The sequence below is a fragment of the Osmerus eperlanus genome, chromosome 18 (genome assembly GCF_963692335.1).
Source record: "Osmerus eperlanus chromosome 18, fOsmEpe2.1, whole genome shotgun sequence".
NCBI classification, from domain to species: domain Eukaryota; kingdom Metazoa; phylum Chordata; class Actinopteri; order Osmeriformes; family Osmeridae; genus Osmerus; species Osmerus eperlanus.
Window position 1 is genome coordinate 574,358 of NC_085035.1, and position 68,640 is coordinate 642,997.

Consider the following 68,640-nt stretch of genomic DNA (forward strand, 5'->3'; position numbering starts at 1 on the left):
TCACCTAACATGAAGGTCCCGATTCCTTTCATGAACGCGTGTGACTGACAGGCTGCATACTGCTGTAAACCCTGAAGAGAACATACATGTTGCTAAGCCGCGTTAGGCATCTACCAAGCTATCTCACCAGTAACTTAGAATGTCTCTATCGTTCAACAAAATCATTTCTCGTAGACAGCAACTTGTTTGGGGTTACGTGCAAGTCCATAATAATGACTATTTGCTAGTTTAGGTAATTTGTCATAGACAGTCATTGTCCTCTGCAGACTGGAACACTGACAGCAGATCAAAAGGTGAAACACACACCGGATGTTTTGCCGCAATGGCATCGTCAACCTTCGTAAGCCCAATGTTGACCATCTTGTGTGCGACAGGTTGCGATAAAGTCGCTTAGTTTCTAACCTATAATGACTTAAACTCGTGCCTTAAAGTCAGAATGCTCATCATTGTTGTTACTTAACATGCAACTTCCGTGTACGGTTGGAGGAAAGCACGAAGAAGACAAGGAAACGGAAAGTTCTCTGTACATCTAATGAACAACGACCTCGTGTGGATTGGTATCGACATTGCAACTATTGCTCGTCCAGACAATGAAAACGATCATAAAAGTTTAGCATATTTAACTTTTTAACGCACTAAATGATAACTTGGGTTAGGGTTAGCATTTTTCTGACGGTTTGGTCATTTTGTAAAACACTGCACTCAAAACGCACACATAGAAATCGTAAATACCGTAATCCCAATCCACAAAAAAACACGATTCAGGTACGGTTAGGTCTTCCCCTGACTTCACTTCTCCCCTGGGTCCTAAAGGCATATCCTGGAAAAGAGAGGGAAAAAACATTGAGGAAACGAGTGGAGGTAAGAAAAACTGAGAATTTGGAACGTATTTCCAGTCAGTCTGTCTCACCCGTCTCTTGCCTGCTTGGGTTTACTCTGAGACATAAATAAGGCTCAGAAGGACAACGATTTTGGTGAGATTTAAATGTTTTACATTTTAATTCAGACACCCACAACACTTCTACCAGGGTCAGGTTGGGTCTGGTCCGAATCAGACCGTTTCTACCGCCCTCCCCCTGGGCTGCCGTCATCCTGGTCCTGGTTCATCGACTTTACATGAAGCATGAAAACAACATTTCTCAAAAATTCACACAAACTCCTAACAGCAAGACGTCAAACATTCTTTAAACTTTATTTTATTTTTCATTTTACAGTGAAAAGAGGTCAGTTAACCTCGACTGCTCTTCCATTCACAAACTGCAGCTCCTTATGCTATGTAATTAATGTTTTATTCTTTCTTTAAAAAAAGAAGAAAATCTGACGCCCGACATTTCAAACTCGTCCTCCCCCTAATCTCTCATCCTCTATGACTGTTAAAGATACTGGTGGGAGAGCAGGTACAGCAGGTCAGTGCACAGTGTTCTGAATCCATCCACACACGCTAAACAGCCAAGCGAAGAGTCACGTGTCTGATCCTAACACCCAGGAGGGAGAGCCTTCATTGGGATTCATCACCAGGAAGCGGACAGGAAGACACGCTGGGCGGGTGAGCAGAGAGATTACGAGTGGGCAGGGTAAGCAGTCTCCAAAAACAAACATGAGCATCATTTCTGCTACAATCACGTTGACACACAAAACAATTTATTTTAATGTCCGACGGAAAACAATAACTGGAATTGATAGTAGAGGCTCCGTGTTTCCTTCGAGAGGAATCCGACCAGGTGTGTGTGGGAGGGGTTCAGGTTCATCATCCCAGAACCCCCACTGTCCTGGAGCGCTTAGTGACTGAGCATCTGGAGGGATGAGTCGTTGCATCGACACAGAGTGAGACAGACAGGAAGGACGTTTCAGGAAGTTTAACACCAGAGAAACAGCTCCGAACAGCACATCTTCTAACCCTCTCCCTCCCACACACAAAGTGAAAATACCGAAAACAAAAAAAGACAAGTTCTCACGTTCACATGTCATCAATGTCCTTCAGTCCACGTTGGCAACACACACACACACACACACATACATACATACTGTACACGCACAACACTGGTAGTGCGACACCAGTGATGGGGAGGTGGAGGTGAGTGATGGGGAGGTGAGGGATGGGGAGGTGAGGGATGGGGAGGTGAGGGATGGGGAGGTGAGGGATGGGGAGGTGGTCCTTGAGAGCTCTCAGTGATGAGATCCGTGTCTCAAAGTACCAGATGACTTGCAGGCAGCTAAAGTCATCCCTCGATCCCCACGGCTACACACACACGCTCACACACACACTACTGGTTGGTGGGTGGAAGGAGAAAGCTGATGATGATGATGACGACTGTACGTAGCCAATCACAGTTCAGAGAAGCACACGCAGTTTCATCCAATGGGACCTCTTTGTTACCCAAACATACAAATCCATAGCAGCAGGTAGATCGAGGGTCTCCCTCTCACGAAGAAATCAAAATAATAAAATAAAAAATACATTTCCCATCATCCCCATCAACGTGGTGAGCAAGCTATGGAGATTTACCAGTCTCTGGGAAATGTAGTTTTTCGTGCCTCCCTCATCTCCCCATCCAAACCAACACTGTCCTCTGTCAGCAGACCACCCTCCTCCTCCCAGGTCCTCCTCCCCGGGCTCCTCCCCAGGAGAGGGGATCATCGCTCCGGCTCAGACTCCAGTGCCAGCACCCTCTTGCGTTCCCGACACTGTTTCTTATGGGCAGGCCAGTCTCTCTGCTGGCACTGGGAGCCGCAGTAGCGTGCCACCTGGCAGCGGCCGCAAATGTTGAACTCTCTCAGCTGAGGAGAGAAGAAGAGAGTTAACACACAGACAGGAAGTAGAGCTACACAACAACACACCTAGAAGAAGAGCTGAGACAGACAGGAAGTAAAGCTACACAGCAGCACACCAGAGATCAACGAAACAACTTAGTATTTCTCAAAACAAGATAAAAGTATTTAGTATTTCTCAAAACAAGATACGCAAGCCCTATGTAGTACTGTGGTTGAGATGTTGTAATGCAGTTGTGATATTATTAATGCTCAGTGGTTGGAGCATGTTACTGCAGATAAAGAGGTTTAAGGTTTAATTCCCTCCCCTGGACGTCGCTTCGGATAAAAACATTTGATAAACAAAGTTCTTCCAGTTCTAAACACCACAGGCGAAACCACCCAGACTCCTCCACACCCAGGCTCCTCCACACCCAGGCTCCTCCACACCCAGACTCCTCCACACCCAGACTCCTCCACACCCAGACTCCTCCACACCCAGACTCCTCCACACCCAGACTCCTCCACACCCAGACTCCTCCACACCCAGACTCCTCCACACCCAGACTCCTCCACACCCAGACTCCTCCACACCCAGACTCCTCCACACCCAGACTCCTCCACACCCAGACTCCTCCACACCCAGACTCCTCCACACCCAGACTCCTCCACACCCAGACTCCTCCACACCCAGACTCCTCCACACCCAGACTCCTCCACACCCAGACTCCTCCACACCCAGACTCCTCCACACCCAGACTCCTCCACACCCAGACTCCTCCACACCCAGGCTCCTCCACACCCAGGCTCCTCCACACCCAGACTCCTCCACACCCAGACTCCTCCACACCCAGACTCCTCCACACCCAGACTCCTCCACACCCAGACTCCTCCACACCCAGACTCCTCCACTCCACCAGGGGGCGGTGTACGTACCCTCCTCTCTATGAGTGAGCAGGGAGGATAGTGACACTCGTAGTAGGTGCAGGAGCACTCCTCCTCCTCCACCAGCTCCCCGTTGGCGTTGTAGTAGCGCGTCCGGCTCAGCTCCAGGTACTGCTCCTCCACAGGATCGGCTGGCACCTGCTGGATGGCCAGCCAGTACAGGGACTGCTCTCTGGGGGAGGAGGGGACAGTGAGGTGGGGACTGCTCTGGGGGAGGAGGGGACAGTGAGGTGGGGACTGCTCTGGGGGAGGAGGGGACAGTGAGGTGGGGACTGCTCTCTGGGGGGGGGAGGGGACAGTGAGGATGGGACTGCTCTCTGGGGGGGGGAGGGGCAGTGAGGTGGGGACTGCTCTGGGGGAGGAGGGGACAGTGAGGAGGGGACTGCTCTGGGGGAGGAGGGGACAGTGAGGAGGGGACTGCTCTCTGGGGGAGGAGGGGACAGTGAGGTGGGACTGCTCTGGGGGAGGAGGGGACAGTGAGGATGGGACTGCTCTGGGGGAGGAGGGGACAGTGAGGAGGGGACTGCTCTCTGGGGGAGGAGGGGACAGTGAGGTGGGGACTGCTCTGGGGGAGGAGGGGACAGTGAGGTGGGGACTGCTCTGGGGGAGGAGGGGACAGTGAGGTGGGGACTGCTCTGGGGGAGGAGGGGACAGTGAGGAGGGGACTGCTCTCTGGGGGAGGAGGGGACAGTGAGGTGGGACTGCTCTGGGGGAGGAGGGGACAGTGAGGATGGGACTGCTCTGGGGGAGGAGGGGACAGTGAGGAGGGGACTGCTCTCTGGGGGAGGAGGGGACAGTGAGGTGGGGACTGCTCTGGGGGAGGAGGGGACAGTGAGGTGGGGACTGCTCTGGGGGGGAGGGGACAGTGAGGTGGGGACTGCTCTGGGGGGGGAGGGGACAGTGAGGTGGGGACTGCTCTTTCTCAAAGCTACGTTTTATACATCAAGGTACACATTGAGCCTTGCAGTAGCATCTACAGCACTAGGTAGGTCAGGTCACTCTAGAACAGGGACGTGCATTACAACCAAAAATACTCACTGGACCTCTTCGAACATTATTTGGTCCAGGTCCCCCACACACGAGCACACACACGTGCACACACACACACACACAGATCTCAGGTTCTGGTGGTAGTAGCACTTAACTTTCTATCTCCCGCAGGTTTGAACAAAATGAAATATATTTTTGACAATAGTCACATAAACGTATAGATTTTTGTATAATTTAACAACTATTCCAAAATACTGAGATCCATTATAAAAGCAGCACAGTTGTGGCTGTACTGAGATCAATCGACAGGGTGAGGGGAGCGTGCGAGGGCAGCGTGGGGTGAGGGGGGCGTGCGAGGGCAGCGTGGGGTGAGGGGGGCGTGCGAGGGCAGCGTGGGGTGAGGGGGGCGTGCGAGGGCAGCGTGGGGTGAGGGGGGCGTGCGAGGGCAGCGTGGGGTGAGGGGGGCGTGCGAGGGCAGCGTGGGGTGAGTGCGAGGGCAGCGTGGGGTGAGGGGGGCGTGCGAGGGCAGCGTGGGGTGAGGGGGGCGTGCAAGGTTACCTCTGCTTGCTGGAGATCTCCTCGGGCTTGGGGCACCAGCCCACAGGGACAAGTCGAAGGTTGTCCAGACGGTTGTCCACGGTGACCGAGTTGATGTGGACCACCTGGAAACTGGGGGCGATGCCTCCTCTGTGCTTCTCCCTGGGAGGAGGGGGGCACAGGAATGAAGCAATATTAATAAAAAAAAGTGTGTTCATCAAGCAGACATTTAATCTGAGGGGAATTCAAACCTGCCGCCTCTTCTTCAGCAGTCGAATGCTCTAACCACTGAGCTATCCCCTTCCCTAGATCAGCTGTTGTCTCCAACTACCCTATGAATCACCCCCCATCCTCACCACCAGCTACACCCACACACCAAACACTGTTCATTTAGAAGACGCTTCGATCAAAAAGTCGCTTACAGGTGGGGATTCGAACCTGCCACCTCTAGATCAGCAGTCAAATGCTCTAACCCAGGGGTGTTCAACCCTGTCCTCAGGGTCCACTGTCCTGTATGTTTTCCATGTTTCCCTGCTCCAGCACACCTGATTCTAATGAGCGCTTGTTACCAGGCTCACAGAGCTTGACGACAAGCCAGCTGGAGCAGGGAAGCATGTAGAACATACAGGACAGGGGGCACCAGGACCAGGGCTGAACACCCCTGCTCTAACCGCTGGGCTACATTTACGTTACATTACATTTACATTTAGTCATTTAGCAGACGCTCTTATCCAGAGCGACTTACAGTAAGTACAGGGACATTCCCCCGAAGCAAGTAGGGTGAAGTGCCTTGCCCAAGGACACAACGTCATTTTGCACGGCCGGGAATCGAACTGGCAACCTTCAGATTACTAGCCCGATTCCCTAACCGCTCAGCCACCTGACTCCCACCCTGTGTGACTGTGCAGGGCTACACCACCCTGTGTGACTGTGCAGGGCTACACCACCCTGTGTGACTGTGCAGGGCTACACCCACCCTGTGTGACTGTGCAGGGCTACACCACCCTGTGTGACTGTGCAGGGCTACACCCACCCTGTGTGACTGTGCAGGGCTACACCACCCTGTGTGACTGTGCTGGGCTACACCACCCTGTGTGACTGTGCAGGGCTACACCACCCTGTGTGACTGTGCAGGGACTCACCAGAGCAGCTCGTGTAGAGGCCGACCGGCCCAGCGGCCCTTACCGATGTCGAAGGCGTACGCAAAGATCTTGGCGCCGTTTCCGTCCGCATCTACCTCCATGCGTGCCTGAAACACAACGAGGGCTAAATACAGTATCCACTGGTACTGACATCTTACATTTATGTATTATTCATCTGTATTCACATTTGAGCTTGAATATATCCCTGTTCTCTTACCTCAAAAGCATAGTTCTCCACCAGCGGTATGTCTTGTTCATCTATTAGTGTGTATTTTGTCTGCAACACAAAGCAAAGGAGTCATCTTAAATGGTTGACTAACTCATAAGCAGTCTTGATGCTACTGTATGAAGATGGGAAACACATTGCTGGAGGGTGATGCTCAAGAAACAGCAACTGCCAGTGAATCACACTCGCTGGGTATATAAAATGGAAGGCAGGACAAAAAACGGAGCTGTTTAAGTTAAGGTGTGTGGAATGACATTACGGATCACATGATCCGAGCATGTGACGATTTAATATAATCAAAACCTTGAAGTCTGGTTAGGAATTATAGATAGGTCTGAACATGATATGCAGGCGCTCTGGGACCGACTATTGTGTTTTAGTACAACACTGGCGTTCAGAGGTCCAAGCTGGCACGTGATGTGTCAGTGGTTTAACGGTTTGGAAAAAATGTCAGGCAACGAGAGGATGGCAGAAAAATGTCTTAACCGTAACACGAATTCACTCTACAATCAGGCAAATGTAATATTGTATGAATACACGATTGTTACATCGGATATGTTGAATAAGGGCATCAAAACGTCAAGTAACAGACTCAAAACTCAAATTAATCCGTTGTTCATCTCAACTAGCTAACGCAACTCTAGTATACAGCCATGACAAACCAGACAACCGCGCTGTCTCATGAATCACACATTTACTTTAGCGTTAACGGACATCACACATATATACAATTTATTTATTTTAACTGGTAGACAAATGCCGGGCTGTCATGCCGGTGCACTGTCACGTTGCAAAGAAGATCTAGGATGGAGCGTGGCAATGGCTTCCTCATTACAATTTCACACGGCTAGCTATCAACCTGCAAGTCTGTTGCATGGAAATTACACCAATCTACATGAAAGCCTAGAGAAACGGATCATTTTTTACACTTCTCAAAGAATGTCGTTGCTCCATATCAGCTAGCTGGCCTATGTCTAGACGCTGGCTAACTTCGCTATCCAGAGCTAGTTAGCTAGCTAACCATTTAGCAAGCCGCTAGCTTAGCTAGTTAGAGCTGGGTGGCTTTGCTTCGTGAGCGAATTCGCCCAAACTATACGAGGTGGGCCAACAACCTAAAGCTGTCCAAAATGACAACCCAAAGTAGACTGTTCCCTTTTTAGGGTACAATCTGAATTAAGCCCCAACCGGTGCCATCATCTATCTCAACGAGCCATTTTGTAAGAGCTTTTGTGATCCCCTCCCCTTGTCGCACATGGCAGCCCTCAGATCCAGCTCACCTTCCCGGCCACACGGCCAAGTCGAACAATCCCGAGCTTGAAATCCGACATTGGAAGAGCGTACGATCAAGTAACTAACTGTAAGAACAGGTGAGGCGATCTTTGGGTTTAAAACTCGTCAGGGCGACCCCCCAGCCCCGATGAGCTCCCAGGTTCGGTAAATAGGGTCAGTAACTACCCGATTTTGGTCCTTCCCACCCGCTTCCAAACCTCGGATACACACACCGCTGGCGTAGGAAACGGTGATGTGAATTTTGCAAAGGATTCGAATCTTTTCAATGAACCGAACGACTCATCAAAACGATTTAAACGTCTGAACAAGTACGCTGTTGTGATCATATAAAGAATAATCGGCTCTTTGAGAAGAATTGAGTGGGGAGATTCGGTTTTGTTCAGTGATTCAAAACGTAGACCATAAGGAAATCCGAGCAAGATTTGGGGGCGGGACAATCTGTCCGATCCCATCCCCCAATAGAAAACGAGGAATTGTCGTTGCACCGCCCATTTTGTTGTCCAAATTCCGTCACTTCCCTATTACGTGTTCCTCGTCTTGTATTTTAGCGCGAAACTGTGGAACCTGTTTGCGGGGTGCAGTGACATGTTCCAGATGATGATAACCAATTTGCGGTTGATGGACCAAACTACCTTTCTTTCTTTGGAAAAGATAAAGACATTACATTTCTAATAATGTTATTTAGGCCGACTAATGATCAAATTGATTCAAACGTTTATCACAATGGATATTTCTTAGTCAAAAGACACCGTACACATTTCTCGTTCATACAGAATTATGATTATGTATCCTGACTTCAATAGCCTAATTTAATGTTAATACAGCGTTGATCAAATCTAAATTCAGATATCATTGTATGAAGAAAATCTGATATTAAGACTATACTGTAAATTGTAGGCTATTGGTGACTTAAGACTGTATTGAAGATATTTTCAGTCTTTACAAACCTATTTCCTATCAGTCAAGTTTAGTTTTATTCTGTATTAGACATATAGCTACTCGACTGTACTCTGCTCTGTTTTCCTGTTTTAGGCTTTACTTTTCTGCTCTCCTCCTCTTCTCTAATTTCACTGTGTGGAGAAAAAAAGTTTTGAATGGTTCTAAAAATATTTTCCAAAAAAACGTTTCGAAAAAAACGTTTAGAATAAAACGTTAAAAAGATTACAAAATATTTTTGAAAAAAAGTCCAACAGGTAGTAGGTATGGCTACTTTTTACTTAGGCCTAAGTTAATGTCCACACCTCTTTACTATGACTTGAGTGAAAAAGTATTGTTTAACTTAAGTAGGCCTATCTGTAGGCTACTTCTTCTTGAGTGAAAGATGTGTGTACTTTTGCCATCACTGATGTCGGCTATATGTCCATTGTCCACATTCAGGCCTCTACATTGTAAATAAACCAACATTTTATCTTTGGGGCACAAACAGTAAACTGGGAGTGAAACTGTGCCCTCACCTGCTCAACTTGCTTGTCAGCTCTGACCTCAGTCTCTGTTACTTCCGCGTTCACCGACTACCCGAATACACCTGTGTTGTGTAGGTGCGGCAGTGCACCTGACTCGATCCGCGCAGCTAAGTGTCCTAGTCGCCATGAGTGCGGAGGAGGATAAATGTGATTTAATACCGGTGTCTTTACTGGACGATGGCCCTGACACCGGGGAAGGTGACAGTTTTAAAAACGTTAAAATAGAATTTCAACAACCCATTTTTTCCGCTTTGAATACAAGTGGACTTCAGCAGAGCGGAACTCACCCTAGCAAGGAAGGAGTCACAGCGCTGTCCGGCGCCTCGAGCCCTTCAGCCGTGACCACCTCGGACTCAGAATCGGGAATATTCTCCAGTGAATCTGAACTGTGCGTGGAACACGACTCTGAAATCGACTCGTTTTGCTGCACCGAGCAGAAAGTCGTCTGCTCGCAGTGTCCCGTCGTGGGGTCTTGCCAGGGCCACACGGTAACGCGACTGGCCAGCAGAGCAACCGTAGTACGGGTGAGTCACAAACAACAGCCTAATTAATCGATTAATGTACCGTTTTTATTGTCGCCGGTAAGTATGTAGACTTGAGTTGGTCCGGTTAAAGTTTATGCACCATAGACCTAAATCACAAATTTGAATACATAACAGACTCTGACAATGTTTACGTAAATCGCACTGGGTCAGCCAAATTCAGCTGCCACCAGGAATTAGCTTGTTTTTGTTGGGGGTTTGTGTGTGTATGCCTGTGTGTGTGTGGGGGGGGGAGGCCTGTGTGTGTATACATGTGTGTGCGTGTGCTGGTATGTGTGTTGTGACACACTTTAATATGTGTATATGGGTGTGTGGTGTGGGTGTGTAGTGTGACACACTTTAATGTCATGACACTTAGACACCAGTAGAGCTCTCTGTTGATGCACTGTGATGGAATGAAAGAATACATGAATATCAAGAAGCTAACGAGACACACTGAGTCAGAGACGGATCACCTGTGTGTTATTGTGTGTTTGTCTGTGATGGTGCGCGTGTTTGAGGGTGTAAACATGTGTAAGCTGTAAGGCTGGGTGTTTCTGCAGAAACTGGATGGTCTCAACTTGATGGCTCTCACACCCCATTCAAGATTTGGTCTGATTGGTTGTCCTTGTGTATAAAGGGAATTGTAATGATTTGTTCTGTGGATTCTTCATCTCCTGAGACTTTCTCCTCAGTTGTCCCTTGTCCTATTGTCCTACTCCTTGCTCACCTCTTTCTTCTCTCTGATTTACAATGATCATGGTAGAGTAGGTAAGATTTAAATCCTTCATTTTGTAACATGTTTGCCTTGTAATTGATTTCATTCATTTGCAATGTTATTAAATGCGTATTTCATTTTAACCTTACTTTGACAATTCTTGCTCTGATTTAACCCAGAGTCAAATAACTGTAATTCTATTTGTATTGACATTATTTGGTTCATGCTAATACACTGTTCAGTTTCCCATCTTCCTTTAAACCATAGGGAATTAGTTTTTGTTTTTTTGGCCAATATTTAACCCCCTACAAAGCTATTTGTATGTTCATGTGTGTGTTTGGGTGTATTTGTGTATATTGATATGTGTGTGTGTGTGTGTGTGTGTGTGTGTGTGGGATCAGAACCAGCTGGTGGACGTGTGTGAGCAGATACAGCTGCAGGCCTTGAGGATCGAGCGCTTCATCACACACACTCTGAGCAGTAAGGAGCGCACTCTGCAGGTGAGGACCACACACACACACACACACACACACACTCTGAGCAGTAAGGAGCGCACTCTGCAGGTGAGGACCACACACTCACACACACACACTCACACACACACTCTGAGCATTAAGGAGCGCACCCTGCAGGTGAGGACCACACACACACATACACACGTGCTGTCAACATTCACACACACTCATGATTGTGTGTGTATACGTGTGTGTCTCTCCCAGCTGGAGGCGGCGGGCGCGCGGGAGCGCGTGGTGTCCCAGGGCAGCGCGGTGCGGGAGGCGGTGGAGGAGGAGGAGCAGAGGCTGCTGGAGGAGGTGCAGACGGAGCAGGAGAGGGTGGAGCAGTGTCTCCTCACCCAGAGAGCCCACTGGAGCCAGGCCCTGGCCACGCTCACCAACACACGAGCACGCCTGGTGCACACCCTCACACACTCACCCGACACGCTGCTAGTGGTGAGAGGAACGAGGGGGAGAGTTAGAGAGGAGAGGGGGAGAGGAGAGAGAGTGAGACAGAGGGGGGTGATAGGGGATAGAGAAAGAGAGAGATAAAGGATGAATGAGGGAGGGTTATCACAGTAGGAAATGTTGGGTGTGTGTGTAGATGTTAATAAAGATGATGATGGTGAATCACAGATCTGGTTTCTCTCTTTCAGTCAGCAGGCTCAGAAATAGCTGAAAGGTAAAACTGTTCAAAATCATTTTGACTTATAACAATTATCTACAAATGAATACCATTCTGGAGAACACCCTTTATCTAATAGTACATGTGTGTCTCTGTCTCTGTCAGGGTGGAGGAGGCGGAGGGTGTGGGGGAGCCATGTGACACGGAGCAGCTCTCTCTGCCCGCAGGCTGTGGGGCCAGCAGGCTGATGAGGGCCCTGTGGGCCAGCGCCCTGCTGCTGGGGCCCTCTGGTGAGGACACACACACACACACACCAGCGCCCTGCTGCTGGGGCCCTCTGGTGAGGACACACACACACACACCAGCGCCCTGCTGCTGGGGCCCTCTGGTGAGGACACACACACACACACACCTACACACACACACAAGTGCCCTGCTGCTGGGGCCCTCTGGTGAGGACACACGCACATACCTACACACACCTACACACACACACCAGCGCCCTGCTGCTGGGGCCCTCTGGTGAGGACACACGCACATACCTACACACACCTACACACACACACCAGCGCCCTGCTGCTGGGGCCCTCTGGTGAGGACACACACACACGCACACACACACGCACACACACACACATACGCACACACACACACACACACACGCACACACACACACACACACACCAGCGCCCTGCTGCTGGGGCCCTCTGGTGAGGACACACACACACACACACCAGCGCCCTGCTGCTGGGGCCCTCTGGTGAGGACACACACACACACACACGCACACACACACACACACACACACACCAGCGCCCTGCTGCTGGGGGGGTGTGGGTGAGGACACACACACACGCACACACACACCAGCGCCCTGCTGCTGGTGTGTGTGTGTGTGAGGTAGCACAGCAGCACCCTGTACAGGAGACACACACACACACACAGGCAGGTACACACATAAACACACAAAAACACATTTAAATAAGAACAAACACACACTCATACACAACTTTGATCAAACAATGGCATATCACAGAAACACATAATCAAAGTAAATCCCCTTCCACAGGATGTGAAGACAGGCTGATGGCTGTCATGGGTTATCCCAGTCATAAGACACTGTAGTAACATTACATTGCAGGGAGATCCTCTACCAGTGGTACCACTAGTGTATGTGCATAGTTAATATCCCTGTACTCCCCCCCCTCCTTTCTCCTCTTCCCCTCCCCTCCCCTCCCCTCCCCTCTCCAGCTCACGGTTCAGCCAACCTGACATTTAACGAGCGCACTGTCAGCTCTCTGCTCTCCCTCTCTGATGACCTTTGCACCCTGACCTTCCTGCCCAAGCGGGCCCGCCAGTCCCCGCCCTACGACCCCGCTCGTTTCGACTGCTGGCCCAACGCCCTGGGCTCCCTCTCCCTGTCCTCTGGTACCCACAGCTGGGTGCTGGACGTGGGGCAGAGCGCGGCCTTCAAGGTGGGCGTGTGCTACGCCAGCGTGGAGCGCAAGGGCTCCGGGAAGGAGGCTCGTCTGGGCTACAACGCCCAGTCCTGGGTTCTGTCGCACTACGACGGAGACTTCTCCTTCTGCCACGCGGGGAAGAGCACCGCCCTGCAGGTGGTGCACAGGCCCAGCACCATCGGCCTGCTGCTGGACTGGCCCAGCCAGACGCTGCTGTTCTACGACCCAGAATCCTTTGCGGTCCTGCACTCTGTCAGACACACGTTCAGCGCGCCTCTCCTTCCCGCCTGCGCTGTGGCCGACCGCAGCATCACCATCCTGCACTGAGCGCACGCCAGCAACGCTGCCACCTGCTGGTCACTACTGGTCACTGCTGGTCACTACCGGTTTGGAAGGAAAATAACTGAGAATTAAGTTAAAGAATTGTTGTTGGAAAAGCTTCCTTTCATGCATTTCGTCATCTGGTTTTCACTGTATGCAATCTGAAAGCCATAGTGATGGAATTAGTCTTATATTTTATTTATCATAGGACTCTAATCTGACATAATGACATTTTTCAAGATATCTGTATGTCTGTTGATCAAATTTTACAGTAGTCCTCTGTAGCTCTGTCCATTCATAATTTTGGCAAAATATTGTAAATTTACAATTCTATTATATTTCCTGTAATTTATATACTTTGTATTTTTATAATCTGTAAATCAACATTTTACTACATACAGATGTTTTTTTTAATGTCTGAAACTTTTAAAAGCTAAATATTTAACTGGTTGATCCAGTGGAACAGTTTAATGTGTTTCAGACAGTAGATGATTATTTCCATTTAGTGTATTGTTATGGACATTATGGAATGTTATGGAAAACATTGCCTATTTTCCCATTATGGATATTAAATCAATTACATTTCAGCAGTTTATTTTAGAAATACACACGAAAACTGTTTATACATTTTCACACAAAATAGTTTTTTGTGTGTGCAGCACACACACGGAAACATGTTGTTTGTAAAGTTTATATGTTTATATGTTAAAGTTTATAACGGCTGAAATCTGTGGGGAGCTAATCACAGAAAGGCATGCCAAGCTGGTTCAGCAGTATTGTTAAGGCCGTATTTTGTAATCGTTCTACTTCACCCGTCCGTGTTTTGGGATACTCAGGTCGGTGCTGCCAGTTATAAGTACAGTTCAAAACAATAGTGGCGACACCACACACACCTAGGGCTGCCACCTTCAATACAGAAAAATAAGGGACGCCTGCTGCAGCGCGGGGGGCAGTTGTGGTGGTAAATCACAACTTGTTTTCATAAAAATATTAATATTGGTAAATGGACATTATAAAAAGATATCTGCTATTGAAATCAATGTGAACAGATGCACTCAGTCTCTATCACAACTCAAGTGGTCAGCTATGACGATAATAAACATAGACCAACAAAGTTTGACAGTGAGACCACAAAAAAAGGCTTTAAACATCAGTGGCAAATTTGTCAGCTATTTTATTCTCAAATACGGGACGATTCCGTATTTTAAGGGACGGGTGGAAACCCTACACACACCCTAAATTAAACAAACCTACAAGTGTCACCGTATTTCAGCCAACGTTGTTTAGTTAACCGTTAATCACCGCGTCTGAAACTAGGATCAGAAGACTGATGATGAGCCACGAGCCTGAGACAAGCGGGACCACATGATGGCGCCGAAGAGCTAGCCTCGCGCATTAACCTGAGAAGGGGGAGGCTGCAGACCTGCGGCACTGAACGTTTTACACCCCCCTGACGTACCTGATGCGTCCTAGTCACTGTACAGTAACAGGTACTACCTACAATCGAGGAAGGAAGGAAGGAAGAGATTAAAATTGTATGCTACAGTTAAAGAATCCGCTGAAGTTATTGTTCTTCGTTGGGTTATTTAGAAAGGCGACCCGCTAGCAAGCTAAATAGGCAAACAACAGTTTTCCTATCAGAATGAAAAATTACTATTACCCTAAAATATATAATAGCCTACCCTATTTGCGTAGTTAATGTTAGTTTTTATAACTATACAAAAGTTTAGTAACTGTTTAGAAGAGTGGGAAAATGTTCCAGTTCCATGTAGTATTGCCGGTTAGGAATCTACATTTACTGTAGTGGTTAGATGGATCTGTTATTAGCAGGTTTGCTGATGCCCCTGGTTGAAGCAGGATACTGGGTACCATGGACAGAGACGTTGTGATGTCATTAAAGGGACAGTTCAACATTCACTTATTTCTTCATCATCCAAGTCCAGATTCTAACACGTACCTAAAGACAGTATAATAGAACATATGCAATCAAATATTAGATTAGACTAGAAAGTGCTGTGTGGTACAGAATGTGGTACAGTGGCGTAGTAGAACAAAACAGTTCCATTAGCAATAGTAGTAAAACAGATATTAGCAGCACCTGCTGAGTCACCTCTTGTAAATTGTATCAGGTTGAAATACTATTAAACTCTGTCTCGTGACTCCACTAATACCAATCACCTGTGTGAGAGACTGAGTGGTGCGTGTCTGTCGTTGCCACGGTGATTGTGCAGCTATGATTGCTAACGCGCTGAGGGCAGAGAATAAGAGAAATGTAGCTAGAATCCACACCTCAAACAAGATAACCTAGACGCAAAGCTATACGTCCAATCCAAAAAATAAGGATATTTTCCGAGACCCAAGACTCTGCCGAAACCAGAGATGTCATTTATATGTATGTGCAGAAATACGACTCTACCGGCAGTTTCAAAATCTTGTTCCTTCTGCTTTCTCTGAGAAATGTGTCACCAGATTTGCATTGGTCTCTATGGGGCGAGAGTTGGTTTTCGTCTCGCTTTCGTGGGGCTCTGAACAAATGTGTACGTCTGTTGGATTCCACAGACAACTGTCTACGACCAGCACAAAATTAGCTATCTATTGATCCAAAAATGAAGCATGAAGAGTGAAAATTGTGGCAATGCTGGCAAACTAGAAATACTTTTTAAAACTGATTTCGAAGCTCCCCTCCACTTTCAGTCAGCACTCTAGGCTCTCACATACACACCCATGTAAATCTCAGAAACGGTTTGAAAAACTCATGAAACAATCAGTGATATTAAAAAAAGTTGCATTAAAAAAAAAATAGTTTAGGGTTTTGTCAACATTTTATTTACAACATTTACAATTAACAATTAACAAGTTTAAATGGTGGCTGTAGCTGAAGGATTGAGGAAGAAGAAGGATTTGAAAGTTGAAGTTTAAGAGGATTGAGAGGATTTGAAAAAATATTATGAATATTGATTTATATTAATTCAAGCATAAGAGGTACAAAGCTGAAAAGATATAGCAGTCATAGCCTGAAACTGCTGAATTTTTTGATAGCTGAACGGTTTTAATAGCTGAAGATTTGAAGGCGCTGAAAGGTGTCGCAGAAGAAATAAAAGATTAAGAAGTTGAATAAAGATTCAAAGAACAATACTTGGATATGCCAGTATGGTAAGGGATGATTAACATATGGGGACATTCCCAGAACAATCTAGAAAGGAAGAAGGAAGTTAAGGAATTCAGATTACACATTTCCTGTAATGACAGACAATAATGTATGTGTATTCAGCCAGGAATATTGAACTTTAGTGAAACATTAATGCAAGTCAAGTAACTTATCAAGCATTTAATACTCATAAAACACTGTGCTGTTTCTCACAGTTGAAATACACAAATCAGGAAATCTCCAAATGAAGCGCAAAACAAATAATATTTGTACAAGCTGTGAACCCGATCTTCCATGTCCAGACAGTATTGGGCAGTCATTCAGCAGACATGATGACTACAAGCCCAGGGATGTTCAGCTGCTGCAACCAGCAGCAAGGCTGGTGAGTGACAGCCAATCACCAAAGTGGAGCTGATCTAACCCTGGAAAACACCAGGGCTTTTAACACCACCACAAGGCAACCAGTCATGCATAGCCTCCAGTTAATCAGCTTGATGAAACACATGGGCTGTTGAAATCGGAGAGACAGGTGGGTGGGTATAACCTGATCACTTATCCCTCCATCCCCCTGCATTCATCACGTTACCCTGCAGTTAGTAATGGAGCTCATATGCTTCAGCCAGGAATATTGAACTTTAGTGAAACATTAATGCAAGTCAAGTAACTTATCAAGCATTTAATACTCATAAAACACTGTGCTGTTTCTCACAGTTGAAATACACAAATCAGGAAATCTCCAAATGAAGCGCAAAACAAATAATATTTTTTAACACTAGAGTACAAGCTGTGAACCCGATCTTCCATGTCCAGACAGTATTGGGCAGTCATTCAGCAGACATGATGACTACAACCCCAGGGATGTTCAGCTGCTGCAACCAGCAGCAAGGCTGGTGAGTGACAGCCAATCACCAAAGTGGAGCTGATCTAACCCTGGAAAACACCAGGGCTTTTAACACCACCACAAGGCAACCAGTCATGCATAGCCTCCAGTTAATCAGCTTGATGAAACACATGGGCTGTTGAAATCAGAGAGACAGGTGGGTGGGTATAACCTGATCACTTATCCCTCCATCCCCCTGCATTCATCACGTTACCCTGCGGTTAGTAATGGAGCTCATATGCTTCAGCGATGCTGCCAACGCAGACAATACCTTTCTTTAATTCTTCGGAGATGGTTTAGGGTTTTGTTCCCTGAAGGAGGGTTATGTGTCCTACACAAAACACACTTCCCATGTAGGCGCAAGTGTGTCTGCTGGCAGATGGCGCTGATAGTTAGCACGGCCGCTATACGTGGTCCAGCGTTAGCGGTTAGCATGGCCGCTATGTGGTCCAGCAGTTAGCACAGCCGCTACATGATGCAGCCGTTAGCGGTTAGCACGGCTGCTACGCGGTCGGGCGGCGCTGACGGCAAGCGGCGGGGGCTCGATGTTCATCTCGTGCCGCAGCTCTTCCACGCTCTGGTCCCAGCGCCGCTCGTAGAACACGCTGAGAACACAGCGCGACCGCCGGCCGTTCCTCAGCGCCCACGGGCCCAGAGACGACACCAGCGGGCCCAGGCGGCTGGGGATCAAGCAGAGCACACACACGTTATGACATCAAGTTATCCAGCACACGCACTTTATGACATCAAGTTACCCAGCACACGCACGTTATGACAAACAAGGATGTACTGTATTCATTCCAGAAGCGGGGATGTCCAAGTCATATGCAGTCACATTGTTAACACCATGCCACGGGATATGAAGACAATCAGTCCTATCATTGTCATGGGTTTTACCAGTCATAAGATACTTTTGACACATTAGACATAATATGTTGCTGTCCCAGATTCTGTAATTTCCCCACTGCGGGACAAATAAAGGATTATCTTATCTTAACACAATGCAGTACTTTCTGTTTTTAGAGTATGTAAATTGAATGTTTGAAGTTTGAAGTAGAACAGTATGTTACACTGTACATGAGAACCATTACAGTCAGGAATCAAACTGTATAGCTATATAGAGTTATTGCAAAATGCTGTCATTCAAAATAAAAAATATGATGTGTGCCAGCCAGCTATTTTATGATTTAACCCTTGTGTTATCTTCGGGTCATTCTGACCCATCAGTCATTGTGACCCACCGTCGTATTGCGACAACTTTACCGCATACAAAAACAAAGTGAAGCATTTTCTTTTAACCGTCGGGCTGTCTCAGACCCCCCACATTACAAAGGTTAAAAGAAAATGCTTTTTTGTTTTTGTATTGGGTAAAATTGGGTAAACACAACAATGGTTTGTTGTGAACCTTTGGGTCATGTGACCCGAAGGCAGCATAAGGATTAAATAGCTATATTGTGACAGTTTTCAAATATTTTACCATCACGCTTTGACCCAGTGCACCATAAAAGTAAACTAAGATTCAGAATGCCCTTTTCATAACAAGACCCACAGACTTTGGGAATCTGTGATCTGAAAACAGCATGAGGAGAAACGTTGGCGTGAACTTCTGGACTTTCTACCTGCACGATTCACATTGTTTTAGATAAAAGTGTGTGCTAAATGAATATACGGAAATGTGAGTGTGTATGTGAGACTGTATGTGCGAGAGAGTGTGTGTGTGTGTGTGAGTGAGAGAGCATGAGAGTGTGTGTACGTGTCTGAGTGAGTGTGTACATGTGATATATTGTTTTATTATTGTTGCTTGCTTTTTTTCCACAGGTACACTTGCACTTATAGCAGTTCATGTTGTTTAATTGTAACTTGTTTAACTACATGCTCTTATGGTTCTTCCCTTTGGCACTTATTTTGGTTGTTCACAATGTGTGCTTCATGTTTTGGCTACTCGCAATGTTTTGTGGCTATCTCGTTGTTATGATCAGTGACCTATGCACTTTGTAAAGCTCTCTCTTGGAAGTCGCTTTGGATAAAAGCGTCTGCTAAATGAATAAATGTAAATGTGTGAGTGATTGTGTGTGTGAGAGAGGGCAGCACCTTGCAGACAGGCGCAGGGGGCCCAGGGTGGCCCCCAGGAGGCACATGGGCAGGCCCGTCTGAGCCGCCTCAAACCACTTCACAGCCACCTCCCCTGCGGGAGACAGGTGCTTTTACACATACTGAAACAGAAAACAGCACGTTCTAGAAAGCACCGAGAATCATTTCTGTCAGCCAGTCAACTATGTAATTCCACAAGGAGTTACAAAACACCTCAAATGATTTAGTCAGTTTTTCATTACATTTCGTATTTCGGTAAATCGATGTTTGTGTTGAAAGCGAAAAGAAAGGTTCTGTGTGGTGCTGTACTGACCCAGCATGTTAGTGGGCATGCCCAGTAGGGTGTGCAGCAGGTCGTGAATCTCCCGGTACCTCTGCATCACGTAGGCCAACTCCTCGTCGTCCACAAACTTCACATCTGCCCTGGAGTCAGGAGTCACTCTCTGACAGGGAGACAGACAGGTACAGAGAGACAGACAGATACAGAGAGACAGACAGATACAGAGAGAGACAAAGAGAAAGATTTTCTGTTTAACCTGAACATTCATGGGGAAGAAGCATTTTGAACTGAACTGAGAGTAGTTTAAAAAACACAAAACTATACAAGTTTTGTAGGAGCTATAAGAGTGTTGTGCCATCCTCCGCAGACTCACGTTGTCCTCCAGGAACCGGAGGTACTCTCTTCCAAACGAGCCCTCGGGGAGAGAGGCCATGCTGGCCTGGTCCAACGTGGACAGGCGGATCCTCGGACGTTCTCTGGGGGACAACAGATTAAACCAGATGACCTTGTTTGGATTGGAGACAGAAATGGAAGGATTTAACGCGTCTGTGTTAGTCACAGTGTAGTCGCACTACTTGATTAGAATCCTATATTGTTACATTTACGTTTTATTCATTTAGCGTATATAGAAAGTACAGCAGAAGATCAAGGATCAGAAGAGCAGGATTCTACAGTAGTCAGTCAACAGTCTGTATTTACCAACCACATCACAAAGGAAACATCTCAACTACCAAGAACTGTATCCTAAATGTGGTTTTCCAAGTATCCCTGACCCTAACCCTAACTCTGAATCCCAGAAGGGTAGCTGTGGAGGCAACTTTAATTCAAAGGGACAGAGCAGGACATGATTTGATTCCCCCTCATAAAACCACAACCTCCAACCGGCCGTAAACAGACTTCAGAGACTTCAAAGCTGCAGACTGTTTCTGATGTTCCTCTCTCTCTCCAGGTGACTGACAGATCAGCAGAACCTCCAGAACCGTGACTGAAGTCACACCCTGGTGGAGACCCCCGCCCCCCCCCCCTGCACCCCCCCCCCGCCCTCCTTCTCCCCTAAACGTGAGGACGTGAGGTGTGGTCCCTACTTGAGGACGTGAGGTGTGGTCCCTACGTGAGGATTTGAGGTGTGGTCCCTACGTGAGGACGTGAGGTGTGGTCCCTACGTGAGGACGTGAGGTGTGGTCCCTACGTGAGGACGTGAGGTGTGGTCCCTACGTGAGGACGTGAGGTGTGGTCCCTACGTGAGGATGGTGCAGCCCTCTGGATCTCCTCTCATCCTGTCCCTCAGTCTCAGGAGGGCCAGGCGACCGGTCGTCTCTCCCAGAACAGCCACCATGTCTGCAGAACACACACACACCACACACACACACCACACACACACACACACACACACCACCCACACCTTTTATTAATCAAATGTGACAGCGTCACCTGGACAATTAAACAATTCAGATGAGGAGCTAGCCACAAAAAAAATATTAAGCTGTCACAAGCTTAAGTGTTGAGTATACAATTTAAATAAATGAAGAGTCTGTGCCAAATGACGTTGTGTCCTTGGGCAAGGTACTTCACCCTACTTGCCTCGGGGGAATGTCCCTGTACTTACTGTAAGTCTCTCTGGATAAGAGCGTCTGCTAAATGACTAAATGTAAATGTAAGAGTATAGAAGGTGAAACTGAGTACAAAATTGTTTCACCATTTCTATTTAGGATATTGACTTGAGCATCGAGCCTACAGCTATGATTAGGCTTGATAGACAAGAAAAACCTCCCCATCCCAGAAATACAAATTACTGAGAAAAAACCCTAGAAAAAAAAAAAAAAAAACTTTCAATTCGCAAGAAATGAAAGTGAGAGATAAGTCAACTGAAAACTTGTTATCTCAGGCTTCCCACACAGTATGAAAGTGTTAAGTTAAGAGTTTCAGGGTAAATGATAAGAGCCTGAGGTTCAAATAAAAGGTTTGCAAAAAGTACATCGTCGGTTATAAAGTTGTAAATTGACAAAATGTTGGGTTCCTTTGGGCCAAAGTTTGGAAAGCACACATACTTCATTTGAACGGATTATAAGCAGTACATGTGACATGTTTTCACTGACAACCTTCATATCACTAATGCTCTTATAAGTGTAAAATATTATAATAAAAAGAGAACGTTCACTCTGTTTAAACACACACACACACACTACACAAATATATTCCGTTAAATATTTGATTACATCGTGGCTGGGGGCGGAAATAGGGAGGTTGGGAACCAACTACATATCAGCTTCCAGGCACCGTGGAGACCAACCCTCCATAAAACGTATCTTCACCACAATACTATACCTCGTCTATGGGTCTCATGTCGTACCGTGTCTGTATGGGTCTCTCAGAGAAGCCACCCCGGAGCCCACCGCCAGCATGGCCTTCTGGACCGGGTTAGTGGGAATGTGTCCCCGGTAGAGCCTGTCATAGTGCTGGTCTGAAGAGTCGGAGTGCTGCTGACGAACACATATAGCTACGGAGACGAAGTGAAATAAACGGCTTCAGACAACTTGCAGTCCTCAGTAAACGTGTTCAGATATACAACCCACCGTCTAAGTGCTTAATATAAACCCACCAAGATATCACAGTACACAAAACTGCAATACTATTATTATTATTTTACTTGAACGCACTGCAGAATACATTGCTTGTGTGTGCGTCTGCGTGCTTGTTTTGCCTTGGCTCGGCTAGTATACCGGCGAAAGTTCAACTAATCGTATCTAGCTACTTGAGGTTTACACATAGCTAGCATTACTAAACACGCCAGGGTAGGATAGTGGTCAAATGTATTATCTGTGATACATCTTCGTTTCGCATGTTATGAAACTATACTTGGGAAGTTACGGGATAGCTATTCAAGTTAGCTAGCAAGCCTAACTTGTATGCTACCAGCTCTAGCCAACGTTCAATGCACTTGAACGATGCCAGCGAGATAAGTAGAGCTAGCCTAGCTGTACTCTAGCCTAGCCAAGTAGCTAGCACTACCGACCTTGGCGACAAACGAGGACAGATATGCTGAAATACCAGGTTGTCAGATAAATCGACAGCTAATTTAAATTACTCTAAATTAAATCATACCTTTGAAAACGTATTTGACTTGAATGTCCCATTGGGATGTTCGAACGTATAAACGCAACATTAGTCTACACAAGTTTTCAATTTTGCCACACAGCCGGACTACAGTAGGTGTGTCTAATTGACGTTGTATGAGGTGTGGTTTAAGCGTTTTAACAAAAGTTCTACTCAAACGATGTAACCGAAAATTGGCACATTTACTTGGTGAGTAGAACTTTCAACTGCAGTTTGGATGCTAGTGTAGTTGTCTGACTACGTTTTGTGGATGGGAATACACTGCTTATCTTAGCCAGTTCGTCTGTAGCTTGGTTGCGTATTGTGCGGTTTACGAAGCAATGGCTGCGTTCGCCCTGTGCAGGAAGAGATCAGTGTAATAGGAGAAGGGAGACATTTTACTGACTGTTGAGAAACAACAACCTTTACCCTGAGTGTTAACAAAGTGTTTAGTTGTGTATGCCTATATGGCCCACTTATGGGAATGGATCAAACTTACATAGCATACGACTCTTCAACGTTTAGTGTCACCGGAGAACCAGTTAAACCACTTTTGACAAACACGGTTTCTTCACATATAGGCTAATTAGCTAGACTGTAGGGATATCAAGGGTTATACTTTTTGCTTTCCACTGTCATTACCCTTGTATTGTATGGAGCAATGCTTTTCTTATGTAGAAAACTTAAACACGTACATATATATTTGACATGTATATTATACAGCATTTAATGTCTGTAGTCACAATATTTGGGTCACAGTGGAAGGTTAAAAAAGCAAGACCCAACGCCTTACAAACTTACACTTAAGTCAGAATGTTAAATTATAGGTGTAAACCAATAATACATATCTTGAAGTAGGACCAGCCCCAAAAATATCTAAAACCCAGGCGTTGGCTATGTATCCTTGGCTAAAAAATATTCACAATGTATTGACTTACATTACGTAGATAATTCTGGGGCCAGAAGTAATGAGACCATTAGTGGGTAGCAAGACTCCACATACGAGAAGTACCAGAGGGTCTCCTGATCACAGTGTATGTGTGAATATGTAGGTATGTATCTAGTTAATGGCACTCATTTGTGAAAAATGGTTCAAAAGCTTCTTTTAGTTATAAACTTACTCCTGTTGGGGATGAAAAATGATGACTTGGCAGAGCTGGTGTCTAGCTAGTTCCTAAGGTCTGGGTCAAGGACCAAACGAAACACTGGAACCCTTTTAAAACCATCTATTTCAGATTTTTTTAAATCCCCAAGAGGAAGTGAATGTGAACACATTTGCTGAGTGGTTCGACTAAATGATAATATATCCAGCTCAGCAAGTTGCCTCCTTCTGAGTTGAGCGACTGGCTGAAAGAACCTTTTGATTCGTCCTTTAATACGTTACGATTGGATCTACAAATGAACCTTCTGGAGTTGAGATGGTCAGCTGTCCTCTCTCTGACCACTCCTCCAGGGGCCTCACCTCCGAGGAGAACATTCTGGGCTGCGTGCTTAAGGAGTGTAGCAACATCCCAGCTTGCTTCACATTTCAAATGTTCAATTGAAATTGCATAACGTCCAGACTTGCAGAAGAATTTCGAAACGTTCCAAAATATATTTTGCTGTTCCTGATGGGTTTCTCCAGTCATGCGTTTTGAGGTTCTGTGACGTACGTTCAACGGCCTCTTTACAGAACCGCTCGGATCGAACTGCCGCTGGGAACGACCGCTGTCTGTTTACGTGACGACAGTCGAAGAGATCTCGCCAGAAGATATGATCGCCGCCTCAGTGCTACCTTCTTGCAGGTACACGCCAAACACTATGACTGAAGAGTGGTTGGCAAATGTTTATGAAAATCCACTGTTTCCTATTGGGTGGGTGGGTCGCTTTGAGAGGTTGTCTGCATATTAACGTAGAAAGACTCTTGAAGAAGCTTCTCATGGCTCCACCTGGTGGCTGCATGGGGGACTCTGCACCAGAAAACACTTGAAGTTGTGGTTTTAGCTACCCGACAGAATCACAATTTTGACTGTATATTACCACAGGATAAATACTATTGATATACTTGGACACTGCGGCAATGATGTCCCTGGTTTGTGCAGACTCTTAACAGCCTGCACCCTCGCGGACAATCCCAGCTCGCCTCCAGGCGGTGTCATGCTCGTTAGCATTGACGCAGAGACCTCCACACTCCAGAAGAGAACCCAGGTTCTGTACTTCTGGTCTTCCTTCACTTGCGTGAAATCGTTCTGGCGGGCGTTCAGGGTAGGAAATTCACATCTTTTTTAGGGGGCAATTTTTGAAACTTGTGAAATAACATTCAACCTTTTGTTCAAGATTTTAAATATACTTATTTAGGCTTACAGTATATGATCAATTGTCATCAAATGGCAATAATACGATTCTTAAGCAGTAGTCTACAGATTCAGTGTTTTATTAGATTTTTTTTCACAAAAAAAAGAACATAAATCAGACCATCATAATCAATTTTATTTGTATTTCTTTGTGGTTATTATTATATATTTATCAGTCAACTGCAGTCTCAACTTTACCCAAATAGAGGATTGGTTGTCAACCACAAGATGGCAGTTACTTATGAGGATGGGGGGGGGGGAATCAATCACTCACTGACTGCACGCCTGCAAGCCTTTGTCAGAGCTAGCTAACGTTAGCTAACTAAAAATGATTATTACTAGTTATCACCGTAGGCGACGGCGTGTTGCTGGTGACGAAAGGCCACAATTTCTTAATGTTTTCGCTCCCCTTGATGAAGTCAGCAGAATAATTCATCTATGCTGGATTGACAACGACTTTGGCAACTCGTTGTCCACAAGTTCGACGCTTTGCAAAACATTCAGGTCTTTTTCTCGTCGTCGTCTCCCTCCACCCCAAGACAATCTAGCTTTCATTTTTCGATGGTCGCTGGGTGAGTCACTTTCATCTTTGGAACCTGAGATGGTGACGGAGACTGTGTTTGCTGATTCCTCATTTGCCCTTTCGCCCTCGTGTATTTCCGACGCTGCTCAGAATGTAACGCACGTTCAACGGCCTCTTTACAGAACCGCTCCGATCGAAGTGCCGCTGGGTACGACCGCAGCTTGTCTGTTTACGTGACGACAGTCGGAGATGTCGCCAGAAGATATGATCGCCGCCTCAGTGCTGCCTTCTTGCAGGTACACGCGCAAATGTTTACGAAAATCCACTCTTTCCTATTGGGTGGGTCGCTTTGAGAGGTCATCTGCATATTAACGTAGATACGAAGAAGCCGTCTCATGGCTACACCTGGTGGCTGCATGGGAAACTGCACCAGAAAACACTTGAAGTTTACACTTAGTAATTTAGCAGACGCTCTTATCCAGAGCGACTTACAGTAAGTACAGGGACATTCCCCCTGAGGCAAGTAGGGTGAAGTGCCTTGCCCAAGGACACAACGTCATTTTTCACAGCCAGTAATCGAACCGGCAACCTTCTGATTAATAGCCCGATTCTCTAACCGCTCAGCCATCTCATCCCCGAAGTTGTGATTTTAGCAACCAGGAAGGTGAACTTTGTTTGTGCTTTTTGCACCCAAACAATACAGCCTCTTTTGGCATTCTGACCTCTACGGTTGCAGACGTTGCAGATGTCTGTTTGAAAACGGTTGAAAGTCCTTTGTGGCTTCCTGCGTCATCAGGGGAGTGTTCCTGTATTTTTATGAAAGGTCGTTATGGAAGCAGCTGCAATCACTCCTGTTACAAATCATTTGTTTGGCTTTCTGCAGCTTAACTATGTTTGTCTCTATGGGCATAGCTTCTGTTGATAACAAAATCCATAGAACCAGGATGTGCCTTTCCCAGAGTTCAAGGGTATTTATTCACCACCAACCCTCACGGCAGTCAGTGTCATGTTTACCATATCAACACAACCATGTTTACTTTATAAACACAACCATACACCGTTCACCCTTGAGACACCTGCCTGGCACCTGTTCTCTGAACTGATCCTGCACCCTCAACAGGCATAACTGATATGTCTAATCTTCATTCACCTGCAATGTGGAACCTCAGCAGGATGTGTGCCTCTCTCTGTCTCTCTCTGTCTCTGTCTCTGCCTCTCTCTCTCTCTGTCTCTGTCTCTCTTTGTCTGTCTCTCCTCTCTCTCTCTCTCCTCACCCTTGTATGGCTTCTTCTGAGGCCTGTTTGTGTGAATGTTTAATCTACAATTCAGAACAGAATGTTCTCATTCTTGGCACAGCCTCATGTCTTATGTAAGCGGTCTGCTAGCTGGAGGCCCAGGCTCAAGCAACTGACGGTTGACTGAAAACCAATATTATTTGCATTATAACTCTTGTGTTTTGTGATCTAATGCTCAATCTTATCAAGGCCTAAAGTCAAATGACTTGGTGTTAGTTTGAATGTTGTTTTTCCAGTAAAATTATATGCAAATATCACCTACCAGGGTTAGTCAAATCATATGCTAGGCCATAAGAAATTCGAAGATAAATGTTTGACTTCACAGTTGTGCTTGTGGGAGGGTCTTGTGCAGCTGTTGTGCATGCAGCTGTTCAACAGAGAGCTGTTCACATGCTGGCAGCTGCAGTAAGACTCCTGTATGCCTTTCCTGTCCCTGCAGGATTCATCCCCAGGTGTTGATGGAGAGGCATGGCTCGTGTCTCACTGGACTCCGCCCCCCGATCCCTCACCGGGATCCCCAGCAGCGTGCTGACGGTACCCATGGAAAATAAGTACGAATGCCAGCAGTGTCACCAGGTCCTCCGGAAGCCTGTCCAGGCGCAGTGCGGACATCGCTTCTGTGTCCACTGTTTTAAACTCCTCACCAGGTAGACAGGAGCTCCACAGCTCTCTCCTCCTCCTCCCCCCTCTGCTGGGCATGCTCACTTTCCTCCCGGGTGCTGCTGTAGCTAGGCAGCATCCCCCTGTGGCGTGGTGCGTTTGTGCTTGCTTGACTCCACTACCTCATCAGTATTCGCCCCGGCAAGCTCATCAGCGGATGTTTGCGGCCTGATGCAACTCGTCTGAACCGAGGACGATCACTCTGGATGTCACCTGCAATCAATGCCTGCCTGTGGAAATACTGCTTCACTGGAACATCTGCTCTTTCTGACTCACGAGATATATCCCCATGGCTTCAACCCTCTAACCTGTCACCATGTAATGCTAAAATGTGTTGGTGCGTTCTTCACTAAGTTTAATGGTGTATACTCAATTAATGAATGAATTGGTGTGATTTAATTCATTCATTTCACTTTGTGTCTTCTACTTAACTACTTAATTCTTTTTAACTTGATCTCCAAAGTATTTCTGAAAACTCAAACACCTTCATGGTGAGACCAACTAAGGAGCCAGTAACAAGGCTATCCGGTGTCTCAGATGATGATTACACCAAAGCTCTTTAACCCTCGTGCTGCCTTCGGGTCACATGACCCAAAGGTTCATAACGAACCATCGTTGTGTTTACCCAATTTTACCCAATACAAAAACAAATAAAAATAATTTTCTTTTAACCTTCGCAATGTGGGGGGTCTGAGACAGCCCAATGGTTAAAAGAAAATGCTTCACTTTTTGTATGCGGTAAAGTTGTCGCAATACGACGGTGGGTCACAATGACTGATGGGTCAGAATGACCCGAAGATAACACAAGGGTTAAACATTAAGCTCTCCTTCAAGCCCTTTGGGGGGTTAGGGTTACAGTTCACAGTTCAGTACCCTGAGCCTTTAATCCTTGTGCTGCCTTCTTTAACCTTTTGCAATGTGGGGGGTCTGAGAGCCCAACGGCTAAAAGAAAATGCTTCACTTTGTTTTTGTATGCAGTAAATTTGTCGCAATACGACGGTGGGTCACAATGACTGATGGGTCAGAATGACCCGAAGATAACACAAGGGTTAATGTCAGGAAAGGTATTTCGTAATCAAGTATGTTGCCCAACCTTTCCTTAGAACCCTATAGCTATTGGGAAACGTCTTGAGTAACTGAGCCATGCTGTTGCATTAAACTCTTATCTTGAAAGACAGCTTCATGCTAGTAAGAGACTACTGAGGTTGTACCTGATGTTGGTTGTGGCTGTACAGCAGAGACGTGCACCAGTATAGCCAGCTGTGCACCAGTATAGCCAGCTGTGCACCAGTATAGCCAGCTGTGCACCAGTATAGCTAGCCGTGCAGCACTGAAGCTAAAGCTTGTGCTTTATCAGCAATACTGTCTTCCCCTTTTGGACTCTGCTGCAGGGTTAGGGTTAACATCTGCTGGCTTCCTGCATTGTTGCTCTCTGCTTGTGCACAATTATCCCTTTTCAAACCCTAGTGATTATGGTGCACACACCCTGTTATGATTATAGGTACATAATTATAATGTTAATTTGGAACGTTTGTTTTGCACCCACCCAGTCTGGTACACAGCCTGTAACTTGTAAATAAAGTTTAGCTCAGTGGTCAGAGCATTTGAGGGCAGATCAATATGTCGCAGGTTCAAATCCCCCTCTGTGCGTCGCTTTGGATAAAAGCGTCTGCTAGATAAATACATGACTGATTATAATTGTTATCATTTCACTGTTACCTTATTGATCTCTGTAGCTCGACCCCCTGCAGGTTGAGAGAGTGGGTGTAGACGAGCAGGTGAGGAGGGTGGTGTTGTGTAGGTGCCCGCCAGCCAGCCGCTGAGGAGGGGAGGGTACATTCACTAACAGCCTCTCTCTCCCCAGTAACAGCCTCTCTCTCCCCAGTAACAGCCTCTCTCTCCCCAGTAACAGCCTCTCTCTCCCCAGTAACAGCCTCTCTCTCCCCAGTAACAGCCTCTCTCTCCCCAGTAACGGCCCCAAGCCCTGCCAGGCGTGCAGGCAGGAGGAGATCTACGAGGAGCCGCAGTCCATCCTGAACAGCAGTGAGGTGAGCCTGTCATAGTGGGGGGAGGGCCCTCAAAGCTTAGAATGAAGCCTGGGGGAGGGGAGGGGCAAGGGGGGGATTGCAATCTCTTCATGGTGCCCAAGAGTTTTTGTGCTGCAGTCATCATAACATCCTGTTCCGTTTATTCTGCCAGGCATTTGCGGACAACGCAGCAGGAAGGGAGATCGCCAGCCTTCCTGCCAAGTGTCTGAATGAGGAGTGCTCATGGTGTGGAACGGTCAAGGACTACGAGGTACAGAATGCTCTGGATGCTCAGCTGTGAGGTACAGAATGCTCTGGATGCTCAGCTGTGAGGTACAGAATGCTCTGGATGCTCAGCTGTGAGGTACAGAATGTTCTGGCTGCTCAGCTGTGAGGTACAGAATGCTCTGGATGCTCAGCTGTGAGGTACAGAATGCTCTGGATGCTCAGCTGTGAGGTACAGAATGCTCTGGATGCTCAGCTGTGAGGTACAGAATGTTCTGGCTGCTCAGCTGTGAGGTACAGAATGCTCTGGATGCTCAGCTGTGAGGTACAGAATGCTCTGGATGCTCAGCTGTGAGGTACAGAATGTTCTGGCTGCTCAGCTGTGAGGTACAGAATGCTCTGGATGATCAGCTGTGAGGTACAGAATGCTCTGGATGCTCAGCTGTGAGGTACAGAATGCTCTGGATGCTCAGCTGTGAGGTGGCAGGATGTCTACTGTGCTGTTTTGTGTGGTGTTGATTAAAGTGTCCGATGACTGTAGTCTAGTACTGAGCCAACACACACACACACACACACTATTTGAAAAAAAACACACCAATGGCATCAAAGCCCGCGAAAGGACAGTTTGCAGGCTTTGATGCCATTGGTGTGGGTGTTTTTTTCAAACGCAAACTCGAGACCTGCAAGTCCCACTTCCTGATGCGGTTGGAAAGTCCCTAGCACTCCAGACCTGCTGGTTTCATTTTCTCAGTTTATCCTTAAATATGTCAAATACTGTGAAACTGAGAAACCAGTTTGTGTGCCCTGTGTGGTTTTAAGAGGAGTTTCAGGAATCAAGATAAAGAAAGAGGTAGAATTAAAACAGAACTTTAGAGTGTTGTATAGCAGGATCATGTTCCTTTTTATGTTTTGCCAGTGCGGAACAGTGCGGTTAACTAATCTTGCAAATGTCAGGCAGTTTCCATGATGTCATGCAGGCACGCCTTGTCTGTGGGAGGGTATGGTATTTTAATAAAAGATCCCCACCCCTGCATATTAAACATTGTTCTATTATTGTAGTATGTGTGGTGCTGAATGGAAAACACCCTAGCTAACTAGACGGGTGTGGGACTAATTCAGCTTTTCATTTTGGTAAAATTAGTCAGTAAAATGAGTAACCGGAAAGTTAACCATCGACACAGTTAGGTTTTGGCGTTTAAATAGCTTGCAGGCGTGTGGGTTGGAGGAGAAGTAAAGTATTGAACGGCTGTTTGTTAGCTTAGCCAGAGCAAAAATGTGTTAACTCACCAGCTTCATCCTGGCCTCTATGCGACGAGCTTCTTCCCTGAGTGTTTGAAGACTGAACAGAGAAATCCCCAGACGGTGACGCCACCCACCTGCCAGGACCCACCTTCTCCATCACCCTCCCCTAATCATTTATTTATATATTTAAGATGTTTACATGAGTGTCCAGTTTGCCAGTCTGTGCCCCTAATGAATATTCAAGACTTAATTTGAGTTAATCTGAGAGGGAGGCCTGAAAGGACCTGCAATGATGGGGCTTATAACTTTATATTATTATTATTATTTTACAACATATTTGCAAAGTAACGTTTACTCAGCGTACTACTGTAGACGAGTATGTCTCACTGATCTGAATGCAGGGGAGTTAGAGGGTGCTCTTCCGAGAACATGTCTCACATTTCCCCTCCCTCCACCCCGCCACGACTGTGGGACACTGAGGAAGAGGTTCTCAGTGAGTCAGTGTGGGCGCGGTTTGACGCCTCATACGTCAATAAGTTTATAGACGTAGATGAAGAGGTGACTGGTTCAAGACCCACATCACACCTGTGTGGGCGGAGGAGAGGGGATAACTTCACTGATATGTGGCTCACGTGTGGCTAGCTGGCCTTCACGGAGCAGTGAGTTCTGAAGGTTGTGCTAAGAGGGTTTTTTTGTAGTGTTATCTGTAGGTGAAGTACACTGTGTTCCAGTACATAAAAGCACAGGAAATACCTGCTAGGCCTGTTGTGTTTGGCCTTGAATACTTTCCTTTTACCTGCATGCATGATGTTGATGGTCTGGTTGACAAGGAAAGCAATACATTATGTACAGTGTGACAGTGTCATTCAGAGATGCGTGCACTTATTCAGGTCATCAATGTTACATTGTTTTATGAGCTTGTTGTGGATATTTTCCACGCTGTCAAATATTTTCGTTTCATGATATGCTTCATGAAAGCATGTTTGCTTTTTGTTGTGTCGAGGCTTTGTCTAAAACTAACATGCCCAACCTACAATGTGTCAACGCTGACGTCAATTTGACAAGAGGGCGACACAAAGTATGTCTAAAAAATGACAGCCATATTTTTGTTCACAGGCCCATCATGAGAACGAGTGTGAGTTCGACCGCGTGGTGTGTGACGCGTGCCACAGCACTGTCCAGAGGAGGGACAAGGAGAAGCACAGCGAGAGGGAATGTGAAGCGAGAACTCTCAACTGCAAGTTCTGCAAAGTTACCTTCCCTTTTAAGGAGATCAAGGTTAGAGTGCTTCTCTAGGAACTTCCAGAACTAGATCAGAGTTTTTGTTGCTAAATCTAGCAACATCAGTTTGTAGCTCTGGCCGTTATCTGGGGCGGGAGCGCCTTTTCCGTCTGCAAGGTTAAGACCCTGGTTAGCATATTCGCAAACGTTCCTATTGATTGTCTGCAGTATGGTTTCGTTTTAGTGGCATAACTTATTGGGTAAAGCAAATGTCATCATTTGAAGTTATTTTAAAGTTATATTTCATCCAACGATATTCAGCTGTTTAGATGCATGCTAGGCCTATATCCTCTTTCACTCGGCCGTTCCTGCTTAGATGGACCTACTGTCTGTCTGCAGGTTATTGACGCTTTGAAAGAAGGATTTATGAGAGCAGAAGAGCCAAGATGATGAGGGTAATGCATACGCAATAAGCCGATCAATGCTCCTTTGGACGATGGCGCCTCAGCAAAAAAATAAAATAAAAAAGTGATTCCGGCTAACGGGTACTGTTGCAGTTAGCCGGTTTCTTCTATCTGAAAGCAGGAAATGGTCCATCGTGTAGCCTGTGACCTATCCCTCCTGGAAGGGCCGTATCGTTTGTTTTCTAATGTGGGTGGAACAGCTTTAATAGCTGAACATTTTCTCCTGCCTTCTGGTTTTCCTCATCTAAATCTGACTCGTTTTTTTATTTTAGGCCCACGATGAGATCTGCATTAAGTTTCCCATACAGTGCAAAGACTGCGGGAAAAAGAAGATCCCTCGGGAAAAGGTTGGTGCTCGATCCCTGCAGCTCTATGTCCTTCCTGTCAAGGTCCAATTTGTATAATGTACCGTAGTTAATCTTATCAGCCAGCCAACTGGCGCCCGAGTGTTCATACTTTATACGAGGCTAAACTGACGTTATCTCGTGGGTGGGTGGGGGTTTTCCCAAGCATTTATTCAGGACTCTCGTTTATACAAGTCCTCATTGTATTTCTTGTATTATAGAGCTAGTTTTAATAGATGGGTACACATTCAAGGAGATTTACTGCTTATAGTACCTATTTGAGTAGCCTATCTTCTTTCACTTTTGAAATGAGGGGAATTCTCGTCTTCCATCTTAACTGTCCTAATCTTTTACTCTCTGTTCTGTACCCCCTGTAGATGAGTGACCATGCCAGGAACTGTGCCAAGTCTAAGAGCGGATGTCCTTTCAGCGAGGTTGGCTGCAAGACAGTGGTAGGTACTTTAGTGAACTCTCCCAGGCATGCTGCATTAGTAGCAGGGCGTAGTTTTGTTTTCACATGTCTCACCCATGTTTAATTAAATCGATTGGAAAGCCTTGCACAGTCATCACAAGTGTGTGTGTGTGTGTGTGTGTGTGTGTGCGTGTGTGTAAAAGCACTTTGTCATTACCTTCTTGGGAGTCCCTATATTTTAATACCATTTTCATGTTCCCTAGGCCTGGAAGATAACGTTATTTAGTCTACAGTGACACCACATAATCATACCCTGAGTAATGTTTCAACAATAACTCGTCTGTGTCACAGTCTTGTGATGAACAGTCTGATGTCTGGTCTATAGTTAGACATAATAGCAACAAAGCTGAACAAAGACATCAGCCATGTGCCCTGCCCACAAGTTTCCAAAATATAATAATAATAATGGTCCCCATGTAGTGGACCAATCAGTTTCTAAATGGAGACATCTAGTGGTGATGCAGGGTAATGAACACAAATATGATCTTGATCACCAACCCCTCTCTCTCCCCAACCTCTCTCTCTCCCCAACCTCTCTCTCTCCTCAACCTCTCTCTCTCCCCAACCTCTCTCTCTCCCCAACCTCTCTCTCTCCCCAACCTCTCTCTCTCCCCAACCTCTCTCTCTCTCCCCAACCTCTCTCTCTCCCCAACCTCTCTCTCTCCCCAACCTCTCTCTCTCTCCCCAACCTCTCTCTCTCCCCAACCTCTCTCTCTCCTCAACCTCTCTCTCCCCAACCTCTCTCTCTCTCCCCAACCTCTCTCTCTCTCCCCAACCTCTCTCTCTCCCCAACCTCTCTCTCTCTCCCCAACCTCTCTCTCTCTCCCCAACCTCTCTCTCTCCCCAACCTCTCTCTCTCCTCAACCTCTCTCTCCCCAACCTCTCTCTCTCTCCCCAACCTCTCTCTCTCTCCCCAACCTCTCTCTCTCTCCCCAACCTCTCTCTCTCCCCAACCTCTCTCTCTCCCCAACCTCTCTCTCTCCTCAACCTCTCTCTCCCCAACCTCTCTCTCTCCTCAACCTCTCTCTCCCCAACCTCTCTCTCTCCCCAACCTCTCTCTCTCCCCAACCTCTCTCTCTCCCCAACCTCTCTCTCTCCCCAACCTCTCTCTCTCCCCAACCTCTCTCTCCCCAACCTCTCTCTCTCCCCAACCTCTCTCTCTCCCCAACCTCTCTCTCTCCCCAACCTCTCTCTCTCCCCAACCTCTCTCTCTCCCCAACCTCTCTCTCTCCCCAACCTCTCTCTCTCCTCAACCTCTCTCTCCCCAACCTCTCTCTCTCCCCAACCTCTCTCTCTCCCCAACCTCTCTCTCTCCCCAACCTCTCTCTCTCCCCAACCTCTCTCTCTCCCCAACCTCTCTCTCCCCAACCTCTCTCTCTCCCCAACCTCTCTCTCCCCAACCTCTCTCTCTCCCCAACCTCTCTCTCTCCCCAACCTCTCTCTCTCCCCAACCTCTGTCTCTCTCCCCAACCTCTCTCTCTCCCCAACCTCTCTCTCTCCCCAACCTCTCTCTCCTCAACCTCTCTCTCTCCCCAACCTCTCTCTCCCCAACCTCTCTCTCTCCCCCCCCCCCCCCAGATGGAGAACGGGAAGACCCTGGGCGACCACGAGCAGGGCAGTGTGATGGAGCACCTGCGTCTGCTGCTGGCCATGGTGCTGTCCCTGCTGCGGCCGCGTGCCGAGGCCCCGGGGCCGGGAGAGTGGCAGGAGGACTCTGGGCTGGGCCTGTACCGGGCCCCCGAGGAGGGAGGCCTGGCCGGGGCTGGGGCAGGGGCAGGGGCCGGGCACTCTGTCAGCCTGGAGACCAAGGTGGGTCACTGCTGCTCTTTAAAGAGAAGTTGTCATAATAATAATAATCAGGGTCAAAGTATTTGAGAAAATACACAGAACTGACATGACAGGTTGTCCTGAAGGCCCAGACAGTCGCTACCTGTGGTGGGCCCTCTCCTTTTTATGATTTCAAAACATAATATTTGTTGGCATTTTTCATGCTGTTTTGGACCGTTTTAAGTGTGACAGGAAATGCAGGCAGGGGAAGAGAAGGGAAAACGTGTAGCAAAGGAGCCCTGAGGCTGGATTCGAACCTGGGAGTCTGTTTGAACGGTTGACTTGCAGTCAGACGCTCTAACCCCTGAGCTGTGTTTGTGCAGGTGGTGGCGCTGGAGAACATTGTGACGGTGCTGAACAGGGAGGTGGAGAGAAGCGCTCTCTCCCTGGAGGCTGCCTCACGTCAGCACCGCCTCGACCAGGACAAGATCGAGGCCCTGAGCGGCAAGGTAACCCTCCCCCTGCCCCCCCCCCCCCCCCCCCTGGCCTCCCCCCCCCCCCCCCCTGGCCTCACCCCCCCCGGCCTCCTCCCCTCTGGCCTCCTGCCCAGCTGTGTCCCAGCTCTGTATGATGACAGCTGCCCCCCAGACTGGGTCAGACTCACAGTCCAGAGGATGTACGTCCTGTTAGTGTAGATCCACAGGAAGCTCTCCCTGCTCCAGTAATGACGAACAAAATCCTTCTGTTTGTTCTCCGAGTTGAATCAGTGGGTTAAGAAAAGATGCTGGGAAACTCCCCTCTGGAAGTTTTACTGACGCCCTGTTATTGAAGCGTCCACAGTGACACTGTAAACACTGAGGGGAGACACGTCAGCGAGCCAGGTGTGCTGGCCAGGTGTGCTGGCCAGGTGTGGTGACCAGGTGCTTGTTCCTCCAGGTGCACCAGCTGGAGAGGACCCTGAACACCAGAGAGCTGCAGCTGGCTGACAGCGAACGCATCCTGCGAGAGCTGCAACACTGCACCTACGACGGCGTGTTCGTCTGGAAGATCTCCGACTTCGCCAAGCGCCGGCAGGACGCCACGGCCGGCAGGATGCCCGCCATGTTCTCTCCAGGTGAGACCAGGTCACTCTGCTGCCATGTTCTGTCCAGGTGAGACCAGGTCACTCTGCTGCCATGTTCTGTCCAGGTGAGACCAGGTCACTCTGGCAGGCCGCAACAAAGGCCCTCCTGTGACAGTTGAGGAAATGAACTGACCTAGTGTGACAGGTGTAGTCATAAGCACATCCTGGAGTTTGAACTCAGCTCCTCTGACTTGCAAACGTGGCCACCACCTTTATACACACCGCTTCAACCAGCTACGCCAAAGAAATGCTAACTTCAATGGCGCGGGCGGTATATATATATATTTTTTATACTGATGAACAATGAAGTGGATTGTGAAGAAGGCTGACGTTGTTATGGTCAGGGACAAAGGGCGCATTGATACTTGTGAAACATGTTGGTGGCTGGCCAGGGTATTTTGATGCAGACATGAAGCCTGAGAGAACTGACACATGGCTTCTACTAGTCTTCAGTTTGACTCACCATGTTTCCTTATGTCTGACCTGATTGATCTCCCTCTCCTCTCAATCTCCTCTCTCCCTCTTCTCCCCTCTCCTCCTGTGCAGCTTTCTACTCCAGTAAATATGGGTACAAGATGTGTCTGAGGCTGTACCTGAACGGAGACGGGACAGGCCGAGGGACTCACCTCTCTCTCTTCTTCGTGGTCATGAGGGGCAAGTGTGACGCTCTGCTCAAATGGCCCTTCAGTCAGAAGGTGAGGACCACAAGCACAGCAGGAGACCCAGGCTCAGAAGAGCTCAGTTCTAACCGTGTTTCAGTGGTCAGAGTCCAGGAACAGTCCGTGTGTAACAGTGTTTCTGCTGTCCTGCCTCCCAGGTGACCCTGATGTTGCTGGATCAGAACAACAGGGAGCACATCATCGACGCGTTCCGTCCGGACGTCAGCTCCACGTCCTTCCAGCGGCCCGTCAGCGAGATGAACATCGCCAGCGGCTGCCCGCTCTTCTGCCCCCTGGCCAAACTGACGGGCAAAAGCTCGTACCTGCGGGACGACACCATCTTCATTAAGGCCATCGTCGATCTCACTGGTTTGTAGACGCGGAGTCTATGGAGATAAAAGATCCAACAATGAAAGAATTATTATATTATTAATGTTATTATTGGATATCAATTATATGGTTTATTTAGCCGGCTAAAGGGACTTTGTGAAGTTGGCGTGGCGCGACAGTCTCTAGTGTCAGCTCCAAGGATGTTGTCGAGGCAGTTGGGCGTATCGCATCAGCAAACCCCTCATTAATAACAACCGTTTACCATTAGGATTCACTACCAGGTCAAGCCTGAAGTTCATTACCACAAACCGGAAGTCCGTGAACTTGTATCTTTATTATTTCTAGTATGAAGACCTCCCTAGAGACTCAGCGAGACCAGCACAGTGACAGTGTGAGGGATTCTTATGTTTTAACTCTGCCTACATTAAATATAAAATGACTTGATGGTTGTGAGTGTGGCACCTGTCACTAATTTCTGCTGCAGTGACTTCAGCCTCAAAACAACAGCAATGTTGTGGCTGAACAATAAACATGATTTTTTTTTTCTTGAGGCTGTTAGAGCGCAAAAAGGAAGATGGGAAGTTAGTAGGATGGATGGAATGGAGGTGGGACAGAAGGAAGGAACGTGTGTAGAAAGTTAGGTAGCTGGGGTTGGAACAGAAAAGAGGGAGAGAAAAAGAAACCGAGATGTGACGGAGATGAAGGTTTAAATGGTGATGGAGTCTTAAATCATTTAAAGTAGATAGTATGTAAAGGAGTTATTACTGCAGCTAAAATAGATAGCCGGTCCTAAGCCCGGAAAAAGAGGAAGGTTGAGTGTGGGGCTCGTCCAATCAAACACAACCCCAGCTCTTAAAAACAAACACCCCAGCTCGTCCTTGATCACTTTAGTCTCTCGTGTTGACAGTCGTAAGCTAAAAGACCATCTGACTTCAACAGCAAATAACCTGTCGGTTTCCAACTTCACTCTAAAGCCTAGGGTTGTTAACGTACATAATTTAGTCTCTAGTCCCTCAATAATCTTCTGAATCTTACTGGCTCTAGAACAAGAGAACGATGCACAACCCGCCTGTGCACCTCCTCGTAACAGGCATGAGATCAGCGAAGGCGTTGAATGATCACGCTGTAGCCTGCGTCCGTTCGGTGGATGAGGGATGGTTCCTGGGCTGGCCCTGTGGCAAGGCTGCCTAGGTACCCTGGTATCCCTGAGGCTCCAGGTTGATTATGTCGAGGTTGAGACAACGCCGTCGTCACAACGCGGAAGTTGTTATTTCGACAAACGGCAACTCATCACCCATAGCAACGTAACCTGAAATTTGCTCGAAGCGAACGAGCTAGCTAGGCTAACTGTCGTTCCTTGAAACAAACAAAATGCAAAGGCTCTGGTAAAGTCTGTCAATGTGTCTCGACTCTCATATTCATCCCAACTCTCCTACCTGGGTACTTTAGAGTGTATCTTGAGTAGCATTGGCCTGCATTACATAGTCTCAAGTAGTCTAATAGTTTCCTTTGACTACTGTACAGTAGGCTAGTTAGCTAGTGCTACAGTAACCATGCCTATTAGCCGGCTAAATAAACAAGTAAATGAATAAATGACTTAAGTATACATAACCAATTATACAACTATGTATATAATGCACACATACAGATGTGTGGAGGTGGTCATATGATTAATATATTATAACTAGCTAAATATAATATAATATAAATATTATATAAATATATGATGAATATTGATGCAGCCAACATGTGTAGGCTAGTAAATAGCTAACGCTTGTAACAAAACTCACAATAAGTAGGCTTTATATATATAACTATATATACACGTTCTTATACCATATCTATCTTGATTTGTTGTCATCTATTATTATCTATAGTACTTTGACATAGCTTGGGCGTGTAAGATGATAACTCATAACTGTAATGCAGCATCATTTTTTATTTAGACATCTAGTTGTATACACCTGTATAAATCTTTCTTGTGACTATGATGAGGCTCTATTGATGTGTGAATATTTTCTCATGTCTTTCATTACATTAAACTTGTTATACTAGTTGTTCACCATCATTATTTTACCACATGTAATAAAAATGATATGGCATGTTGACTTGGTGATTCTATGCATGGTGCTCATCAGGGATTACCTATATGGCAGATTTATTCATGTTTAACATTAAACAGTAGGAATACAAGGGAACGTTTCATTTATTGAAAGTTGTCAATGTTGCATGAAAGTCTGTCAGAAAGGAGGACATTACTATGGATGTCTGAGTGCAGTGCAGGGATGGTGCATGTGTGTGTGTGTGTGTGTGTGTGGGGGGGGGAAGGTAAAGGTGCTGAAGCTTGTTAGGGTTAGGGTTATTGTGTATATAGGCCTTTGTTGTGACTGATGGTGTTCCACCTGGTTACAGTTCAGTGTTCAGTACCCACCTGTGTTCCAGTAACCAGGGCAGGGACATGGCAGTGGGCATGAGGTGGTGATTGGAATATTCTGGGGAGAAGGTGGACATCGCAAAAATCTCTCTCTTCCCTTCTTGCAACATTCAGCCATGCTGTTGCAGACAGACTTTCACAGCACAGACAGTGGATTCTGGAGCTTACGACACCTAAAGTGGACATTTCTAAAACCTACAGCAACATCTTCAGCCATACAGCTAAGCAACAAGCCATTTTGCCCAGACATGAGTAGCTAGTTTGTGCAAAGTCTAGCCATCCGGGTGCCCTCCCCTGGCCACCGTCCAGGGGAGGGTGTGGCAGTTTCCCCAACATTGGGGAGTTTCCCCAACATTGTGGAATGTACAATTAGAGAACACACTATGTAACATGAAACAATTGAGGCTCTGACTAGCAATGTAAACAAGCATTTTGTCTCCCTAAATCTTGGGACACGCTGGCTGAAAGCACAGCCTTTTCCTTTCGGCACTTATGTTATCAAATTGGACCGGCCACACACAGACACACACACACACAGACACACACAAGACATCTATGCATGCATACACACGCGTGTGCACACACACTCAGATACACACACAGGAATACAATTATTTAGTCGGCAAGTATGTAAGATATTGTGTTTGCTCAACAGAACAACAGAGTCTGGGGTCAGGGGAAAGTTGTGTTGGAGAGTGAAATGGGTGTTCAGGTATAAAGTGAACAAAAGATATTATTTATCATTGTTATGCATTTATAAGCTGTTAAGTGTGAGTGCTTGAGCAAAAGTTGTTGTTGAAAGAATAATGTGTCTGAACAAAAGATGTGCGTGTGCACAGGAAACTGGATGTCACGGATCACATGACCTTGCGCATCACATGACCTCACGCATCACATGACCTCACGCATCACATGACCTCACATCACATGACCTCACGCATCACTTGACCTCACGCATCACATGACCTCACGCATCACATGACCGAAACCTGTAAAAGTGGTGGAGACAGGTATATAAGGATTATAATATGTGTGCTACTAATATAGCGAAATGTGGGAATAGATACAAGAATAAGTATAATGTATAACTTCCTGCTTCTGCTGATTGCCAAGAGGAAACTGTGGTGGGCCTGACAAGAGCGAGAGTTTCCTATGTGAACTGTGGAGACACTGCTGGTGGAAGGGTGTCTTGTGTAGAAAAGGGCTCCCAGAGTTTGGGACTGCTTCTCTCTGCCGATTATCACTTGTTACTTCCTGTTACTTAGGAGAGCAGTGTAGCTCTGACACTGGTGCTGTCTGTATCATATCTCATGTTGTAATCAATAGAGCTTGTTTGAACCAAGAAGCCTTGTCCTCATCTCTTATTGTCCTTGACCTCCACCACCATTAGGAGTAAAACCCATCGCTGCAGTTGGGTCATCCCATCTCCCCCTCTTCCATTCTCACACACTGTAGGTGTGAAATGGTCTACGGCTAGTTCACAAGAATGTTCAAATTCTTGTTCTTGACATCTTCCTCTCTCCTTCCTCTCACATCCCAGGATGCACCTTCTTCCTCAACACTAGTTATCCCCCTCACTCACCTGTTGAGACTGGCTAACCATCCCTCTCACTCACCTGTTGAGACTGACTTCCTCCTTGCAAGTGAATATGGAGTCAGTACTTCCTGCAGTAGTCATGTGTGCTTCAGGAGAAAGTGCCAAGGTTACGAGTTTCACTGTACATTCTTTCTGCACAAGACTGGATTAACTGGATACATTCATCTAAGATTCTTATCAGAGCCAGGAAGGCAAAGTAATTAATACAACTTCCTGGTGGTTTACATTAAATCAACATATAATTAACTGTGTAACGATACATGTTTGAAGACTACAATGTGTAGTACCCCTCCTTCCTCTTACATCTGCAGCGTGTGGTTAAGACGGCAGAGACGATTATGGGATGTAGTCTCCCGGCAATCTGTGACAAGTACATCAACAGATGCAGGACTGGGACTACCAGCATTATGAAAGACTTTTCCCACCCTGCCAATAGACTATTTGCCCCCTGAGCAACATCTCTCCCCTCAGACAGGATGCTGAGCAGCCTCTCTCCCCTCAGACAGGATGCTGAGCAGCCTCTCTCCCCTCAGACAGGATGCTGAGCAGCCTCTCTCCCCTCAGACAGGATGCTGAGCAGCATCTCTCCCCTCAGACAGGATGCTGAGCAGCCTCTCTCCCCTCAGACAGGATGCTGAGCAGCATCTCTCCCCTCAAGCAGGAAGCTGAGCAGCATCTCTCCCCTCAGACAGGATGCTGAGCAGCATCTCTCCCCTCAGACAGGATGCTGAGCAGCCTCTCTCCCCTCAGACAGGATGCTGAGCAGCCTCTCTCCCCTCAGACAGGATGCTGAGCAGCCTCTCTCCCCTCAGACAGGATGCTGAGCAGCATCTCTCCCCTCAGACAGGATGCTGAGCAGCCTCTCTCCCCTCAGACAGGATGCTGAGCAGCATCTCTCCCCTCAAGCAGGAAGCTGAGCAGCATCTCTCCCCTCAGACAGGATGCTGAGCAGCATCTCTCCCCTCAGACAGGATGCTGAGCAGCATCTCTCCCCTCAGACAGGATGCTGAGCAGCATCTCTCCCCTCAGACAGGATGCTGAGCAGCATCTCTCCCCTCAGACAGGATGCTGAGCAGCATCTCTCCCCTCAGACAGGATGCTGAGCAGCATCTCTCCCCTCAGACAGGATGCTGAGCAGCCTCTCTCCCCTCAGACAGGATGCTGAGCAGCATCTCTCCCCTCAGACAGGATGCTGAGCAGCATCTCTCCCCTCAGACAGGATGCTGAGCAGCCTCTCTCCCCTCAGACAGGATGCTGAGCAGCATCTCTCCCCTCAGACTGGATGCTGAGCAGCATCTCTCCCCTCAGACTGGATGCTGAGCAGCATCTCTCCCCTCAGACAGGATGCTGAGCAGCATCTCTCTCCTCAGGCAGGATGCTGAGCAGCATCTCTCCCCTCAGACAGGATGCTGAGCAGCATCTCTCCCCTCAGACAGGATGCTGAGCAGCATCTCTCCCCTCAGACTGGATGCTGAGCAGCATCTCTCCCCTCAGACAGGATGCTGAGCAGTATCTCTCCCCTCAGGCAGGATGCTGAGCAGCATCTCTCCCCTCAGACAGGATGCTGAGCAGCCTCTCTCCCCTCAGACAGGATGCTGAGCAGCATCTCTCCCCTCAGACTGGATGCTGAGCAGCATCTCTCCCCTCAGACAGGATGCTGAGCAGCCTCTCTCCCCTCAGACAGGATGCTGAGCAGCATCTCTCCCCTCAGGCAGGATGCTGAGCAGCATCTCTCCCCTCAGACTGGATGCTGAGCAGCATCTCTCCCCTCAGGCAGGATGCTGAGCAGCATCTCTCCCCTCAGACAGGATGCTGAGCAGCATCTCTCCCCTCAGACAGGATGCTGAGCAGCATCTCTCCCCTCAGACAGGATGCTGAGCAGCATCTCTCCCCTCAGACAGGATGCTGAGCAGCATCTCTCCCCTCAGACTGGATGCTGAGCAGCATCTCTCCCCTCAGACTGGATGCTGAGCAGCATCTCTCCCCTCAGACAGGATGCTGAGCAGCATCTCTCCCCTCAGACAGGATGCTGAGCAGCACCTCTCCCCTCAGACAGGATGCTGAGCAGCATCTCTCCCCTCAGACAGGATGCTGAGCAGCATCTCTCCCCTCAGACAGGATGCTGAGCAGCATCTCTCCCCTCAGACAGGATGTTGAGCAGCATCTCTCCCCTCAGACAGGATGCTGAGCAGCATCTCTCCCCTCAGACAGGATGCTGAGCAGCATCTCTCCCCTCAGACAGGATGCTGAGCAGCATCTCTCCCCTCAGACAGGATGCTGAGCAGCCTCTCTCCCCTCAGACAGGATGCTGAGCAGCATCTCTCCCCTCAGACAGGATGCTGAGCAGCATCTCTCCCCTCAGACAGGATGCTGAGCAGCCTCTCTCCCCTCAGACAGGATGCTGAGCAGCATCTCTCCCCTCAGACTGGATGCTGAGCAGCATCTCTCCCCTCAGACTGGATGCTGAGCAGCATCTCTCCCCTCAGACAGGATGCTGAGCAGCATCTCTCTCCTCAGGCAGGATGCTGAGCAGCATCTCTCCCCTCAGACAGGATGCTGAGCAGCATCTCTCCCCTCAGACAGGATGCTGAGCAGCATCTCTCCCCTCAGACTGGATGCTGAGCAGCATCTCTCCCCTCAGACAGGATGCTGAGCAGCATCTCTCCCCTCAGGCAGGATGCTGAGCAGCATCTCTCCCCTCAGACAGGATGCTGAGCAGCATCTCTCCCCTCAGACAGGATGCTGAGAAGCCTCTCTCCCCTCAGACAGGATGCTGAGCAGCATCTCTCCCCTCAGACTGGATGCTGAGCAGCATCTCTCCCCTCAGACAGGATGCTGAGCAGCCTCTCTCCCCTCAGACAGGATGCTGAGCAGCATCTCTCCCCTCAGGCAGGATGCTGAGCAGCATCTCTCCCCTCAGGCAGGATGCTGAGCAGCATCTCTCCCCTCAGACTGGATGCTGAGCAGCATCTCTCCCCTCAGGCAGGATGCTGAGCAGCATCTCTCCCCTCAGACAGGATGCTGAGCAGCATCTCTCCCCTCAGACAGGATGCTGAGCAGCATCTCTCCCCTCAGACAGGATGCTGAGCAGCATCTCTCCCCTCAGACAGGATGCTGAGCAGCATCTCTCCCCTCAGACAGGATGCTGAGCAGCATCTCTCCCCTCAGACTGGATGCTGAGCAGCATCTCTCCCCTCAGACTGGATGCTGAGCAGCATCTCTCCCCTCAGACAGGATGCTGAGCAGCATCTCTCCCCTCAGACAGGATGCTGAGCAGCATCTCTCCCCTCAGACAGGATGCTGAGCAGCATCTCTCCCCTCAGACAGGATGCTGAGCAGCATCTCTCCCCTCAGACAGGATGCTGAGCAGCATCTCTCCCCTCAGACAGGATGCTGAGCAGCATCTCTCCCCTCAGACAGGATGCTGAGCAGCATCTCTCCCCTCAGACAGGATGCTGAGCAGCATCTCTCCCCTCAGACAGGATGCTGAGCAGCATCTCTCCCCTCAGACAGGATGCTGAGCAGCATCTCTCCCCTCAGGCAGGATGCTGAGCAGCATCTCTCCCCTCAGACAGGATGCTGAGCAGCATCTCTCCCCTCAGACAGGATGCTGAGCAGCATCTCTCCCCTCAGACAGGATGCTGAGCAGCATCTCTCCCCTCAGACAGGATGCTGAGCAGCATCTCTCCCCTCAGACTGGATGCTGAGCAGCATCTCTCCCCTCAGGCAGGATGCTGAGCAGCATCTCTCCCCTCAGACAGGATGCTGAGCAGCATCTCTCCCCTCAGACAGGATGCTGAGCAGCATCTCTCCCCTCAGACTGGATGCTGAGCAGCATCTCTCCCCTCAGACTGGATGCTGAGCAGCATCTCTCCCCTCAGACAGGATGCTGAGCAGCATCTCTCCCCTCAGACAGGATGCTGAGCAGCATCTCTCCCCTCAGACAGGATGCTGAGCAGCATCTCTCCCCTCAGGCAGGATGCTGAGCAGCATCTCTCCCCTCAGACAGGATGCTGAGCAGCATCTCTCCCCTCAGACAGGATGCTGAGCAGCATCTCTCCCCTCAGACAGGATGCTGAGCAGCATCTCTCCCCTCAGGCAGGATGCTGAGCAGCATCTCTCCCCTCAGACAGGATGCTGAGCAGCATCTCTCCCCTCAGACAGGATGCTGAGCAGCATCTCTCCCCTCAGACAGGATGCTGAAGATTTTCAAGAATGATTGAGTAACTTAATCTCACCAGACCACATTTGTTAGAGTACTTCCTGCTTCCTGTAATAATCAGTTCCTGCTCACTGATTAATAAACAACACAGCAACTGATGAACGTTGCTTTTTGTTACAAAAGGAGGAAGATATACCTTAAGATCTGAAAGTCATTCATTAGCAGAGAAAATCATGTTATCCACTTTGCAGCTTCCTAATGCGGATGGAACTGTTATTTTATTTTTTATACTTTAAGAGTTATTAATAATCACAAGTCTTTAATGTTTTACAAATATGATCTGACTTATTGCAAGTACACCAACATATCAGGTCAAAAGAGTGTGGCTTCTCATTTTTGTCAATCCTGTAAAAAGGGATGGCCGTTATAGAGGAAACTATATTAGGTGGTGCCATGCCCAATAATGCCCACAACACTACATGCCCAATAGTGTTGTGTGATTTTGTGTTGGATTGTCTTGTTAAATTTCCCTCTGACAGACCTGTGAAGCCACAATTAGACTGTGAACTCACAACGGTCAGTCAAGCCACAATATGAGCCAAATTACCGTATCATTACTGGGGTACAAGACTAAATAAGCGATTTAATTGGTCATCTAGACCACATGATGTATGAAGGCCGGCTGGTAATACAGAGTATTAATGGGATTATTCAAATTAGAAACCTGCTGTCTAAGAGGAATTATTGAACACACCACAGTGTTCCCTGAACACAAATGTTGTTTTCCTGGCGCACGAAGCTGCCTTTTAACCTTACTGAAATTAAATGTCTTCCTTCATTCTTTCCCTATCAAGGAAGCACAATGGCAAAATACATGATCTACTTACAATTGTTTTAACGATTGTAAGTAAGTTTAGCTAATTTAATCGTTAATATTTAACCCAAACCCCTATATAAAGTAGAAGTGGGAGCAGTTAAATATTGTAGTATAATGCTACTGGTGGAAGGTTAGGTCTTTGGGAATCCTGTTGTAGGAGGCTTAACATATGAGAAGTGGGGGCAAGATGACACCCAGTCTTGCACTGTTGAATCGAATACAAAAAACTGTGATGTGCATATGTTACCATTTGTTTCCTGGTTTTATTCATCACTGTCATAACCCCTTTGGTTCAGAGATTCATGGAATCTGGAGGTACCACATATTTGCACAGATATAAAAGGGGCAATTGGGAAAGAGCCGTTTCACAGAAGCCAACCCGACCGATCTTCACATCTACAACAGGTGGGAGCTCTAAGAAAATACTTATTATGTTAATAAGAACGAAGAGTTGCTGTATTATTTCTTAGAGGAATTCTCAACTGTTAATGTTGTCTTTCTTATAATATAATTTACAGCATCTTAGTCAATTTATACATTATATGTCAGATTTTAAACAGGGTAAAGTAAAAAGAAGAGTCTGTAAATCTAAAACCAGAAAATGTTCACAGGCCTTTCTATGCAATAGACACCGTTCATTTCAACAAGATTAACCTGCATCAATGATAATTTGAAGAAAAAATGTTTATACTACTACTTTCTTTTTTACAGAAGGACCATGGTGTCTTACTCAGTGACTGTGTTTACGGGTGACAGGCTGTGGTCTGGCACATTCAATCGTGTTTACATCCAGCTGGTGGGGACGAAGGGAAAGAGCGCTCGTCAGAACGTCAATCCTGTCTGGGGATTTGAAATGAAAGAGGTAAAGCGATGGTCCGACCTGGATAGAAGTTCTGCTCAGTCGCACTTTGATCATTTTACTTGTGTTGACTCATGTCTCATTGTGACCTATATTATTATTGACCTTAATGTAATTCTAATATTATTACATTATTAATTAAATATAACTAAATATATAATAACTTAATGTCAGTTTTTTTCTTCTGTTGATTACCGTAGAGGCTATGACGATAAACAAACTAACTTACTAGCTTTCCCAGTATGTGAAATCATTCTGTGTTTGAAAGTTGTCCCATTTATTTGTCATTCTTAATTTAAAAAAACTCTTCTTTCCCAGTATACATTCACCGTTGAATGCCCCACCTCCCTGGGTGACCTGGTGGCGCTGGAACTGGACAAGCAACCTCTGCTAGTTTCTGACGCCTGGTTCTGTGCCAAAGTCATAGTGGTGACCCCAGAGAAGGACACGGCACATTTCCCCTGCTACAGGTGGATCTCAGATGACAAGGTCCACTACTTCAGAGAGGGCAAAGGTCAGCTCGCTACACACACACTCGAAACACACATTATAAACATGACGAGAGGAACTAGAGGTAAGAATCTGAAGAAGGATACATAAATGTGTAAGAATATAAAGGAAAATAATATTTTCTTCTTTGCACAGCTAAAGGAGTGTTTGATGACATCGATTCTAACCAGTCCTATAGGAAGGAGGAGCTCAAGGATAGAGCCCGGGACTACAAGTGAGTTCATAGGGGTCAGGGTTCAGGGACTACAGGTGAGGCCATAGGGGTCAGGGTTCAGGGACTACAGGTGAGGTCATCAGGGGTCAGGGTTCAGGGACTACAGGTGAGGCCATAGGGGTCAGGGACTACAGGTGAGGTCATAGGGGTCAGGAGTCAGGGACTACAGGTGAGGCCATAGGGGTCAGAGACTACAGGTGAGGTCATAGGGTTCAGGGTTCAGGGACTACAGGTGAGGCCATAGGGGTCAGGGACTACAGCTGAGGTCATAGGGGTCAGGGTTCAGGGACTACAGGTGAGGCCATAGGGGTCAGGGACTACAGGTGAGGTCATAGGGGTCAGGGACTACAGGTGAGGCCATAGGGGTCAGGGACTACAGGTGAGGTCATCAGGGGTCAGGGACTACAGGTGAGGTCATAGGGGTCAGGGTTCAGGGACTACAGGTGAGGCCATAGGGGTCAGGGACTACAGGTGAGGTCATAGGGGTCAGGGTTTAGGGACTACAGGTGAAGTCATAGGGGTCAGGGACTACAGGTGAGGTCATAGGTGTTAAGATACAGAGTTCAGAGAATAACCATGAGGGGTCATTAAATCTGCAAACATACATACATGGACTCAATAAATTGAACAAGATTTATATCATAGCATGTCGTAACATTTCATTCTGTGCTGTTCTTCAGATGGGATTCGTATAAAGAAGGTTTACCTTACGGCATGGAATCTGAGGGTCCCATGTCTCTGCCCCTAGAGGTACGATTCTCCTTCACCAAGGAAGCAGAGTTCCTCTTAACAGCTGTCACAAAGTAAGTTTCTTTTTTTTCTGTAGGCCTACTGTATGCCTTAACAGAATACCTCCACCAATATAGCTTTTCATCTACTTGGGTCCAATTTGACTTAAATCCTCACTGAATCCAAATTGATTTCTGTTTTGAAATACGGTCCTGAAAATGTGTATTGTTCCTGCAATAATGCAGCCGCGTAAAAATGATGCTGAAGGGTCTGCTAAACGTGGAGGAACCCTGGAAGAGCGTCGACGACATCCGCAAAGCTTTCAGCTTTCACAGAACAAGCATGTCTGGTGAGGCTGCTTTAAAAGCAATGTATTAAGTGTATGGCTTAACTACAGTTCACTGGATACTAGAGAGGATAACATTTCTCGGGAAATAGTGAATTCCCAATTTCTCCGAAGCTAGAGATGCCAAACAAGCACCTGTAGCCTACTTCTGATGTCAACAGGACTTGGTGGGGCATGGCGAGCACTCAACCAAACGCAACATTTTATAAAATAATATATTCTACCCAACAGACTACGTACATCAACACTGGAAGGAGGAAGAGTTTTTTGGCTACCAGTTCCTGAACGGAGCCAACCCCACGATCATCCGACGGTGCTCCCAGCTGCCAGAGAATTTCCCCGTGACGAACGACATGGTCAGGGACTCCCTGCATGGAGCGTGCAGCCTAACTCAAGAAATCAAGGTAGCCTACTGTACGTCCTGTCGCACAAAATATGCTTTAGATGAGAAACTACAACCAAGTCCCCCCAAGATGTTGTTGAGATTATGTTCATTCAGCAAGTTTTCCCCCCTCTCCAACAGAAAGGGAACATCTACCTGGTGGACTACAAACAGCTGGATGAAGTGACCGCTAACGTGGTCAACGGGAAACAGCAGTACCTTACGGCTCCTCTCGTTTTGCTCCAGAAGACCCCGCGCAACAAACTGATACCCATCGCCATCCAGGTAATTTGATAATACATTAAATCCAAGGAGACAGGTTAAACAATTGTGATACTCCCATCATGTCTGGAACTATGTTTTTTTTAACCTACTGTTGTGTGGAAAAACAGAGACTTTCATTCATCTTCCGTTTTGTGCTTCACGGAGACATGGCTGAGTGAACTGATCCCGGACTCCGCGTTACAACTAGCAGGTTAAACTCGTGAGAGCGAATCGTGACTCAGTGCTTTCTGGCAAATCGAAAGGCGGTGGTATTTGTTTTACTAGGGCTGTCGGTGTACTTTGTCGGTGTACTTTGCGGCCAATGGATTTTCGTTTTGAAATAAGAAAACCAAAATCGGTTAGAAATAGGAAAACAAAAAACGGAAAACGACCCATTTTCCATTTTGATAACAGAAAACGGAAAACAAAAAAACGACCCGTTATCTGATTTTCTTACAATATTACATGAAGCTAAAAACAGTATTTGCGCTCAAATGAATGCGTACAATTTTTTCGCGCTTGCATTAGCTATTGATGTCCCTGCCAAAGCTGATATCAAACTTCTGTCCCTGAACTGTTGTAAACTGTTAAGCAAGGGGACTTTCTATAGCATGGTAGTGCATTGTGCGTAGCAAGCTGGAAAGAAAAAAAGGGATATGAATACCTCCCACCTATAGTTATCTGCATGCATCTGAATTCAAAAAGGAGTCAGGTGGCTGAGCGGTTAGGGAAGCGGGCTAGTAATCAGAAGGTTGCCAGTTCGATTCCCGGCCGTGCAAGATGACGTTGTGTCCTTGGGCAAAGCACTTCACCCTACTTGCCTCGGGGAGAATGTCCCTGTACTTACTGTAAGTCGCTCTGGATAAGTGCGTCTGCTAAATGACTAAATGTAAATGTAAAACAAAATCCAGGCAGAAACAAAAACTCTCAATTTCATCGTGTTCAAGCTTTTATTACTCAAAACCAGTCGCACTTAGAGGGATTCTGACAGCAGGGGGGACGGGGACGTCAGAGTTATCTGCACAAGCCACCTTGTCATATTGCACTATGTTGACCCATTTTTATATTTATATCTATTTTATATTTTATTTGACATATTTTACATATTGTTTAGCCCTTTAGTATTAGTTAGACTTTGTACACTGCTTTTATTTTAGATCCTGATATGTTTATTGTATTCACATTCCTGCCACAGTAAATTCCTTGTTTGTGTGAACTTACATGGAGAATAAAAAAAATTCTGATTCTGTGTGTCTGTGTGACTATTTTTCTTTGTGCCTGACCTCTTGTCTCTCCTCTCCACAGTTGAAGCAGAAGCCAGGAGAGGACAACCCCATCTTTGTCCCCACCGACTCAGAGTACGACTGGCTGATGGCCAAGATCTTCGTTAGGAGCGCCGACTTTAATGAGCACCAGCTGAACGCCCACCTGCTGCGTACCCACCTCCTCTGTGAGGTGTTCGCTGTGGCCTTGCTGCGCAACCTTCCCATGGTGCACCCCCTCTACAAGGTCAGCAGGTTGGAGGAAATGGCCTCCATGTTGTGATAATTGTTACATGAAATGTTATTACTATTCTCACGTTGGTTTGTAAGACATTGTTTGCTATATCCAAGGCAAAATCTGAACACCATTAATCTCCAACAGTTTTTAATAAGACTTTATTTTAATAATAAGACTTTATTTATATAGCACATTTCATACAATAATTGCAGTTCAAGGTGTTTTACATAAAATCAAGAAAAACAGTAAAAAAAAGTAATAAAACCCTTTTGAGATAAAATTACTAAAATGCTTTGGTAAAAATATAGGTTTTAATCTGTCTTTTGAAAATGTCTAGCGTGTTTGCTTCCCTAATAGTTATGGGTAATTTGTTCCAAAGTTTTGGGGCGTAGTTGACAAAGGCCGCATCACCAGTCTTCTTCTGACTGCTTCTGGTGACCTCTAATAGGCCTGCATCTGAAGAATGCAGTGTTGTAGCTGGTGTGTAGTTCGTAAGTTTTTAATATTTATTAAATGATTTGTCCTGTTTCAGCTACTCGTTCCCCATACACGCTACAGCCTTCAAATCAACTCCATGGCCAGATCTCTGCTGATATCAGAAAATGGAGTTTTCACTCAGGCAAGAACATTGTACAGTTACTGTGCACAATGCAACAAACGTTGATATATTCTGATTTTGTGGGGGAAAAAAGGTTAGGTTCATACAAAACAACAAAATCAATTACTTCTGATTTTCTGTTTAGTATGCAGCGTCGGGTGGAGAGGGAATGTTTACTATCCTGCGGAGAGCGGTGTCCTCTCTGACCTACAGCTCCCTCTGTCTGCCGGAGGACATCGCTGCACGAGATCTGGAATCCATCCCCAACTTCTACTACAGAGACGACGGGCTCAGACTGTGGGATATAATCCACAGGTGTGTATGTTGCTGTGGGATGTGATCCACAGGTGTGTATGTTGCTGTGGGATGTGATCCACAGGTGTATATGTTGCTGTGGGATATGATCCACAGGTGTGTATGTTGCTGTGGGATGTGATCCACAGGTGTGTATGTTGTTGTGGGATATGATCCAGAGGTGTGTATGTTGCTGTGGGATATGATCCAGAGGTGTGTATGTTGCTGTGGGATATGATCCACAGGTGTGTATGTTGCTGTGGGATATGATCCACAGGTGTGTATGTTGCTGTGGGATATGATCCACAGGTGTGTATGTTGTTGTGGGATATGATCCACAGGTGTGTATGTTGCTGTGGGATATGATCCACAGGTGTGTATGTTGCTGTGGGATGTGATCCACAGGTGTGTATGTTGCTGTGGGATGTGATCCACAGGTGTGTATGTTGTTGTGGGATATGATCCAGAGGTGTGTATGTTGCTGTGGGATATGATCCAGAGGTGTGTATGTTGCTGTGGGATATGATCCACAGGTGTGTATGTTGCTGTGGGATGTGATCCACAGGTGTGTATGTTGTTGTGGGATATGATCCACAGGTGTGTATGTTGTTGTGGGATATGATCCACAGGTGTGTATGTTGTTGTGGGATATGATCCAGAGGTGTGTATGTTGCTGTGGGATATGATCCACAGGTGTGTATGTTGCTGTGGGATATGATCCACAGGTGTGTATGTTGCTGTGGGATATGATCCACAGGTGTGTATGTTGCTGTGGGATGTGATCCACAGGTGTATATGTTGCTGTGGGATGTGATCCACAGGTGTGTATGTTGCTGTGGGATGTGATCCACAGGTGTGTATGTTGTTGTGGGATATGATCCAGAGGTGTGTATGTTGCTGTGGGATATGATCCAGAGGTGTGTATGTTGCTGTGGGATATGATCCACAGGTGTGTATGTTGCTGTGGGATATGATCCACAGGTGTGTATGTTGCTGTGGGATATGATCCACAGGTGTGTATGTTGTTGTGGGATATGATCCACAGGTGTGTATGTTGCTGTGGGATATGATCCACAGGTGTGTATGTTGCTGTGGGATGTGATCCACAGGTGTGTATGTTGCTGTGGGATGTGATCCACAGGTGTGTATGTTGTTGTGGGATATGATCCAGAGGTGTGTATGTTGCTGTGGGATATGATCCAGAGGTGTGTATGTTGCTGTGGGATATGATCCACAGGTGTGTATGTTGCTGTGGGATGTGATCCACAGGTGTGTATGTTGTTGTGGGATATGATCCACAGGTGTGTATGTTGTTGTGGGATATGATCCACAGGTGTGTATGTTGCTGTGGGATATGATCCACAGGTGTGTATGTTGCTGTGGGATATGATCCACAGGTGTGTATGTTGCTGTGGGATGTGACCCACAGGTGTGTATGTTGCTGTGGGATATGATCCAGAGGTGTGTATGTTGCTGTGGGATATGATCCACAGGTGCAACTGTTAACGTTTACAAACAGCAGATGAGAGGTGCATTCTGAACCACTTAAAGTACATTGTATGACCTTGGCTCTACGTTTTTTGTGCTTGTGAGTAGGTTTGTCCAGGGAGTGATTGGTCACTACTACAAGTCAGACGTTGACGTCCAGCAGGACTCTGAGCTGCAGAACTGGATCAAGGAGATCTTCATCCATGGATTCATGTCCAGGGCCAGCTCAGGTAACACAGTTCAGAGCACCATAGTTAAAGCCAGGGTAGGTAGGTTTTGTGAACCGAGGCAAGAGGAAACCTAGGTCTTGTGAATTTCGGCAAGACTTTGAACGATTCAAACCAAAATATCCCACCACTTCCTACAAAGCCACTCCCCCAAAACACATGAACAAGCTGCCTGACTACTGTTGTTTGCTGTTTGTTTTAATGTTTTTGTTGTTGAAAATATGTATGTCTCCTTAAGGCTCTATAACATTCAATGAATGTGTTTTTGGCCTTTTTTCTCCATGTCTCCTCTGTTTTCAGGAATCCCTGAATCTTTCGAGACTTTGGGGGAACTCGTCAAGTTTGTCACCATGGTGATCTTTACAGGCTCCGCCCAGCACTCTGCTGTCAACACTGGACAGGTAGGATTCTATGTAAAACTTTAAGTGAAGTTTGAACTGAAGATTGAAAGCAATTCCAAACTGTCACTACCAGTCAGTTCTTCCTCTGTTGTGATTTAACACCAACCTGGTAATAAAAATGAGCTGTTTCCTTTCTTTGAAGTTCGACTATGGCGGTTGGCCGCTCAACGCCCCGATCTCCCTGCAACTGCCTCCTCCCACCACTAAGGGGCAGAGTTCTGAGAGCACCATGCTGCACACCTTGCCAGACGTCAACACCACAGCGCATGGCATGGCCACTATGTGGATACTCAGCACAGAGTCCAGTGACTTTGTAAGTTTAACAAAGACTCCACCAGTCCCTGTCAGGTGAACTGACACCGGTCTTGTGAGACAGATGATTATCCATAACTGACATATTCTTCACGTCCTGGCCAGGTCCCTCTTGGTGAATACCCAGACGAGCACTTCAGTGAGGATGCCCCCTGCAGGCTGATAAAGGAATTCCAAGCAGAGCTGAAGACCTTCAGTGAGTCTGTCAAGACCAGGAACTCCGGTCTGGACGTTCCCTACACATATCTGGATCCTGAGCAGATGGAGAACAGTGTGAGCCTTTAGACAGCAGACAGGGGACTCATCCTGCATCAGCATCTGGTACCTGCTCTTGGTTTAGATGTGATTAGGATGGTAATAGCATGTTGGTTGTGTCAGAATATGCTCCTGTTGGTTCACAGTAACATTGGATGAAAGTTTTAATTGAGACGATGCATCACAAAATTGAATATGATTCATAAATGAATGATATTTTGATCCAAATACAATTTTAATGAGAGATGTACTTTTTTGCAGCTCAATAAAAACATATTTCACAAATGTTGGTGTTTGTCACTCACCTGCTCGCAGTCCGAAACCAGAGATGCAAAAGTCCACACATCCTTCACTCAAGTAGAAGTACAGATACTCATGTTTATAAAGACTCTGGGAAAAGTACTGACTACACTTTTTTACTCAAGTTAAAGAAGTATGGGCTTCGTAAAAAGTAGCCATTACTACTACCTGTTTTAGTGTCACGCTGGTAACTGGACCTCACATCATATTAATACATTAATACCAAAAGACACTATAGACACGCAGCGCATTCGCCAGGAATGGCCATGGGTGATCAGCATTGTCTCTTCTCAGTCTATGTAACCGGTGTGAATTGGTGAATCTCACTCACTCCTCCAAGTATATAAGAGGCCACCCGCGTCAATGAAGAGCTAGCTTTTCGTTGGTGTAGCTGGTAGTGGTCGCGCTTGGCAGGTCAGAGGTGGCGTGTTCGAGCCCAGCGAGTGGCGAACATCGGCCCGTATACCTCAGACGGAGCGTGGCCACGCCTGTTACATCTACATCGCTACTCCCTCCATAACGTTAGACATTCTTCTTGTTGCCTCCTGCCTTGCTCCATGGTAGCTTAGTAGACTAGGCAGACATCCCAAGTCTCCCGGAAGTTCCGGGAGACTCCCGCATTTCAACAGTGGCTCCCTGACACCCGCAAATGCTCTACAATCTCCCGAAAATCGGGTATTTTGTATTTAGAGCAAGCGAGAGACTGTCCAATGGTCATTTCTGGTAGGGACAGGTGGGATATTGTGCGTCCTGATGCGTCTTGGGGGGGGGGGGGGGGGGGGGGGGGTACGTGCTGGTAGAAGGCTACATCATGCGACCGGATTGCGCCCCAGGTTGGGATGTCTGACTAGGTAACGTTTGTTGTGTGTGATAGCCAGGAAATGAAAGAAGGCTCGCAGTGACAATAAATAATATTGATCATGCCACCAAATTGCGACTGACTAGCCATCCCCCTCACCTGTTGAGACTGACTTTCTCCTTGCAAGGAAATATGGAGTCAGTACTTCCTGCAGGAGTCATGTGTGCTTCAGGAGAAAGTGCCAAGGTTACGAGTTTCACTGTACATTCTTTCTGCACAAGACCGGATTAACTGGATACATTCATCTAAGATTCTTATCAGAGCCAGGAAGGGAAAGTAATTAATACAACTTCCTGGTGGTTTACATGAAATCAACATATAATTAACTGTGTAACGATACATGTTTGAAGACTACAATGTGTAGTACCCCTCCTTCCTCTTACATCTGCAGCGTGTGGTTAAGACGGCAGAGACAATTATGGGATGTAGTCTCCCGGCAATCTGTGACACGTACATAAACAGATGCAGGACTGGGACTACCAGCATTATGAAAGACTTTTCCCACCTTGCCAATAGACTATTTGCCCCCTGAGCAGCATCTCTCCCCTCAGACAGGATGCTGAGCAGCATCTCTCCCCTCAGACAGGATGCTGAGCAGCATCTCTCCCCTCAGACAGGATGCTGAGCAGCATCTCTCCCCTCAGGCAGGATGCTGAGCAGCATCTCTCCCCTCAGACAGGATGCTGAGCAGCATCTCTCCCCTCAGACAGGATGCTGAGCAGCATCTCTCCCCTCAGACAGGATGCTGAGCAGCATCTCTCCCCTCAGACAGGAAGCTGAGCAGCATCTCTCCCCTCAGGCAGGAAGCTGAGCAGCATCTCTCCCCTCAGGCAGGATGCTGAGCAGCATCTCTCCCCTCAGACAGGATGCTGAGCAGCATCTCTCCCCTCAGACAGGATGCTGAGCAGCATCTCTCCCCTCAGGCAGGAAGCTGAGCAGCATCTCTCCCCTCAGACAGGATGCTGAGCAGCATCTCTCCCCTCAGGCAGGATGCTGAGCAGCATCTCTCCCCTCAGACAGGATGCTGAGCAGCATCTCTCCCCTCAGACAGGATGCTGAGCAGCATCTCTCCCCTCAGACAGGATGCTGAGCAGCATCTCTCCCCTCAGACAGGATGCTGAGCAGCATCTCTCCCCTCAGACAGGATGCTGAGCAGCATCTCTCCCCTCAGGCAGGAAGCTGAGCAGCATCTCTCCCCTCAGACAGGATGCTGAGCAGCATCTCTCCCCTCAGGCAGGATGCTGAGCAGCATCTCTCCCCTCAGACAGGATGCTGAGCAGCATCTCTCCCCTCAGACAGGATGCTGAGCAGCATCTCTCCCCTCAGACAGGATGCTGAGCAGCCTCTCTCCCCTCAGACAGGATGCTGAGCAGCATCTCTCCCCTCAGACAGGATGCTGAGCAGCCTCTCTCCCCTCAGACAGGATGCTGAGCAGCATCTCTCCCCTCAGACAGGATGCTGAGCAGCATCTCTCCCCTCAGACTGGATGCTGAGCAGCATCTCTCCCCTCAGACTGGATGCTGAGCAGCATCTCTCCCCTCAGACAGGATGCTGAGCAGCATCTCTCCCCTCAGGCAGGATGCTGAGCAGCATCTCTCCCCTCAGGCAGGATGCTGAGCAGCATCTCTCCCCTCAGACAGGATGCTGAGCAGCATCTCTCCCCTCAGACAGGATGCTGAGCAGCATCTCTCCCCTCAGGCAGGAAGCTGAGCAGCATCTCTCCCCTCAGACAGGATGCTGAGCAGCATCTCTCCCCTCAGGCAGGATGCTGAGCAGCATCTCTCCCCTCAGACAGGAAGCTGAGCAGCATCTCTCCCCTCAGACAGGATGCTGAGCAGCATCTCTCCCCTCAGACAGGATGCTGAGCAGCCTCTCTCCCCTCAGACAGGATGCTGAGCAGCATCTCTCCCCTCAGACAGGATGCTGAGCAGCCTCTCTCCCCTCAGACAGGATGCTGAGCAGCATCTCTCCCCTCAGACAGGATGCTGAGCAGCATCTCTCCCCTCAGACTGGATGCTGAGCAGCATCTCTCCCCTCAGACTGGATGCTGAGCAGCATCTCTCCCCTCAGACAGGATGCTGAGCAGCATCTCTCCCCTCAGACAGGATGCTGAGCAGCATCTCTCCCCTCAGACAGGATGCTGAGCAGCATCTCTCCCCTCAGGCAGGATGCTGAGCAGCATCTCTCCCCTCAGACAGGATGCTGAGCAGCATCTCTCCCCTCAGACAGGATGCTGAGCAGCATCTCTCCCCTCAGACAGGATGCTGAGCAGCATCTCTCCCCTCAGACAGGAAGCTGAGCAGCATCTCTCCCCTCAGGCAGGAAGCTGAGCAGCATCTCTCCCCTCAGGCAGGATGCTGAGCAGCATCTCTCCCCTCAGACAGGATGCTGAGCAGCATCTCTCCCCTCAGACAGGATGCTGAGCAGCATCTCTCCCCTCAGGCAGGAAGCTGAGCAGCATCTCTCCCCTCAGACAGGATGCTGAGCAGCATCTCTCCCCTCAGGCAGGATGCTGAGCAGCATCTCTCCCCTCAGGCAGGAAGCTGAGCAGCATCTCTCCCCTCAGACAGGAAGCTGAGCAGCATCTCTCCCCTCAGGCAGGAAGCTGAGCAGCATCTCTCCCCTGAGGCAGTCTAGAGGTTAATGCCTCAACATGTGCAAATATAACCGACATGTTTAGTGCTGTCGCTTCAGTTTCTAAGCCTACGGTACCTGACATTTTGCTAAAACAGGTGAACCTAGAACATGGAGGAGAGGTGACTGGCCTGTCAGGCAGAGGAACAGGTGTCTGACAGTGAAGCCAAGGAGGGTCAGAGTGAGCAGGAGAGTGTAACTGAAGCGGTTAGCATGGTAGCTACATGATTAACAGGGAGGGATTCGCAGGGCAGGAGTGTGTGTGGGCCATGACGACGATGACGACGATTTGCTCTTTTGCATATTTACAATGACTGCAAGGATGGTGCACTGGTGGGTGGTGTCCGATCGATTGGGCAAATGTTGGTGTTTGCCACATGTTGAACTATCAGAGTACGAAACTCTCAAAGATTTTCAAGAATGATTGAGTAACTTAATCTCACCAGACCACATTTGTTAGAGTACTTCCTGCTTCCTGTAATAATCAGTTCCTGTTCCTGCTCACTGATTAATAAACAACACAGCAACTGATGAACGTTGCTTTTTATTACAAAAGGAGGAAGATATACCTTAAGATCTGAAAGTCATTCATTAGCAGAGAAAATCATCAAAGACATGATGTTATCCTTTTTTTTTTCTTAGCAAACATCTTGACACTTTGCAGCTTCCTAATGCGGATGGAACTGTTATTTTATTTTTTATACCTTAAGAGTTATTAATAATCACAAGTCTTTAATGTTTTACAAATATGATCTGACTTATTGCAAGTACACCAACATATCAGGTCAGAAGAGTGTGGCTTCTCATTTTTGTCAATCCTGTAAAAAGGGATGGCCGTTATAGAGGAAACTATATTAGGTGGTGCCATGCCCAATAATGTATCAGTGTTGTGTCGTGTGATTTTGTGTTGGATTGTCTTGTTAAATTTGCATTATAAATGGCCTCTTAACCCCTCTGACAGACCTGTGAAGCCACAATTAGACTGTGAACTCACAACAATCAGTCAAGCCACAATATGAGCCAAAGTACCATATCATTACTGGGGTACAAGACTAAATAAGCGATTTAATTGGTCATCTAGACCACATGATGTATGAAGGCCGGCTGGTAATACAGAGTTTTAATGGGATTATTCAAATTAGAAACCTGCTGTCTAAGAGGAATTATTGAACACACCACAGTGTTCCCTGAACACAAATGTTGTTTTCCTGCATACCTGGCGCACGAAGCTGCCTTTTAACCTTACTGAAATTAAATGTCTTCCTTCATTCTTTCCCTATCAAGGAAGCACCAATGGTAAAATACATGATCTACTTACAATCGTTTTAACTAATCGTTTTAAGCTAATTGAATCGTTAATATTTAACCCAAACCCCTATATAAAGTAGAAGTGGGAGCAGTTAAATATTGTAGTATAATGCTACTGGTGGAAGGTAAAGGCTTTGGGAATCCTGTTGTAGGAGGCTTAACATATGAGAAGTGGGGGCAAGATGACACCCAGTCTTGCACTGTTGAATCTAATACAAAAAACTGTGATCTGCATATGTTACCATTTGTTTCCTGGTTTTATTCATCACTGTCATAACCCCTTTGGTTAAGAGATTCATGGAATCTGGAGGTACCACATATTTGCACAGATATAAAAGGGGCAATTGGGAAAGAGTTGTTTCACAGAAGCCAACCCGACCGATCTTCACATCTACAACAGGTGGGAGCTCTAAGAAAATACTTATTATGTTAATAAGAATGAAGAGTTGCTGTATTATTTCTTAGAGGAATTCTCAACTGTTAATGTTGTCTTTCTTATAATATAATTTACAGCATCTTAGTCAATTTATACATTATATGTCAGATTTTAAATAGGGTAAAGTAAAAAGAAGTCTGTAAATCTAAAACCAGAAAATGTTCACAGGCCTTTCTATGCAATAGACACCGTTCATTTCAACAAGATTAACCTGCATCAATGATAATTTTAATATATATATTTTTTTCTACTACTTTATTTTTTACAGAAGGACCATGGTGTCTTACTCAGTGACTGTGTTTACGGGTGACAGGCTGTGGTCTGGCACATTCAATCGTGTTTACATCCAGCTGGTGGGGACGAAGGGAAAGAGCGCTCGTCAGAGGGCCAATCCTGTCTGGGGATTTGAAATGAAAGAGGTAAAGCGATGGTCCGACCTGGATAGAAGTTCTGCTCAGTCGCACTTTGATCATTTTACTTGTGTTGACTCATGTCTCATTGTGACCTATATTATTATTGACCTTAATGTAATTGTTAATTGTGTAATTTAATTAATAATGTAAATATTATTACATTATTAATTAAATATAACTAAATATATAATAACTTCATGTTAGTTTTTTTTCTTCTCTTGATTACCGTAGAGGCTATGACGATAAACAAATTAACTTACTAGCTTTCCCAGTACGTGAAATCATTCTGTGTTTGAAAGTTGCCCTATTCGTTTTAAAGTTGTCATTAATAAAAAAAAAAAAAATTTGAACTGCAAAAAACAATTTGAACTGCAAAATTGTTCTCTTTCTCTTCTTTCCCAGTATACATTCACCGTTGAATGCCCCACCTCCCTGGGTGACCTGGTGGCGCTGGAACTGGACAAGCAACCTCTGCTAGTTTCTGACGCCTGGTTCTGTGCCAAAGTCATAGTGGTGACCCCAGAGAAGGACACGGCACATTTCCCCTGCTACAGGTGGATCTCAGACAACAAGGTCCACTACTTCAGAGAGGGAAAAGGTCAGCTCGCTACACACACACTCGAAACACACATTATAAACATGGAGAGGAACTAGAGGTAAGAATATGAAGAAGGATACATAAATGTGTAAGAATATAAAGGAAAATAATATTTTCTTCTTTGCACAGCTAAAATAGTGTATGAGGACATCGATTCTAACCAGTCCTATAGGAAGGAGGAGCTCAAGGATAGAGTCCGGGACTACAGGTGAGTTCATAGGGGTCAGGGTTCAGGGACTACAGGTGAGTTCATAGGGGTCAGGGACTACAGGTGAGTTCATAGGGGTCAGGGACTACAGGTGAGGTCATAGGGGTCAGGGACTACAGGTGAGTTCATAGGGGTCAGGGACTACAGGTGAGGCCATAGGGGTCAGGGACTACAGGTGAGATCATAGGGGTCGAGGACTAGGTGAGGTCATAGGGGTCAGGGACTACAGGGGAGGTCATAGGGGTCAGGGACTACAGGTGAGATCATAGGGGTCAGGGACTACAAGTGAGTTCATAGGGGTCAGGGGTCAGGGACTACAGGTGATTTCATAGGGGTTAAGGTACAGAGTTCAGAGGATAACCATGAGTGGTCATTACATCTGCAAACATACATACATGGACTCAGTAAATTGAACAAGATTTATATCATAGCATGTCGTAACATTTCATTCTGTGCTGTTCTTCAGATGGGATTCGTATAAAGAAGGTTTACCTTACGGCATGGAATCTGAGGGTCCCATGTCTCTGCCCCTAGAGGTACGATTCTCCTTCACCAAGGAAGCAGAGTTCCTCTTAACAGCTGTCACAAAGTAAGTTTCTTTTTTTTCTGTAGGCCTACTGTATGCCTTAACAGAATACCTCCACCAATATAGCTTTTCATCTACTTGGGTCCAATTTTACTTAAATCCTCACTGAATCCAACTTGTTTTTTGTTATGAAATATGGTCCTGAAAATGTGTAATGTTTGTGCAATAACGCAGCCGCATAAGAATGAGGCTGAAGGGTCTGCTAAACCTGGAGGAACCCTGGAAGAGCGTCGACGACATCCGCAAAGCTTTCAGCTTTCACAGAACAAGCATGTCTGGTGAGGCTGCTTTAAAAGCAATGTATTAAGTGTATGGCTTAACTACAGTTCACTGGATACTAGAGAGGATAACATTTCTCGGGAAATAGTGAATTCCCAATTTCTCCGAAGCTAGAGATGCCAAACAAGCACCTGTAGCCTACTTCTGATCAACAGGACTTGGTGGGGCATGGCGAGCACTCAACAAAACGTTTTACACATTTTATAACATAACATACTCTACCCAACAGACTACGTACAGCAACACTGGAAGGATGAAGAGTTTTTTGGTTACCAGTTCCTGAACGGAGTCAATCCCACGATCATCCGACGGTGCTCCCAGCTGCCAGAGAATTTCCCCGTGACGAACGACATGGTCAGGGACTCCCTGCATGGAGCTTGCAGCCTAACTCAAGAAATCAAGGTAGCCTACTGTACGTCCTGTCGCACAAAATATGCTTTAGATGAGAAACTACAACCAAGTCCCCCCAAGATGTTGTTGAGATTATGTTCATTCAGCAAGTTTTCCCCCCTCTCCAACAGAAAGGGAACATCTACCTGGTGGACTACAAACAGCTGGATGGAGTGACCGCTAACAAGATCAACGGGAAACAGCAGTACCTTACGGCTCCTCTCGTTTTGCTCCAGAAGACCCCGCGCAACAAACTGATACCCATCGCCATCCAGGTAATTTGATAATATAGGAAGTCCAAGGAGTCAAGTTAAACAATTGTGATACTCCCATCATGTTTGGAACTATGTTTTGGTTAACCGACTGTTGTGTGGAAAAACAGAGACTTTCATCTTCGTGCTTCACAGAGACATGGCTGAGTGAACTGATCCCGGACTCCGCGTTACAACTAGCAGGTTAAACTCGTGAGAGCGGATCGTGACTCAGTGCTTTCTGGCAAATCGAAAGGCGCTGGTATTGTTTTACTAGGGCTGTCAATAGATTTTTACTAATTCATCTCACATTTTGAAATTCATTCATCTAGATTAATAGCGATTTAAAAAATAATAATTCTTGTCCATGGTAAATCATCGTTTTCCCGTTGGGTCAGTGTTCAGGGGCGTCGTTAGACCCTTTTTACTGGGGCATGTGCCCCAGTATAAATCTGCTGTGACCCAGTATAAATCTGCTGTGCCCCAGTAAAATCTAAAGTTTGAGTTTTAACAATTTACTTAATTAGTCAGTGCATTAATTTAGATTGATAATCCTGGAAAAAATAAATGCAGTATCCCAATCAACGCTTGTAAAATCTAAGAAGTTAAACCGAAAACACAAACCCATACTGGCAGAATTCCATGTCAGCGCGCTCTTCTGAGCTTGCCAAATAGCCACTGCAGCACGCACACAGAAGTCCAGGTGTTGGACTCTGCACACAAGTCAGAAATGAAGTAGGCTAAGAAAACATTACAAAACTAAAGAAAGTTTCTAAATGACAGGTCTACCGATCATCGTATTTTGACTAAAACATAAAAATAATATTACATGAAGCTCAAAAAACAGTATTTGTGCTCAAATGATAGCGAAACAAATGTGCGTGCACGCATTAGCTATTGATGTCCCTGCCAAAGCTGATATCAAACTTCCGTCCCTGAACTGTTGTAAACTGTTAAGCAAGGGGACTTTCTATAGCATGGTAGTGCATTGTGCGCAGCAAGCTGGAAAGAAAAAAAGGAATATGAATACCTCCCACCTATAGTTATCTGCATGCATCTGAATTCACTAAATTCCTTGTTTGTGTGAACTTACATGGCGAATAAAACAAATTCTGTGTCTGTGTGACTATTTTTCTTTGTGCCTGACCTCTTGTCTCTCCTCTCCACAGTTGAAGCAGGAGCCAGGAGAGGACAACCCCATCTTTGTCCCCACCGACTCAGAGTACGACTGGCTGATGGCCAAGATCTTCGTTAGGAGCGCCGACTTTAATGAGCACCAGCTGAACGCCCACCTGCTGCGTACCCACCTCCTCTGTGAGGTGTTCGCTGTGGCCTTGCTGCGCAACCTTCCCATGGTGCACCCCCTCTACAAGGTCAGCAGGTTGGAGGAAATGTATATAGCTAATTTCATACAAGAATTGCAGTAGTAGTTGACAAAGGCTGCATCAATCTTCTTATGACTGCTTCTGGTGACCTCTAATAGGCCTGCATCTGATGATCGCAGTGTTCTAGCTGGTGTGTAGCTAGTGTGTAGTTTTTAATATTTATTAAATGATTTGTCCTTTTTCAGCTACTCGTTCCCCATACCCACTACACCATTCAAATCAACTCCATGGCCAGATCTCTGCTGATATCAGAAAAAGGAGTTTTCACTCAGGCAAGAACATTGTACAGTTACTGTACACAATGCAACAAACGTTGATATATTCTGATTTTGTGGGGGAAAAGGTTAGGTTCATACAAAACAACAAAATCTATTTCTTCTGATTTTCTGTTTAGTATGCAGTGTCGGGTGGAGAGGGAATGTTCACTATCCTGCGGAGAGCGCTGTCCTCTCTGACCTACAGCTCCCTCTGTCTGCCGGAGGACATCGCTGCACGAGATCTGGAATCCATCCCCAACTTCTACTACAGAGACGACGGGCTCAGACTGTGGGATATAATCCACAGGTGTGTATGTTGCTGTGGGATGTGATCCACAGGTGTGTATGTTGCTGTGGGATGTGATCCACAGGTGTGTATGTTGCTGTGGGATATGATCCAGAGGTGTGTATGTTGCTGTGGGATGTGATCCAGAGGTGTGTATGTTGCTGTGGGATGTGATCCACAGGTGTGTATGTTGCTGTGGGATATGATCCACAGGTGTGTATGTTGCTGTGGGATGTGATCCACAGGTGTGTATGTTGCTGTGGGATATGATCCAGAGGTGTGTATGTTGCTGTGGGATGTGATCCACAGGTGTGTATGTTGCTGTGGGATATGATCCACAGGTGTGTATGTTGCTGTGGGATATGATCCACAGGTGTGTATGTTGCTGTGGGATATGATCCACAGGTGTGTATGTTGCTGTGGGATGTGATCCACAGGTGTGTATGTTGCTGTGGGATGTGATCCACAGGTGTGTATGTTGCTGTGGGATGTGATCCACAGGTGTGTATGTTGCTGTGGGATGTGATCCACAGGTGTGTATGTTGCTGTGGGATATGATCCACAGGTGTGTATGTTGCTGTGGGATATGATCCACAGGTGTGTATGTTGTTGTGGGATATGATCCAGAGGTGTGTATGTTGCTGTGGGATATGATCCACAGGTGCAACTGTTAACGTTTACAAACAGCAGATGAGAGGTGCATTCTGAACCACTTAAAGTAAATTGTATGACCTTGGCTCTACGTTTTTTTGTGCTTGTGAGTAGGTTTGTCCAGGGAGTGATTGGTCACTACTACAAGTCAGACTTTGACGTCCAGCAGGACTCTGAGCTGCAGAACTGGATCAAGGAGATCTTCATCCATGGATTCATGTCCAGGGCCAGCTCAGGTAACACAGTCCAGAGCACCATAGTTAAAGGCAGGGTAGGTACGTTTTGTGAACCTAGGCAAGAGGCAACCTAGGTTTTGCGAGTTTTGGCAAGAGTTTGAATGATTCAAACCAAAATATCCCACCACTTCCTACAAAGCCACGCCCCCAAAACACATGAACGCGCTGCCTGACTACTCTCGGGAGTTAGACAGACAAGTAGCCCGTCCAATCATTGAATCTGTTCCGAATGCCATCCAATCATTAAGTTCGATCCAAAATAAATTATTGGTTGTGTTTATTACAGTCATGTGACACCCACAGATATCAGATTTATTTTATTTTACTATCAAACCTTTAGATGTATTGGTTGCTATCAGAAGTTTGTTTCAGAAAATATGACAAAAAATGCATGTCAACAACATTGCTAACCTTTAATGTATATTAATATATTGTTATTGTCCTGAAACACACAGTATTATGTTGCAACCTTTGCTATTTTACGTGTCACTCACATAAATCATAGCAATGATTCATTGTTGTTGTCACATAGGCTATACTTTTCTGCCTGTCATAATTTTTTGTATTAATGTTTTTGTTGTTGAAAATATGTATGTCTCCTTCAGGCTCTATAACATTCAATTAAAGCCCATGTCTCTTCCGTTTCCAGGAATCCCTGAATCTTTCGAGACTGTGGCGGAACTCGTCAAGTTTGTCACCATGGTGATCTTTACAGGCTCCGTCCAGCACTCTGCTGTCAACAGTGGACAGGTACGATTCTATGTAAAACTCCAAAAGCAATTCCAAACTGTCACTACCAGTCAGTTCTTCCTCTGTTGTGATTTGTCACCAACCTGGTAATAAAAACAAGCTGTTTCTCCTCTTTGAAGTTCGACTATGGCGGTTGGCCGCTCAACACCCCGATGTCCCTGCAACTGCCTCCTCCCACCACTAAGGGGCAGAGTTCTGAGAGCACCATGCTGCAGACCTTGGCAGACGTCAACACCACGGTGCATGGCATGCCTATGTGGACACTCAGCAAGCAGTCCAGTGACTTTGTAAATTTAACAAAGACTCCACCAGTCCCTGTCAGGTGAACTGACACCTGTCTTGTGAGACAGATGATTATCCATAACTGACATATTCTTCACGTCCTGGCCAGGTCCCTCTTGGTGAATACCCAGAGGAGCACTTCAGCGAGGATGCCCCCTGCAGGCTGATAAAGGAATTCCAAGCAGAGCTGAAGACCTTCAGTGAATCTGTCAAGACCAGGAACTCCGGTCTGGACGTTCCCTACACATATCTGGATCCTGAGCTGATGGAGAACAGTGTGAGCCTTTAGACAGCAGACAGGGGCCTCATCCTGCATCAGCATCTGGTACCTGCTCTTGGTTTAGATGTGATTAGGATGGTAATAGCATGTTGGTTGTGTCAGAATATGCTCTTGTTGGCCTGACTTCATTCACAGTAACATTGGATTAAAGTTTTCATTGAGACAATACATTACAAAATTGAATATGATTCATACATGAATGAAACCGAATGCTGATATTTTGATCCAAATACAATTTTAACTAGAGAGGGTACAATTTCTGGGGAAATTGTAGGGTGTGCTTGCTTGCGTCGGTTGTAGGTGGGTCCGTCCCCTTAAGTTTTTCCCTTCTAGTGATATTTTCAAGCATTCGTATTGCATAATTCATTAAGAACCCCCTTTGAAACAAGCGAACCCCCTTTGAAACAAGCTACTGTAACAACGTTGTCACCGGCAGTATTTCAGATGGAATCGCGATTCAAACAGTACCGTCTGCTAACTGAAAATATGCCCCCAAAAACGTAAATAAGTTTGACATTAATTTAGGGGGAAATGGCTAATTCAAAAAAAGTTTGCTATGAGCAAGCTAGGTGCTGTTGCTAGCCAAACGTCACTGAGAAAGTGCCAGAAATGAGAATGTTTCTTTTGACATAAAGTTTAGGCTGTGGCATTGAAGACAGCGACAAACCACACAAGCTGACTTAAAATACATCATTTATTGTGACATTACTTACTGTACATACAAGTCTTGATTTGCTTAAATGTACATGTGCTGCTAGTACACCACGGCACGATACTTGCCGTGCAACAGCACATAAATGCACGTTGTATCCATGCGTCGTTGCTAACGTGTGCTGTCGACGTTGTGACGTCGACTAGCACTGAGTACCCTTCGTTGACTAAAGACACTTTTTGACACAAAAACTTTGTAACCTCTTAAACCGTGCAAGGGAACGTAAATAAAAATACAAGCAACGCAATCGAGACCAAGACAAATCTTTTAACACAGGCGTTGTCTATGTAGTCCGAATATTGGCTGATCCTTAGGGGGGCAAAAATAATAATATATATGTGAGAGAACAATGGTTTTGCCTCGCCGAAGGTGTGAGCACACCCAATGAGAAATGTACTTTTTTGCAGCTCAATAAAAACATATTTCACAAATG

The 68,640-nt window shown here is 46.7% G+C and overlaps 7 protein-coding genes across 14 annotated transcripts in view; 4 read left to right on the top strand and 3 right to left on the bottom strand.

Moving 5' to 3' along the window:
- tmem141 (transmembrane protein 141) overlaps nt 1-676 on the bottom strand; it is a 2,640-nt gene extending 1,964 nt beyond the window's left edge. For all 4 annotated transcript variants that reach the window (XM_062484117.1, XM_062484119.1, XM_062484115.1 and 1 more), the window contains exons 1-2: nt 307-676; nt 5-71 (exon numbers count right to left, since the gene is read on the bottom strand). In XM_062484117.1, the coding sequence (XP_062340101.1) occupies nt 5-71; nt 307-360 (121 nt within the window). In that variant the 5' untranslated portion in view covers nt 361-676. The remainder of the gene's footprint in view (nt 1-4; nt 72-306) is intronic.
- A 497-nt stretch (nt 677-1,173) lies between these two features.
- On the bottom strand, nt 1,174-8,196 carry zmynd19 (zinc finger, MYND-type containing 19). Of its 2 annotated transcripts, XR_009932669.1 has the most exons (7): nt 7,866-8,196; nt 6,580-6,639; nt 6,363-6,469; nt 5,242-5,382; nt 3,685-3,865; nt 2,507-2,778; nt 1,174-1,538 (listed from the first exon to the last, which is right to left on the bottom strand). XR_009932669.1 is itself a non-coding variant. In XM_062484114.1 (6 exons), exons 1-6 carry the CDS (start codon nt 7,914-7,916, stop codon nt 2,635-2,637), a joined length of 684 nt encoding a protein of 227 aa, XP_062340098.1. In that variant the 5' UTR covers nt 7,917-8,196; the 3' UTR covers nt 1,174-2,634. The 2 variants fall into 2 exon arrangements, 1 of the variants encoding a protein (XP_062340098.1); XM_062484114.1 differs by having other exon boundaries at nt 1,174-2,778.
- A 1,192-nt stretch (nt 8,197-9,388) lies between these two features.
- On the top strand, nt 9,389-14,070 carry bspry (B-box and SPRY domain containing). The gene is made up of 6 exons (XM_062484538.1): nt 9,389-9,865; nt 10,982-11,080; nt 11,300-11,530; nt 11,731-11,756; nt 11,865-11,989; nt 12,951-14,070. The coding sequence occupies exons 1-6, from the start codon at nt 9,467-9,469 to the stop codon at nt 13,484-13,486; spliced, it is 1,416 nt and encodes a 471-aa protein (XP_062340522.1). The 5' UTR covers nt 9,389-9,466; the 3' UTR covers nt 13,487-14,070.
- A 2,723-nt stretch (nt 14,071-16,793) lies between these two features.
- coq4 (coenzyme Q4 homolog (S. cerevisiae)) lies at nt 16,794-23,080 on the bottom strand. Its single transcript, XM_062484569.1, has 7 exons — nt 22,982-23,080; nt 22,230-22,376; nt 21,121-21,217; nt 20,253-20,355; nt 19,913-20,042; nt 19,600-19,693; nt 16,794-18,188 (listed from the first exon to the last, which is right to left on the bottom strand). The coding sequence occupies exons 1-7, from the start codon at nt 23,040-23,042 to the stop codon at nt 17,993-17,995; spliced, it is 828 nt and encodes a 275-aa protein (XP_062340553.1). The 5' UTR covers nt 23,043-23,080; the 3' UTR covers nt 16,794-17,992.
- A 79-nt stretch (nt 23,081-23,159) lies between these two features.
- Nucleotides 23,160-39,763, top strand: traf2b (Tnf receptor-associated factor 2b). 4 transcript variants are annotated; one of them, XM_062484567.1, is made up of 12 exons: nt 23,160-23,182; nt 27,563-27,770; nt 29,753-29,831; nt 29,983-30,081; nt 32,394-32,555; nt 33,235-33,309; nt 33,684-33,758; nt 35,357-35,587; nt 35,929-36,054; nt 36,482-36,659; nt 37,215-37,363; nt 37,486-39,763. In XM_062484567.1, exons 2-12 carry the CDS (start codon nt 27,592-27,594, stop codon nt 37,702-37,704), a joined length of 1,572 nt encoding a protein of 523 aa, XP_062340551.1. In that variant the 5' UTR covers nt 23,160-23,182; nt 27,563-27,591; the 3' UTR covers nt 37,705-39,763. The 4 variants fall into 4 exon arrangements, with proteins under 4 accessions (XP_062340551.1, XP_062340549.1, XP_062340550.1 ...); XM_062484565.1 differs by lacking the exon at nt 23,160-23,182 and adding an exon at nt 24,610-24,756; XM_062484566.1 differs by lacking the exon at nt 23,160-23,182 and adding an exon at nt 26,011-26,124.
- Nucleotides 39,764-47,110: 7,347 nt separating this feature from the next.
- Nucleotides 47,111-55,345, top strand: LOC134038631 (polyunsaturated fatty acid lipoxygenase ALOX15B-like). The gene is made up of 15 exons (XM_062484121.1): nt 47,111-47,132; nt 47,439-47,589; nt 47,905-48,100; nt 48,232-48,310; nt 48,991-49,113; nt 49,285-49,388; nt 49,617-49,789; nt 49,909-50,052; nt 51,337-51,540; nt 52,064-52,150; nt 52,275-52,444; nt 54,020-54,141; nt 54,439-54,539; nt 54,682-54,852; nt 54,957-55,345. The coding sequence occupies exons 2-15, from the start codon at nt 47,446-47,448 to the stop codon at nt 55,134-55,136; spliced, it is 1,998 nt and encodes a 665-aa protein (XP_062340105.1). The 5' UTR covers nt 47,111-47,132; nt 47,439-47,445; the 3' UTR covers nt 55,137-55,345.
- Nucleotides 55,346-60,585: 5,240 nt separating this feature from the next.
- On the top strand, nt 60,586-68,609 carry LOC134038610 (polyunsaturated fatty acid lipoxygenase ALOX15B-like). Its single transcript, XM_062484091.1, has 15 exons — nt 60,586-60,607; nt 60,912-61,062; nt 61,459-61,654; nt 61,784-61,862; nt 62,329-62,451; nt 62,623-62,726; nt 62,957-63,129; nt 63,249-63,392; nt 64,538-64,741; nt 64,939-65,025; nt 65,148-65,317; nt 66,062-66,183; nt 66,833-66,933; nt 67,053-67,220; nt 67,325-68,609. The coding sequence occupies exons 2-15, from the start codon at nt 60,919-60,921 to the stop codon at nt 67,502-67,504; spliced, it is 1,995 nt and encodes a 664-aa protein (XP_062340075.1). The 5' UTR covers nt 60,586-60,607; nt 60,912-60,918; the 3' UTR covers nt 67,505-68,609.
- Nucleotides 68,610-68,640: the final 31 nt, after the last annotated feature.

Bases quoted from the DNA above. Each gene is read 5' to 3' on its own strand.
- zmynd19 (XM_062484114.1), bottom strand. From the start codon at position 7,916: ATGTCGGATTTCAAGCTCGGGATTGTTCGACTTGGCCGTGTGGCCGGG. The intron at 5,383-6,362 runs GTGAGTCCCTGC...CCCTCCTCCCAG, and splicing joins CCTCTACACGAGCTGCTCTG to GGAGAAGCACAGAGGAGGCA. The intron at 3,866-5,241 runs GTAACCTTGCAC...CTCCTCCCCCAG, and splicing joins GAGATCTCCAGCAAGCAGAG to AGAGCAGTCCCTGTACTGGC.
- bspry (XM_062484538.1), top strand. From the start codon at position 9,467: ATGAGTGCGGAGGAGGATAAATGTGATTTAATACCGGTGTCTTTACTG. The intron at 11,531-11,730 runs GTGAGAGGAACG...TCTCTCTTTCAG, and splicing joins CACCCGACACGCTGCTAGTG to TCAGCAGGCTCAGAAATAGC. The intron at 11,757-11,864 runs GTAAAACTGTTC...TGTCTCTGTCAG, and splicing joins GGCTCAGAAATAGCTGAAAG to GGTGGAGGAGGCGGAGGGTG.
- coq4 (XM_062484569.1), bottom strand. From the start codon at position 23,042: ATGTTGCGTTTATACGTTCGAACATCCCAATGGGACATTCAAGTCAAA. The intron at 20,043-20,252 runs GTGAGTCTGCGG...TCTCCCTGTCAG, and splicing joins TCCGGTTCCTGGAGGACAAC to AGAGTGACTCCTGACTCCAG. The intron at 19,694-19,912 runs GTCAGTACAGCA...TGTCTCCCGCAG, and splicing joins CATGCCCACTAACATGCTGG to GGGAGGTGGCTGTGAAGTGG.
- traf2b (XM_062484567.1), top strand. From the start codon at position 27,592: ATGGCTCGTGTCTCACTGGACTCCGCCCCCCGATCCCTCACCGGGATC. The intron at 32,556-33,234 runs GTTAGAGTGCTT...TTTTTATTTTAG, and splicing joins TCCCTTTTAAGGAGATCAAG to GCCCACGATGAGATCTGCAT. The intron at 36,055-36,481 runs GTAACCCTCCCC...TTGTTCCTCCAG, and splicing joins TCGAGGCCCTGAGCGGCAAG to GTGCACCAGCTGGAGAGGAC.
- LOC134038631 (XM_062484121.1), top strand. From the start codon at position 47,446: ATGGTGTCTTACTCAGTGACTGTGTTTACGGGTGACAGGCTGTGGTCT. The intron at 48,311-48,990 runs GTGAGTTCATAG...GCTGTTCTTCAG, and splicing joins GATAGAGCCCGGGACTACAA to ATGGGATTCGTATAAAGAAG. The intron at 49,114-49,284 runs GTAAGTTTCTTT...GCAATAATGCAG, and splicing joins CTCTTAACAGCTGTCACAAA to CCGCGTAAAAATGATGCTGA.
- LOC134038610 (XM_062484091.1), top strand. From the start codon at position 60,919: ATGGTGTCTTACTCAGTGACTGTGTTTACGGGTGACAGGCTGTGGTCT. The intron at 61,655-61,783 runs GTCAGCTCGCTA...TTCTTTGCACAG, and splicing joins CTACTTCAGAGAGGGAAAAG to CTAAAATAGTGTATGAGGAC. The intron at 63,130-63,248 runs GTAGCCTACTGT...CCTCTCCAACAG, and splicing joins GCCTAACTCAAGAAATCAAG to AAAGGGAACATCTACCTGGT.